The 72,089-nt window shown below is 36.2% G+C and overlaps 2 protein-coding genes across 3 annotated transcripts; one reads left to right on the forward strand and one right to left on the reverse strand.

Moving 5' to 3' along the window:
- The first annotated feature begins 26,374 nt into the window (after window positions 1-26,374).
- On the forward strand, window positions 26,375-50,302 carry LOC131160696 (SUMO-activating enzyme subunit 1A-like). Of its 2 annotated transcripts, none has more exons than XM_058116553.1 (11): window positions 26,375-26,698; window positions 26,778-26,873; window positions 27,009-27,060; window positions 27,493-27,688; window positions 29,636-29,715; window positions 29,874-29,990; window positions 47,085-47,135; window positions 48,516-48,582; window positions 49,111-49,214; window positions 49,727-49,831; window positions 49,928-50,302. In XM_058116553.1, exons 2-11 carry the CDS (start codon window positions 26,791-26,793, stop codon window positions 50,045-50,047), a joined length of 975 nt encoding a protein of 324 aa, XP_057972536.1. In that variant the 5' UTR covers window positions 26,375-26,698; window positions 26,778-26,790; the 3' UTR covers window positions 50,048-50,302. The 2 variants fall into 2 exon arrangements, with proteins under 2 accessions (XP_057972536.1, XP_057972537.1); XM_058116554.1 differs by having other exon boundaries at window positions 26,783-26,873.
- Window positions 50,303-55,019: 4,717 nt separating this feature from the next.
- On the reverse strand, window positions 55,020-56,612 carry LOC131160697 (probable WRKY transcription factor 75). The gene is made up of 2 exons (XM_058116555.1): window positions 55,876-56,612; window positions 55,020-55,329 (listed from the first exon to the last, which is right to left on the reverse strand). The coding sequence occupies exons 1-2, from the start codon at window positions 56,235-56,237 to the stop codon at window positions 55,182-55,184; spliced, it is 510 nt and encodes a 169-aa protein (XP_057972538.1). The 5' UTR covers window positions 56,238-56,612; the 3' UTR covers window positions 55,020-55,181.
- Between the last annotated feature and the right edge of the window lie 15,477 nt (window positions 56,613-72,089).

The following is a 72,089-nucleotide window of genomic DNA, read 5'->3' on the forward strand; positions in this document are numbered from 1 at the left end:
AACAAAGGCCCCCGAGAATAGGGAAATATACCCGCCCATACAAGTAGTTTTCTTTTGCCCTAGTACGTTATGTAGCTCATTGCTACATCTAATACTTACTAGAGCACTCGTTTTTCTTAGCAAGCCCTCAAGTGAAGAGTTTGTCTCGCCCTAACGTAACATGTTCTACTAGCATAAATACCGATAATATCATAATACATTATTCTATTTGTCATTATTCTATAATTCTCAGCTTTGTCATTTCGTAGTGTTTCACTTTACGTGGCTCTTTCCCATTTTACATTGTTCACATTTCACATTTCACATTTCATTTTTATTTCATTCATATTTCCATTTTTATTTCATTTCATAACACACCCAGCATCTTTCAGCTGTTTTACCCAACATCTTTTAGCTGTTTTATCCAGCATTTTTCAACTATTTTACCCAACATCTTTCAACTATTTTACCCAACATTTTTCAACTGTTTTACATGATTGTATTAACACTCATATGCAGCATGTTTCATATAACATCTTCATACTCAGTTTATTTCCTATATATCTTGCATCTCATACATGTAACATATTTTCACCCAGAATTCCTATTTACTCATGCCACACTATTTAGTAGTAAAATTCATATATATTTCTTGTAAAATAAGTCAACCTACCTTTAACATTTATATATTGAAAATATACTTTTCATTTCTTACATAATTATCTTGAAAATATGTTTCACTTTCATCAGTTCAAATTCACATATACGTATATAATAAAATAGCCCTAGGCTCAGAAAACATAATTTAAACAGTTGACATTTTAAACTCATACAAAAACATATACACGTATATTCATAACATATTTCATTTCACAATTTGTAATAACCCAGAATTTTGCACAAAATTCGTCGACGAATACAGGGTTTCGTCGACGAATTTAATGAAGGACTTGTCGACGAGGTGACGTGTCTCGTCGACGAATCTGACCCTATAAATAGTGAAAAATCGGGATTTTTATCATTTTCAGCGCCTCTCTCTCTCTACATCTCTATATCACTTCTCTCTTTGTTTTCGGGCCTATTCCTTGCCGGATTGAAGATCTGAGACTACCACGACGCTCCTGGCGAAGTTCTTTGCAAGTCTGTAGGAGTTGATTGTTGGAAAAGTTGGTTTGGATTTCATCCCAATCTTAGGGTAAGACATTTTATTTAGTATTTATCTTTCCCTCAGTTATAAGAAATGTTGTAGGTAAGAAAATACTGATATTTTGTTTTAGGGGATTGTGTTTTCAGGATGTTGAATTAGGAACCCTGAGGGTATAGAGTCAGAATTTTATAGGGGCTTTTCAAAGTTAAGGTAAGAGAAATATGTTATGCTAGGAGTTTTCATAATGTTATCAGAGATTTCATAGACACATATTTATACCAGTTTATTATATAGTATTTATAGAATATGAATTTAAATGCTTGTATGGCCTAAGTAGATTTTCACGTGATGAAGAATTTATACAGCTTTTATAATGTATCATACTATACTGAATGCATAGAGATTATATAGAGAAATTAACATGTATATACAGTTTTTATATGAATAGTTTCATGATACAGATATATATATACATATACATGTATACAGATTTATTCAAATCAGTATAGATATTACAGTTTTATACAAAACAGTATGTATAGTGTTATAGCATGCCATGTTTTCCTATTACCATAACATACAGAGTATATAGATTGAATATACAGATAGATATACAGAGGTAGCATCAAGATGCTACAAATGCAGTATACAGAGATCACAGTATTTTCAGTACAGAAAGATAACGTTATGGTAATTTTGGAAACATGATGAAAACCGTAAAAGAATATATATGTATATATATATATATATATAGTATCAGATCCTTGTGAAAATATTATAGACAGATACAATTTACAGAGCACGGTACTGTTGATATATACAGATAGAGTGTAACCACATATTTCAGATAATGTGTGGGGACCGTCTAATCGTGCTCGGAGTGGATGCAGCTCCCGAGTATGCTGGGTTGAGGGGGTTGGTTAGACGAGGTAGCAGCCAGTCCCGCACTTATGAGTGGATGCAGTTTGGCCGGGTTGAGGTAGTGTAGAGTATGATGACTTACCTAGAGGGCCGACCAGGTTAAGTCCCGCCTACAAGCCGCACAACCCTGTCATGAGGGGTCAAATCATGACGTACAGAGTCCCAGGGATAAAACACAGTTATGTATATGTAAATAGTTTTACAGTGTATGATAAGTATAGTATGGTATTATCAATATGAAAATAAAAAATACAAACGATACAGTATATTTTAAATTGTGAAAGAAAGATATGTTTTACAGATTATTTATTTCATTACAGTTCAGTTACTATTTAAAAATACTCTTAACTTAGTTGTCACATACTAGTAATAGCATATTTCCACTTACGGAGCATTGACTCACCCCATTAATTTAACATTTTTTAGGTGAGTCAGTTAGACGAGCAAATCAGACCGCAGATAGAGAGAGTGTTGATTACCCTAGTTATAGGGTAAGTTTTTGACAAGAGTTGTGTATATTTTTTTTTGGGTAGATAATGCTGGAGGGGTTAGTCTTGTATGGTTATGGTGAATATTCACTAGATTTTGGTATTGTATAGTATATGTATGTGAATGGTGGTATGATTTATGTTCCTGCTGCTTAGGTATGGATATATACACATGAATAAAAAAAAAAAGGATAGAATTTGAGGAAGTTACACAATTAATTCATAAAAATCTGGTTTATATATATATATATATATTCCCTCTTACTTGATTTCTTGAACTACACCAACAGGGACTCCGAAAAGATACCTACGACGCTCACCTGAGCCCAAAAATAAAAATCCTAATTCCATTAAATCAATCCTAAATAAAATACTATTGTAATATTTCCTAAACTCATAAATTTCAAATAAATAATTATACTCTCAAATATAACTAATTTACTTAATTCCTCAAATCTCACTCTCGCTTTAGAGTGGTACCTAGGAAACTCAAATTGAAAATTTATTTCAACCAAAATGACGACAATTGTGACTAGGACCCCATGGTGGTGCCCGATCGTCGATTTAGTGGCAGATTTAAGGAGAAATTGAGAAAATAGGGAAATGTTACCTTACCCTAATAATGGTGCCTACGCAGCTCCCATGACAAATTCGCTCTAGTACAAATATCGGTGGCGGAGTTAGGAACCCAACGGTACCTTTTGTTTCCCAATCGGCCGAATATCCGCGAAGAAATGAGGAAAGAGAGAGACAAAGACGGAGGAGAGATACTGGGGGGGCGCGGTCCCTTCTCTATAAAAAAAAAAACCTTTTTCTTGAGAAGTTACCTAACCATATATATAATCTTATAATATAATATAATATATTATATTATATAATTTAAATAATAATTATTATTATTTAACTAATTTAATTTAATTTGATTTGGTTTAATTTTTTAAATTTAATTTAATTTAATTTAATTTATTTTATTTATTTACTTTTTTTTTTTTATCACTGCAAGATGAGTTCTATGCTACAAAAAAATTGGTTCATCTGATGAACATCACTCATAAGATCCAAAAAATTTCTATTTGAGGAACACAACTCATGAGGTAACAAAAGACAAGCTCCACTTGGCAAAAAAATTAGTCCATCTGATGAGTACTGTTCATGAGGCCAAAAAATGTCGGTGTGATGAGCACAACTCATTAGGCAACAAAAGACGAGCTTTACTCAACCAAAATTTGGTCCAACCAATAAAGCACTGCTCATGAGACCCACAAATATCCATGTGTTGCGCACAACTTATAAAGCAACAAAAGACGAGTTTTACTCCCCAAAAAATTGGTTCATCTTATGAGCACCACTTATGAACCCAAAAAATATGCATATGATGACCATCGCTCATAAAGTAATAAAAGACGAGCATTTCTCGGCAAAACATAGGTCTATCTGACGAGCACCACTTATAAGACCTAGAAATGTCTATCTAATGAGCACTGCTTATGAGGTAACAAGAGACAAACATTGTTCGATAGAAAAATTGTGTGACCAAAGATTTGCTCAACCTAAACTGGTGAAACATTCATCCCAAGGATGAGTAATGTGTCTATATATATATATATATATATATGATTTAATTTGAATATTGTGATAATAAAAAGAATTATAATAAATATAATATACTCTTGAGTTGAAAAGGTAACTCTAAGACTCAAGAGTAAGGGGCAACTGGTATAACCTAAAAAGAGATTCTCAACATTAAACTTGGCATTAACTTGTGTAAGGCCAAAAAATGAAATGACATCAATGGATCAATAGAAATAAGGTAATGTCTATTAATTAAAGCAAATAGTTAGCATACCAATCTTTACTCTGTGGTAACATATACATAATTTAAATAAATACTTATAAAAAGGACCCCCTAAGGAAGGTAAGACATCTCATCTCATTGACACACATTCTCTCACTATTGCAATTATATAATTCTCTCAAATTCTCTAACTTAGGCGTTGGAGTAACCCCTCAAGGTATACCTTGAGTCCCCCAAAACGTTTTTCCTTTATTCTTGGCAGGTTACTGAGGTCGTGATTGATTCACATTATCTTGGACAAATTTTGGCAGCAACAACATCATTATATACTTGTAAATTTCATTACATTCTTATATGTATTCTATTTATATTTCATCATGTTTTTAGGAAAAGATATTTTATAAACCAAATATAATATAAAGTTTTAGGTTCTAACCATGAGAAAGAAGATTAGAAATAGAAGTTTGGGATGGGATAAGTTATCCTGACTAAGTAGTTCTTACTAGGGAGAGAGAGAGAGAGAGAAGCTGTGCGAACCTCCACATTGAGGAGCAAAGTCTTGACTTATAACTATTGCAGTATGCACAGATAGAAAAATGACACTTTTAAGTTAATGTTATAAAAGATGCAAGAAAATAAATAGAAAATTAAATAGACAAGACATAAATTTTACGTGGTTCGGATATACCTATTTCACGGGTGGATGAGATCAAAACGTCACTATTTTAAGGAAGAATTACAAAGTAATATAGAACTAGTCTTGTACACAAAAAAAAAAAAAAAAATCTTTCCGACTTTCTTTTATATTTCTCATCTTTCTTTTCACTTCTTTCTTTCACTCTCCTTCTTTTTTTTCTCTGCTTCACTACTATGTGGAAGGAGACTTTTATAGCCTTCACAAGTTAGCCAATGCTGACTTTATTAATGCAAACATTTGAGGTAGGTTCACATGGGTACATAATTAATGTAGACATATGGAGCATGTTCATGGGGACATAAAGAGGTGGAAAAGATATGCATGAATGACAGCCACTCTCATCTATTCATAACAGTTAAGAGTTTTAAACTTTAATAGTGATGAAGGGTTCAAATAATCTTAGCACTAGGAAAGAGAAATTTGGAGTAAAGCTTTAGAATGGAAAGACAAGTCTTAAAATATGAACATTTTGATGTCAAAACAACAGAAAATAAAACTTATATTAAAGGTCTCAAACTTTTAACTGTGACAACGGATATAAATCAATTTGAATTTTCTATCCCTCGTGTAATTCTAATTTAATAAATTTATAGCCCAACAAATGAAATATATATAGATATGATTGATAGTTTGTAGTTTAGAATTCATTAGACCGAAACATGTCAAAAGTTAGAGTGGCATGTGAAATGAATGCTCGTGGCTTAAACGTGAACATCAATTTTTTCTAACTAATAAAAGAATGCATTGACTAAAGAGACCTACCAGTTAATGTACATGCTTATCCAAAATGGTCCACTCACGAGTCACAAGGAGGCGTGTCATGCTGGAAATTTAAAGTACACCCCCAATAATCAATGAGGCTACTCTCCCATGTCATCATCACATGAATGGGCTAAAGCACTCGGTAACGTTAACCTTTGTCTTGGTTTTTTTTTTTGTGATTACACACCGGGTTTCCATATATCCGTTTTACGATTCACGTGACTAATTCTGCGCCCTTTGAAGTCGACCTTACAACTCCAAATGGAGGTAAATTTTAGAAATTCAAAGGTAAAAACGAACCCAGAAAAATTTGAACACCTGATCTCGTGAGTGACACTCCCGCAACTTGCACTACCACTTGAACCATACCCTAAGGGTTTGGTCTTGCTTTCATTATATGTGATTGTGCTCATCTTATTTATAATGAGTCTCGCTCTATAAATTAATGCGTATTGAGATTTTAATTTTTCAATTTGTAAGTATAATTAATTAGTTAATTAATTAATAATTAGTATTTTATATCGATCTTTATGTCATTTTTCAATAATTCAATTAATTTTTTATTTCAATCAAGGATTAAAAGTAGGTGCACTAAAAAAAATATTAGAGACGGCTATAAATTAATTACGAGTTAGCTGTAAATTAATATTTATGTGTTAGAAGTAGTTAAATATTAGCATTTTCTATATAATTATTAAATTTTTATTTGACATACATTTTTTAAAATTAGATAATGAATATAAAAATGAGAGAATTCTTTTATATGTGTGTGCACTGTCAATAAAAATATTATTTTCTCATCTCTTACTAGCTGCAACTTCTAATATGTAGATGGAGGCTCCTTATAATAGGGTTTGAGCGCCACCATCATCAAACTGAAAAAAAAAAAAAAAAAATCCCACATTCCTTATTCTCATATGTCAACTTGAAAGTCAAATGACGTGTAAATTTTAATATTTTTTTGGTTTGTTTTGTTTAATTAATTATGGAGCTTATTAGTAATTTTTCAAGTTATATATTCCGAGTCTCTAACAGTGTTTCGAGAAACAGAAAAATACATGTTTTTAAACGTGAAGTCAATTCTAGTTTTTTTCTCAAGAGACTGTCGAGATTAAAAAAAAAAGTTAAAAAGCAAATATGTTTGTTAATTTATTTATTTTCTTATTTCAACAATTGCATTAATGTGAATGTACAAAACCTAACAAGAAGCAATCATGTTCCAACCATGCAAAGTCATCATCAAAAATAAGAAAAAAGTGAGAAATAATTGAGACATTGCATTGGATGCATCTATGGACCCATCAAAATCATGCTAGTTAAGACAAAAACAAAATAAAATAAAGATTTTGTGATGATATGTACACATTGTGAGTCAACCTTCATATGATATATATCTTTTTAATTTCCATTAAAAGGAGAGTAATTAAACCTCTAACAAATCGTAAAAAATAAAATTAATTAATTAACTCAAAAAATAGTAAAATAAGAAGATAAAACCGATCACACCTATATATTTATCTTATTTGATTTTATAGTTTATGTCTTTTAATAAAAAAGTTAGAAGTAATTTGAAATGATATAAAACTTGTTAATTGATTAATTAATTTATGTAATTATTTAAAGTTAAAATTTAAATTTCATGCTTTGAAATGTAATATCTGCTACTTTTAAGCATGTGGATTGCAAGAGTTCTAAATGAATGCAAAGGGCTTTAAATGTCCAACCGACCAAGCTATAATTTAGATGGTGGCCTAGCTAGGGCTCAGCATTTACTTTGCTTTTGACACGTGTCCATCTTCTTCCACCTCTATTCTTCATGGGTCCATCTTAATTCCAAATATGTATTACCCAAATAAAAGATATTATAATTTAGATAAACAATTTAAATAATAAAACAAAAATGAATCCAATTAAAATCCATGAGAATAATTTAACTTAATTTATATACATATATACATATGTCACAGACACACTCATGTATGTGAAATTTATCCAAACATAAATGTAAATTTTTTCTTAAGGTCTTTACCTATTCATTGCAATAGGTTTATTGGTCAATTTTGTCAGACTTTTAATTACGTTTTCAGAATGAAAATTTAAAAATGGAGGTTAAATTACTAATTATAATTGGATTCTCTTTTGAATATGTGAGCAAGGCAGGACACGTGGCTGATTGTGCATGGCGCGGGGGCCAAGGTACGTACTCTGGTTGGTTTTGATTATAAACAGATAGAGAACAACTGGTGGGGTTGAACCATGCAGGACACGTGCCGGACTCTGCATGGTGTTGGAGACATGATTGCATTTTTGAATTTAAATATTTGGTCCACTCAACGGGTGGAAAAGAGAGAGAGAGAGAGCACCCTCCAAATCTTGCTTGTCGACAAAACAGAAAAGGCCAAAAAACATATTGTGATTTGATGGGTCTTTTGAGGTTTAAAAAAAAAATAATAAATAGTATACTTTTGGTATTTTTTAAATACACATTTTTATTTTTCTTTGTTTTGTGTCACACCAAAAATTAAGAGAAAAAATTAATTGTCCCTTAAGTCTTAGGAATTAATTGAGATGCTCTTCAACTATAATAGAGAAAGGAGAATTGATAAATTTCATTTTTTGTTAAAAATATTTTTATTTGAATCTCAAATTATGAAGTTAATTAGTAATCTAATATTAAAGAATCCTATTATATGTTACGAATTGGTGATAAGATGAATTCATGTGACAACATCACAACGGGTAATTAGTGTTGACTCACACTAATTTACCTCACAATATTGTCATGTAGGTCTGTGTCATTATGAGTCAGTGATGCTCAACATTTTTGAATATTAAAAGTAATTAAGAAGAAAAATTCGAAAAGAAGATCCAATCTTTCAGGGTTCTACTGCGCCGCACAGGGGGTATCAGCGCTGCAAGGGGTTGTTCGGGCTGGGCGAGTAGCGGAAGGAGCAGCAGTCAGCAACATTTGTTCATCTTTCTCCAGTGATTCGTTCGTCATCTCTCAGTTCTCAAATCGCTGCTCCGGCAACCCTCTCTCTCCGCCTGAGTTTCCCTTCGTCTCCTTGCCACTGTTGTCGCACCAGATGGCTTCCAGCCTCCCTCAGTCAAGCCCACAGCCACACACACCCACACGAGTTCCTACTTGCAGCTAAAAGAGGTTCTAGGGTTAAGCTGCAACGGTGACGGTGACGGTGATGGTGACGACTGCGACGGTGACGGGGAAGACGATGTAGGACCGAAGGCTTCGCTGTGAACCGCCAGGAAGCTCTCGCAACGGCGTCTTTTCTGTGCCACCAGGAAGCTCTCACGAAGGAGGGTTACAAAGCGGCGACTGCAACGGTGACAACGACGACGAGCGAACCTGTAATGGCGATGACGAAGCTGTCCACGACGTCTTCGTTCTGTGAACTGCTGGGAAGCTCTTGAGTTTATTCGTGAAGGAGGGTTAGGGTACTAGCGCCAGTGACAACAAAGACTGGGATAGCAAACCTGCAACAGCAGCGATGACGACGAACCTGCGGCGGAGACATAGTTTTATTACTGTGAACTGCTAGGAAGCTTGGGGGACATCGCATGCTAAGGAGTTTGCAATTGCCATCGAAACTCAGGTTCAATTTACTCTCTTCATAAAAAGTTTGGTTTTTTAACAATATGGAAAACAGGTAACCGCTAGCCATGGCCGTGCCGCCTCTGGTAGCTGTTACCGGAGGGTTGAGGGGAGGTGCTGATGGTGGTTCACTGGTTGTGGGGAGCGGTTCGGGGGATGATATGGTCAGAAAGGGGGAAGGTTTCGCTGGAGGAAAATCGTTTGCGGAAGCATTGAAGAGACCAATTCCATCTTCGAAATTCAAAATCCCTTTGAGGAAGTCGGAACTGATTAATGAGGAATTAGGTTTTGTTTTCTCGAATGTGGAGATGGAAAAGGCTACTGAGGATCAAGTTTGCATTGGTGCTTAAATTTATTTCTACAAGACCGTCTATCGATATCCTTTGGAGGCATATTATCCAATCTTACGGTCTTACGAAGTTCCAATGATAAGTTTTATGGACAACTATCATGTTTTGTTGCATTTGGTAAATGAAAATGACTACATTCATGCATGGACACGAGAAGGAAGATGGGTGGCAGGGTGTAATGACTTGCTTTTTCATGCCATTTTTTCCCCTTAATAAACATATATAGTAAAACTCTTTGAATTATTTGCTAACACATCTTAGACCTTAAGGGAGCACTGAGGAAACTTTGTTCACATTACATTTCTAGGCAGCAGTAAACATAAAATTTACAACTGTATTTACAATAATAGAAATAAAAAAAGTCCCAAAATATATATCACAAAAGACCTAGTGACATCAATCAAAAATCCTGAAATCAACTCCAAACAACCAACACCCAGAAAACACTGACCCTTCCAAAAAGGGCAGCGCAAGAACTTCTCTACCTGTGAACCTGATCTGCTCGCCTAACTGGATTGCCTGAAATGTTAAGTCACTAAGATGAGACAATGCTCAGTATTCTTGAAGATAGCTCTCTTGAAAGGGGTTATAAGGTTTGGGAAGAAAGGCAAGTTGAGCCCTAGGTATATTGACCCTTTTGAGATACTAGAGAGAGTGAGGTCAGTTGCCTACAGGCTAACTTTGCCGCCAGCTCTGTCTAGAATGCATGGCGTGTTCTATGTTGCTATGTTAAGGAAATACATCATAGACCCGTCCCACATAATCAACTATGCAGAAATAGAGCTTAAAGATTCATTAGCCAATGAGGAAGCACCAGCACAAATCTTAGACTGGAAGACACAAGAATTGCGCACCAAAGATGTAACAACCCGAATTAAAATGGAATTTAAAAGATAAATAAAGGAAAATGGAGACTAGAAACAAAAGGAAGAAGTTCGCGTTCATCGACGACATTGAATTCTTGGAAGGGCTTAAAAAGGGATTCAGCTAGACTTCTTCGACGAATACAGAGGATTCGTCAATGAAGGCTTAAGAGAATTCGTCGATGAATACAGGGGGCTCATCGACGAGAAAATCCCGAGATAGGTTCTGAGGCAGCCTGAATTTCGTCGACGAACACAAGGTCTCGTCGACGAAATTTGTGAAGGACTCATCGACGAGGTCAACAAAGGTCGGGCTCATCAACGAAATCCTGTTTTATAAGAATGAAAAATCTGGTAGAAATATCATTTTTTTATGAAACCTCTCTCTCTCTCTCTCTCTCTCTCTCTCTCTCTACGGCTCTTTTTCCCTTCTCTCTACATTTTCGGCCCCACCAGTCATTAGATCGACAATCCGAAGTCACCACGACGCTCCTGGCGGAGTTCTCTCCAAATCTGCTGGAGCGGATCGTGGGAGAAAGTTAGTTGGAAATCATCCCAGAGTTGAGGTAAGGCTTTTTAAGCCATATTTGGTCTTGCGCTAGTTATAAGAAATATTGTGCGCATGAAAATACTAAAATTTAATACTGGGGGTTTTCAGTTTCAGAGTATTGGTCAGGAAACCCCTCAGGTATTAAACTTGAATCCTTTTGGGTGAAAATTTTCTACCAAATATTTGGGTTTTTGGCAGTTGAGGAAAATATTGTAAGTTTCGAAAATACTGAACTTTAATTCTGGGATTTTTCATTTTCAGGGTGTTGAGTTAGGAACCCTGCGGGTGCGGGGCAGTTTTATTAGGAGTTTTCCAAGAATCAGGTAAGGGGATAAACTAAACTAGTACTGTTTTGGAAAATGCTTATAAATATATATAGTTATCATTTGATTTATGGAAAATGTATATGTTTATATATATATGTTTTATATTTGCAAAATACTGTGAAAATGATGGTATGTTGAATATGTGGAAAATCTATTGTGTGGCATGAGTAAAAAAAAAGAAATGTTGTGAAATACTGTTTTTCTGGGAATGTGGATCATATGGATTTTTATGATGGAAAACCGGCATATGAGCCAAGATTTTTATGTGATTTGCCGGCGTACGGGCCGTGCTATGTGATTGTGATTTGCCGACGTACAGGCCGTGCTATGTGACTGTGATTGCCGACGTACAAGCCGTGCTATGAGATGTGATTCGCCGACGTACGGGCCGTGCTATGTGATTACTATTTGCTAGCGTACGGGCTGTGCTATGTGTAACTGGCGTACGGGCCGAGCTATGTTAAAATGTGTAATACCGGCGTACGGGCCGATGATTTTCATGATACACGTATATATGTGAAATGATATTATTGATGTGAAAATAAATGAAATGAGATATTTATGTATCACGGTTTCAGTATATGTATATGATATCAGAACCTGGTTGGCTTGGTTTATGCTAGCACTTGCACGGTATCGTTGCTATGTGTCCATGGTCCTCGTGATCATGATATCTGTATTAACGCCGCTGTACGGAGTGGTGTGAGATTGGATGGTTGTGTGGTTATGTTCGAGGAGTGTGCTGTTATCGTCCCTGGTGTACGGACCAGTCTGGGTAGACCCAACGGACCTACAGACTAGACTATTGACTTGGCAGTGGTCGGCCAACCATTGTCAGGTCCCGCCTTCAGGCCACACAACCCAGTCATGTGGGGTAATACATGACAACAACCAGCTAACCTACCAGGATTGTTTTATGTTATTATTATTATTATTATGACATGAGTTGAGATATGTTATGAAAATGTAGTATGTTCTTCCGTGTTGATTTATATGTATATATGGTTTCCCAGATTTAATGAAACAGTACTAAATGTGTTATATATGATATATGTCGAACACGAATTACTCATGTTGCCACACACTAGTATTAGTTTATTTCCTTTACTGAGAGGTGTCTCACTCCTGAATCTTATACATTTTTCAAGAGCCCCTGATAGGAGAGCGGGAAAAGCCCCGCTGATCTAGAGCAGTATTTGCCCTCTTGGAAAGGTAAGTTTTTGGTAGGGACAGTTAGGATTTTGTGGGAATCGTCCCTAGATTTATTTTTGGGATGTATATACCGAGGGATGGTGTTTGTAGTACTCTGGTATGTGTTACGCACATTATGATGAGATATATATATATATATATATATATATATAATTTTATACTTTCTGCTGCGTAGGCTTTTGCTGTAAGTTTTGTTATATCCCTGGTACCCACGGGTCTAGGTGGATGGTGACCTACCGAGTTGGATTGTGGGATATGCAGTATTGATTTATGATGTTGATATTATTATTAAAAAATAATAATAATAATAATACGTGGAAAAATGAGCAGGTCGTGACAGCTTGGTATCAGAGCCTAGGTTGTTAGGTTAAAGTGCAGCAGGAACAACAATAGAGTTTAGGAAATGATTTGAGGTTTTGTTCTATAGTCTGGAAACAGGACTTCTGTGGTAGTTTCTGTGCTTTTGTTGGGGTGACGATTTCAGGAAAACCATAATAAGCTATTGTCGGGTTGTGTTCCTAGAATGTAGAACTGGGGATTAAAAATGAGATAGGAATGTTGAGATAAGTGGTGAGGATAGGTGGGTAAACTATAAGGATAGAAGTTCTAAGTCGTGTTTGTTGTTTCAGGATGGATCCAGAGGGAGGAAATAGTGCCCATGCGAGTGGCAGTGATGGTGCAGGACCATCAGGTGCAGCTGGGACTGACTTTGATGCGGTATTACGTAGCGTAGCTCAGCAGGTTATGGCTGAGATTGCTAGGAGCTCGAGAGAGCAGAGTGGTCCATCTACAGGCCATGGGTGCACCATAGAGAAGTTCACAAAGATGAATCCTCCAGCGTTCTTAGGCGAAGTTGATCCTATAGCAGCTGAGAACTGGATGCAGGAGATCGAGAAGATCTTGGCTGTACTACAGTGTACTGAGGAACAGAGGGTCCTCTTTGCCACCTATAGACTAACAGGAGAGGCCGAGAGGTGTGGACTGCGGTGAGACTATTGGAGCAACAGAGGGTGACTCCAATAGCTATGACATGGGGCCGGTTTAAAGATCTATTCTTTGATAGATATTTTCCAGCTACAGTCAGGGAGGCTAAGGTAGAGGAGTTCCTGAGTCTGAAGCAGGGACAGTTATCCATCCAGCAATATGCAGCACGTTTTATCGAGCTCTCTCGTTTCGCCCCATATATTGTTCTTGATGAGGTAAGGAAGGCGAGACAGTTTGAGAGAGGTTTGAGGCGAAGTATATTCAAATAGGTGGTGGTGCTACGGATCCAGGACTTTGCTAAGTTAGTCGACAGGACGGCTTTGGCAGAGATTGGAGAGCGTCTTGATGCAGAGGAGCAGGGATAGAAGAAGAGATCTGCATCTACCGGCTACCAGCAGGGTCATAGACCGGGCCAGTGGAGGAGAGGTAATCATGGTAGAGGACAGAGACAGGAGACGGGAGGACGTGAGGTGCAGACAGAGCAGGGTCCTCCAGTCTGTTAGACTTGTGGTAGGAGGCACTGGGGGGAGTGTCAAGCTGGTGGTATAGTGTGCTACTGCTGTGGTAGATCGGGGCACATGGTGCGTGACTGTTCTACCCCATCAGATGCAGTTCCAGTGTGTTATCGCTTTGGTAAATCGGGGCATATGGTACGAGATTGCCCTACACCACCAGACTCAGTTCCAGCTCCTAGACCATACTGGGGAGGTGATCAGGCACCACGTGGGGGCCAGCAGAGGAATACGGCTCCAGCCAGGGTGTTCACTTTGACGCCAGGCGAGGCTGAGACGGCAGGTGACGTGGTGACAGGTATGGTGATTATGCTTTCTTTTAAAGTTATTACATTATTTGATTCAGGAGCTACACACTCGTTCGTGTCTTCGGGACTATGTGGGGTTGAAACACAGTCATTAGATGTTGAGTTGTTAGTATCTACACCGACTGGGTCGGTAGTGAGGTGTAGTAGGGTGCTCCAAGATTGTCTAGTTGATATTTAGGGAAAGAGTTTGTCTACTGATCTGATAGTGCTTGACATGCACGGGTTTGATGTTATATTTGGCATGGATTGGCTAGCAGCTAATTTTGCCAGCATAGATTGTCGAGCACGAGAGGTGATATTCAGATCCCTGGGGAAGGCAGAATTCAAGTTCGTAGGATCATGAGTACAATCCCCGCCTCAGTTAGTTTCAGCTATTCAGGCCAGGAGATTACTGCTAAGTGGCTGTCAGGGGTCTGTGGCTGTTGTGAAAGAGATGTCAGAAAATGAGTCGAAACTTGCTAGCACGCCTGTAGTAAAGGAGTTTATAGATGTTTTCCCTGATGAGTTACCAGGCTTGCCACCCGATCGTGAGGTAGATTTCTCTATTGATCTACCTTCCGGTACGGCACCGATTTTTAAAGTACCGTATCGGATGGCACTAGTGGAGTTAGCAGAATTGAAGAATCAGTTGCAAGATCTATTTGATAAGGGCTTTATACGGCCCAGTGTATCTCCGTGGGGAGCTCTAATTTTATTTGTAAAGAAGAAAGACGGGACTATGAGGATGTGTATAGACTACAGGGAGATTAATAAAGTGACCATCAAGAATAAATATCCTCTACCCCGTATTGATGATTTGTTTGACTAGCTCTAGGGTACACGGGTGTATTCGAAGATTAACCTCAGATCCGGCTACCATTAGGTGAAGGTGAAAGCAGAAGACGTCTCGAAGACGGCCTTCAGGACCAGGTATGGGCATTACGAGTTTCTCGTTATGCCGTTTGGGTTAACGAATGCTCCTGCGGTATTTATGGATTTGATGAACAGAGTCTTCCACCGATACCTAGACCAGTTTATTGTTGTGTTTATTGATGATGTACTGGTCTATTCGATGAGCTATGAGGAGCACGAGACACACCTGAGGCAGGTTTTGCGGACACTTCGGTAAAAGAAGTTGTACGCCAAATTCAGTAAATGTGAATTTTGGCTTGACAGGGTCGTGTTCCTGGGGCATGTTATATCTGGAGATGGTATCTTTGTGGATCCTAGTAAGATTGAGGCGGTAGTGGACTGAGCTAGATCAAGGAACGTCTAGTAGATCAGGAGTTTCTTGGGGCTAGCTGGCTATTATCGTCGTTTCATTAAGGGCTTCTCATCTTTGTTAGGGCCCCTGACATGACTGACGAGGAAGAATGTCAGATTTGAGTGGGATGACAGCTGTGAGTAGAGTTTTCAAGAGCTGAAGCAGAGGTTGGTCACAGCACCAGTATTGGTTATCCCAGCAGGAGGTGAGGGATATGTCATATACAGTGATGCGTCCTTGAAGGGACTTGGCTGTGTATTGATGCATCATGGCAGGGTAGTGGCATATACGTCCCGACAATGGAAGGAATATGAAAAGAACTACCCTACCCACGATCTTGAATTAGCTGCAGTAGTACACGCGTTGAAAATTTGGAGGCATTACCTGTACGGCGAGCAATGTGAGATCTTCTCCAACCATAAAAGTTTGAAGTATTTCTTTATGCAGAAAGAACTGAATATGAGGCAGAGAAGGTGATTGGAGTTGATTAAAGATTTTGATTGTACCATCAGCTATCACCCAGGGAAAGCAAACGTGGTAATTGATGCATTGAGCAGGAAATCTAGGGAGCCAGTGTTGGCGGCTATGGGGATCCAGCATCCCATCATGATGGATCTGGAGAAACTCGGTATTGAGTTGATGGAGAGTGATCTCCCAGTGTGTATTGCCAGCCTTGTGGTACAGCCTACTCTGCAGCAGAGAATTAAAGCTGCCCAGAAGGAGGATCCAGAATTAGTAGAGGTGATGGATAGAGTGCAGAGTGGTTAGGGGGAGGAGTTCAGTATTGCAGACGACGGAGCTTTGTGACTACGTTCTAGATTATGCGTCCCTGCCGATACTGAGATCAGGAAGACCATTTTAGAGGAGGCTCACAGATCCTTGTATACAGTTCATCCCGGTAGTACGAAGATGTATAGGAATCTGCGAGAGTCGTACTGGTGGAGTGGCATGAAGAGAGAAATCGCCGAGTATGTAGCCTAGTGTTTGATGTGCCAACAGGTAAAGGCTGAGCACTAGAGGCCGGCAGGGTAGTTGCAGCCGTTATTTATCCCGGAGTGGAAGTGGGATCATATATCCATGGACTTCGTGTCAGGACTGCCGACGGCGTTGCATGACCAGAATGCCATCTGGGTGATTGTGGATCGATTGATGAAGACCGCCCACTTTATTCCTATCAAGATCAGCTACTCCCTCAGCCATTTAGTGGAGATCTACATTCAAGAGATAGTTCGTTTTGGGAGAATTTTCTTTTTGGGTATATTTGTAGTCTCCTAGGACCTTGAATGTAACCATGGTATTCCTCCGCCATAAGTGAGGGTAAGTAATAAAATAAGTAGGTCGTTTATCTCTAAGGGATAGTAAATTATATGGATAATAAATTTTGAGGATGAAATTTTATAAAGAGGGGAGAATGTAATAACCCAGAAAATTATTGGAATTAAATAATAAAAGAAGAAGGGAAGGAAAATTTTAAAAGGATTGAAAAAGGGACGGGTCTCATTGATGAATGCAGGACTTCGTTGACGAGTACTTTATTGAAGTTCGTCGACATAGACACGTGTCTCGTCGACGAGAAGAAACATAAAGGGAGGTTTTGGCAGTTTGAAATTCGTCGACGAGGGGTTTATGTTCATCGACAAACTTTCTTCATGGACTTGTCGATGAGATGATGTGTCTCGTCGACGAGAAGATGTAGAAAGGGGGGTTTTGGCAATCTGAAATTCGTCGACGAGGGGTTTATGTTTGTTGAATCAGGTGTAATCCCAAGAGGGGGGGGTGAATTAGGTATATAAGAAATTCTTTGGCACTAATTCATGACTTAAAATCTTCTTATATATTTACCAATAAATTCGTGTTACTCAATTACTTTTGTGCAAGATTAACCAACTTATGCCTGCAATATAAATAATTAAAATGCAGTGCTGAAAATAAAGAGTAAAGAGAAGAGAGAAGACAAACACAGTTTTACAAGGTTCAGCCGACTTGGCCTACGTCATCGCCTTGAGCAACCACTCAAGGATTCACTAAAACCCTGCTCTTTAAAGTGGGACGGAGCTTCCCTTACAATCCGCTGCTTACAAGAGGCACAACTTCCTCCTACTCCGTTGTTTACAAGAGATACAACTCTCTCCTCACACACACCGGTTCACACACCGAACCGTGTATACAATAGAATCTAAAAATCAACACTCAAAACAATGCTTTTAACACAAGCTAGTGAGTACAATTTAAAATCTTAATACATTAACATATGATATAACTTGAAGCTCATGAATGTATGAAAAACGATACAATCGTTTTATGTATGATATGCTTCAACACCCAAATCCCTATTTAACCAAAACTCCCAAGTATAGATATATTCAAAATGTTTTGGAGTCAACTAGGGTTCTTGGATCACTTTGCAAAAATGCACAAGTATGTTTGATATGATCTAGTTAACAAAAAAAAAAAAAAAAAAACCTTTGTCTTGAATACACACTCAATCAAAATCATAAAGTTTTATTTCAAGTATTCAATGACAAATTGAGTATATTAATTTTCAGAAAATATCCCTCAATTAAATGTATAGTTATAAGTAGCAAGGATATTTAATCAAGCTTTAATATATCTAAAATATAAATCCTTTAGAAAACACCCACTTGAATCAAAAATCAATCAACCAAGTTAAATAAGTTTTCTCAAGTAATGATCTTTTCAAAACTCAATTTTTATATGAATATGCACACTCAAGATCAAAACTTCTCTAATGATAGTCAAGAGCACTTGATAAGATGAGATGAAATGTTCTTAAGAATAATAACTTGAAAGATCAAACCTCAATACTAGATTGAAGTATAGTTGAGTAAACAAGTTCTCTTTGAGAATCTGAGTTCATTTGCTAAAGCTTGAAGATTAGAGATTGAAGAGTAGGCAATTGTATGACACTAGGAGTAGATTTTCAACGTTCTTGCAACAAGGTGTATTCTTCTCTTTCTTGTGTGTCTAACCTCTCTTCTAGGGTTTAGATATTCAGAATATATAGTATATTACCCTTAGGATTGATCTCAGCCGTTGGATCAATGAAATAGCTCACGAGTCCTTTTAATAAAAATTTGATTTTTAGACTTTCCCGCGACTTCAGGCAACCAAAGTGGGGTTCAGGCTCCTGAAGTGACAACTTCAGACGTCTGAGGTTCCAGGGTCAGGCGACCGAAGTACCTCTGTCAAGTTTTGTTTTCCCATTTTATTCTTCAGGCTACCAAACTTAATCTTCAGGCAACCGAAGAAATTTTTCAGGCGCCTGAGGTTGAGTTTAGGCTACCAAAGTCCAATTTTTCTCAATTATTCATTTCCAATTCAAAATACTGCTTTGCTTATTTGCTTAGGTCTTTTATAAAACAAGTTTTCCATGATTTTAAAAACCTTTCTAAGCCCATGTAAGTTCCTTAATGGTGTACATGAAATGCATGAATCCTAACAATCATTCTAAGTTATATTGAGCCTCAATTTAAATCATACGAGAATGTAAGTACATGAGTTCTAAATACCCATTCCCAAGATATTCTTGAACTTCGCCGCTTGCATCTTGATTCTCGTACTCTTTGAGTTCCATGGTGCTTTTCAAGATTTGTAAGCTTTACATAAAGACTTCCATAACTCGTTATCTTTCCGTGCATGCTTAGTGTAAGTCCTGTTCACAAACTCAATGCACAGATCAAATACCAAGTGATTTGTCATTATCAAAACAAGATTGGACTCGTAGAGTCAACAATGTTCATCGACGAACTTTCTTCATGGACTCGTCGACAAGATGATGTGTCTCGTTGACGAATCTGGGGTTATAAATGAGTCAAAACCGAATTTTTTCGCATCAAATTGGCGCAGGAACCCTCTCTCTCTCTCTCTCTCTCTCTCTCTCTCTCACACACACACACACACACTAAAAACGTCCCTCTCCCCTTCTTTCTTTGATTCCAGCTCCGTTTTTCTCCAGTTTGACGATCTGAGGCCACCACGACGCTCCTGAGAACGTTTTCTGCAAATCTGTTGGAGTGGATCGTTGGTGGAGCTAATTTGAACTTCATTACAATTTTAGGGTAAGATATTTTATTTAGTATTTGCTTTTCCCATAGTTATAAAAAAAGTAGTACATGAAGAAATACTGATATTTTGTTATAGGAGAAGTTGTTTTCAACATGTTGAGCGGGGAACCCTGTAGGTGTAAGACCAGATATAGTAGGGGCTTTTCCAGAAATCAAGTAAGGGAAATATGTTATGCTAGAGAATTTTAGAAAAGTTATATGAAATTTTGTGTATATTTATATATATATACTAGTTTATTATCCAGTTTTTTAGAATATGAGTTTGAATATTTGTGTGGCCTGAGTGAATGTTTGTTTGATATAGAATTTATATAGTTTTTCCACAATATCATGATTTACAGTGTTTACAGATATAGACAGATATTTATCAAACAAGTATTATAAATATTATCCAGATCAGTATATTACAGTAATTACAGAATGTCATGTTTCCTAAAACCATAACATTCAGATTTTACAGAGTATACAGTCAGATATTACAGTCAAATATACAGTTATAGCAATCAGATACTACAATTATACTATTCAGATGATTACAGTATTTCTAGTTCAGATTTATTGTGTTATGGTTATTTTGGAAACATGATGAAAATAGTAGGGTAATTATAGTAGTAGTAGTAGTATATATATTTTGTATTAGATCCCTGATGAAATATTACAGACAGATACATTTAGCAGAACACGGTACCGTTGTTATGTACAGATCAGAGTGCAATCACATATGTGGATTCCGTCAACCGGGCCCAGAGTGGTTACAATCTCCCTAGGGCTCTGGGTTGAGGGAGCTCGGTTTGACAAGGTAGTAGTCCAGTTCTGTACTTAGGAGAGGATGCAGTTTGGTCGGACTGAAGAAGGGTAGAGTACAGTGACTTATCTGGTAGACCAACTAGAGTTAAGTCCAGCTTACGGACCGCATAATCCTGTGATAAGGGGTTAAATCATGACATACAATTTTCCAGGGAAAAATCACAGTTATGTATATGTATACAGATTTACAACATTTAATAATATAGTATGATATTAGAAGAATGAAAAGTAGAAAACTCAGATGATACAGTTACATTTTAAACTACGATGAATGTAATATATACTTTATATTGATTTACCAGCTTATACAATTTCAGATATTATTATAATAGTTATGCAACTCGGTCACCACACACTAGTAATAGTATAATTCCACTTACTGAGCGTCGTCTCGTCCCATTACTCTAACATTTTTCAAGTGAACCATTTAGATGAGCAGATTAGGCTTGCAGATAGAGTGACCTCTCGATTGCCCTACCTATAGGGTAAGTGTGTTCAGAGGGTTGTGTTTTTGGATAGATGGTAATGGTGAGAGGTGTAAAAATGTATCTATGGTTTAGAAACACTGAATTCTGGTATTGTATGTATATATGGATGTATGATATTATGTTTTTCGCTGCATAGGTGTGTCCATTATATACAAGAATACCTCAGTGCCCATTTGAGGCTTGAGATGCTATAACAGGGGTATCAGAGTAATTTATTTATAAAAAAAATGGTGTAATTTTTGGGTCATTACATATCCCCTTACTTGTTTCCCAAGAAGCTTGCTGAAAACCCTAAACCATGCTCGCGGCGTTCAAAACTCCAAACCCTGAAATCACATTATTCCCTAGCTCAATCAACTCAACCTCATAATATTTCTCATTTAACATTTCCTAGTGTCCTATATACTCCAAATTAACACTTAAACCCTAAAATAACTCACTTACCTTGATTTTGGAGTGGTTCCTAAAGACTCCAAATCAACAATCTGCTTCGGTCAACTTGCAGAGAATCATCCCTAGATCCTCGTGGTAACCTCTAATCGTCGAAACAGGCTAAAATGGAGCTGAAAATAAAGAGAGAAGGTGGAGGATTTGAAGTTTAGAGAGATAGAGAGTGAAGAGGAAATGAATTTCCTTGTTGAAATATGATTTTAACATATATATAGACCACTGGCCATGTGCATTCATCGACAAGACACGTGTACTCGTCGATGAACCATAGAAGGGCGTTCGTCGACGAATGTAATGAGTTTATCGATGAACCCTTAATAGCTTGAAATTCTCTGCTCTCAGTATCTCCTCGTCGATGAGACACGTGTACTTCATCGATGAGACCTAGAAGGACATTCATCGACGTAGACAATGAGTTCGTCGATGAGTCCCTACTGATGCCCCTTTTTTTATAATTCCTTTTTCCTTCTTTTTCTTTCTCTTTCTTTACTTTTCCTTTATTATTTTCATAAATTAAAATTTTTGAGTCTCTACAAGTTCACCCGAGTCACACCACACACCATGTTGACTCACGTGAGTCAACCCTGGTTCCACTCACTGGTCGAGACAAGGTGACTCGTCTTTGTCCCCGAACCCTAACTATAATGGACTCTCACACTAACCACCTAGAGATCCCAATACCTCACCAAAACATCAGAACAACAAATACTTATGAAAATCACAGTTTCCAGATCGCACATATCACGCATCAAAAAAATAATATAAAAAAATAGTAGGAGAAAATGAGAAAATGTGAAGATACTTAGCTTTCTCTTTAGTAGACCCTTCTTATATCTAGGTTCGTGTCCCCGCTTTTCGATCTTGCACATTCAAACCATAGATAAACTAGAGACTTCAGATCTGGAACCTTGTGGAGTTGGAGGGTTAAGCAGAGCTCAAAGGGAACAAAGGGTGAGTTAGGGCTTAGATCGTCAAATGGCAAAGGGAATGAGAGTTGTGGATAGAAGGTGAGATCGAAGAGTTTGAAATAAAGACTTAGGATTTCGATAACCAAAAGACAGAGAGGTAAGCGAGTTGTAGAAGAACTTTAGGGTTCTTGCTTGTAGGGGACAGAGGAGGATGACAAGTTAGGGTCTCGATTTGCTCAAGGATGAACAAAGAGAAGAGAGGAGAGGGATTGAGAGGGATCGAGAAGATGAAGAAACCCTAAGGGTTTATGTGCGTTCGAACAACAAAGGGGGGGGGGGAGAGAGCATTCTCGAGAGAGGGGAAAAGTGTTAAAATGAGGAAAAATGAATTTTTTTATAGTTTAAATATGTTCGCCTTCAAAACCATAGGATTCCAGCACGTGGCATGCTCATATCCATTCGATCAGATAGCCACGTGGCCCCTTTCATCACCGACCGTTACGTGTTTTCCATAGATGCCTCAGATCAAAGCCACGCAAGCAATCCATGCGTGCTTGATCAATCGTCATTCGATAAAAGTTCCCCCCACATGGCCACGGTTCACCCACGTTAGCCATCCTGACATGTCTCTCCGTCGCCCTTGGATCACTGACTCCCATCAACGGTTGAGATCGTCTCGCTTCAGGAGCCGTCATCAATGCTCACTGCGTCAGACATCCCTCAGAACCCACTCCACCAACTACTCATCGATGCATGGCATCTTCTCCTCCACCCGAACCAAGTGCTACGTGGTCACTCCCTTATCCGTCAGATCTTAATCCCCAGCAACGGTTAGGATCAATCCATGTCAGGAGCCCCTTCAATGTACGCTTCCCCTATCTAATTAGCGACATGTGGCATCCCTGTCTCTGCACGCGCCTGTGTCACGTGGCTCCTTCTTAGCCATTCGATCATTGCCTTCACACAACGATCACAATGAGGCCATGTGGCCTACCATGGCCCACATAGGTCTCTCAACCAAGCCTTGACATGTATATGGTCTTGACCATACTTCAAATAGGTTGACCCCTTTTGAACCGGCTTCTCCGAATTGGTTCAAGTTTTTTGAACCGATATAGAACTGGTTTAATTTTTTATTTTATTATAATATTATTTAAACTTTCAATAATTCACAATAAGTTCAGAAAAATTACAAAAAAATCAGGAGAAAGTTCCAAAAAATATTTTCATACTTAATTTTCATTATTTAGCCTTAATCATCATTTTTGTCATTAAAAAAAACTTAATAAAAATGACAAAAAAATTCAAAGAACTTGTGAGAAAATTCAAAAAAATATTATCAACTTGATTTTCACCATTTTTCTTTAATTGTCTTTTTGTTATTTAAAAATTTGGGAAAAATATTGAAAAACTATAAAAATGTTATTGTACTTAGAAAAATCACATAAAAATGCAGAAAAATCTTAGAAAAGCTTCGAAAAATATTTTTGGATTTGAAAAGTTATCTTCAATCACCTTTTCCTTGAACGAATTCCAAAACCTCCCGGAATATTATTTTTATACTTAGAAAAACCCTTTAAATTTCAAAATGCCGAGAGTTTATTTTGTACCCTATTTTCTTGTTTTTCCGATCCCAATGATTTAAAAGGGAGGCATGAGCTCTTCAGAGTACGATATGCTCCGGTTATGAGGGAATACTTATATAATATTTATTTTGTACATTTCATTGCAGTTTTTGAAAGAGAGTAATTTCAAAGGCTTATTAAATTTAATTTGTGGGATAATTTCAATTAATTAGGTACCGTTCGTTGAATGGGCGTATAGGGAGTGCTAATACCTTCCTCTCGTGTAACCGAACTCTAGAACCCGACTCTAGTAACGCAAACCGATTCTAACCTTAATTGGATAGTAATCAAGTGTTCTAACCACACTCCAAAAGGTTAGTGGCGACTCCATTACACTATGTTTTTCACAAAAATATTTTTAAAACCACCTTGTCCAGTTCACCTTAGTAACGTTGCGACATGATGCACTCAAGAAATACTTGGGAAAATATTTCAAACTCAAAAACCTTAGTATTTTGAAATACTTTATGGGGATAGAAGTGACTCGCTTAAAAACTGGAATCTCTTTATCACAAAGGAAGTATGCGTTGGAGATAATTGAGGAAACTGAATTTCGTAGTGCTACACTAGGAAACCTACCTATGGAACCAAATTTGGCTCTTAGTGAGACTAATGGAGAACTACTCTCAGATCCATCTTCATATCGACGATTGGTTGGGATCACAAGGCCAGACTTAGCATAAGTAGCACACATACTGAGTCAATTCATGGACGAACCTCTAACATCTCATTTGGATGCGGCACGTTGAGTCTTACGATACCTCAAACAATTACCTGGCCAAGGAATTGTTCTATCAACTTCTAGTGATATTCAAATACATGCATTTTGTGATGCAAACTGGGCTTGATGTAGAGATACTCGTCAATCTATTACTGGGTATTGCATCCTACTTAGAAAATCACCAATCTCTTGGAAGACCAAAAGGCAAACAACAATTTCGCGATCCTCGGCTGAAGCAGAGTACCAATCTATGACATCTACTTGTTGTGAAGTCACTTGGTTAAAGCAACATCTGACGAATCTCCAGATAGCACATGCACAACTAGTCAAACTATATTGTGGCAACAAAACAACTATTCATATTGCATCACATCTAGTATTCATGAGCGAACAAAGCATATAAAGATCGATTGCCATATCATTCGAAAGAAAGTCCAAACTTAAGTTATTTAGACTATCCACATACCTACAAGTCAGTAGCCCACATATCTATTTACCAAAGCACTTGAACCAACACAATTCTACCTCTTACTTAACAAGTTAGGTGTCATTAATATCCACTCCAACTTGAGGGGGAGTGTTAAGGAAATTGCCCAGACAAAGGCAAATTCATCGGAAGCAAATAAATGCAGGAAATCATGCTTGGAATTGATCCAAACAACATAAAAGGAATACTCACTAGACATAGGCTGATTTGTAGGGATTCAAATTTGATTTAAGCATGATTTAAGCAATTTGCCTGTGAATCTACGTGTATAAATACCCTTATAGTACATTGTAATATTCATACTGAGAAATATAAAATATACATTTATCTTCCTCTCTTCCTTTATGTTATTTCACATTCTGAATTTTTTCATTTTAGACAAATCTATAGCTTTAAAGATGCATGGTTGGCATGACTTTAAGGCCCTGTTTGGGACTCGAAAACTATTAAGGAAAGAGAAGGAAAAGAAAATATGAAAGAATTTATTTTTACATATTTGGTTATAAAAAAAATAAGAAAGAAAACAAAAAAAAAACAAAGAAATGAACAAAATTATAATTTTACACATCATTTACATTTTATTTTTTTGAAATTTTAATCATATTAAAATGAACTTTTATTTTTAATAATATTTGATATAAAATTTAACCTAAATCCTTCAAAAAAGAAGGAAGCGAGAAATTAGGTTTTGAAATTAAAAGATATTTAATTATATGCTTGCAAAAGGAGAAACAGCCATTTAGTCAACTTGAAGTTGTCGGGAAATAAAGATAAATTATTACTTATTGTTCTTGTGTCTAATCATCCACGGCACCGGCATTTGTAAATCAACACCATATGATTTTCTTTTTTTAAAAAATTGAATTTAGAAAATTCAAATGGTCTTGCTAATCTTTTTTTTTTTAATCAAAGGCTGAAATTGAGAGTTTGTAACTTAAGATGGGCTAGCATAGACACAGGCCCATGTCAGCTTTGCTCCACTGCGGGTCCCTAGTGGGCCTGGCCAGACAATAATGGGCCAGCGTGACTTAGGCTGGGTCGGCCAGCCCATGAATTGGTTCTCCCACCCCAAATTTTAATTTCATGACTCTAGACCAGTTTGAAATCCCTCTACTTCAGTTTTAATAATTTAAAAATGTTTTTTTCAAACACAAAATCTACAATTTTAGATATTAAATGAATTATTCATATGCATCTGAACGGGCAGCCAGAAATCGGTCCGGGGCCATCGGATCCGGTGCACAGCCACTAAACGGTTCAAACCCGGTCTGATCTTCACTCTCAGTTCTTCCCCCTGCTTCCATCGCCATCGTAAACACAGATCTCGGTCTGCTTCTTTCTTCTTCTTCAAGCGCTGCAAAACCTAGCAATTCTTCAGAAGTTAGTGTTTGTTCTCTCTCTCTTCCTCCCTCCCTCTCTGTCTCGGCGTATTTACAAGCTCGACTTGTTTATCGACCAGGATAGGATCGAGAATGGACGGCGAGGAGCTGACAGAGCAGGAGACAGCATTATATGATCGCCAGATTAGGGTGTGGGGCGTTGATGCTCAGAGGAGGTACTATTCGTTTCTGTTTTTGATTTTAATCTTGTTCTTAAGTTCTAGGCTGCTGATTTGAATCACAATGCATGAATAAATTTTCAGAGGTGATCTTGTGTACTCATCTATGTTCTAACGGATTTTTTGTTTCAGATTGAGCAAAGCTCATGTATTAGTCAGTGGAATGAAAGGGACTGTTGCTGAGGTAAAAAAAAAATGAAAAAAAGTTAATTGAGAATCCGCTAATGCGTATTTGTTTTCGCCCTTTGCTAATTTGATTATCTGATTTGTTTTGTTTATTTTGTTTATGTATTTTTTTTTTAATTTCAGTATTGTATATGAAGACAAACTCCTTCAATTTGATGACACATATATGTTTTGTTTATATTTTTCTTACCTTTTTTTTTTTTAAGCTATCCATGTATCTAATTTTGCTCTTAGTTTGCTGAGATAATCAATTAATGCTTATTTTAGCACCATTGTCAATTTGTTTTCTTGATTTTTACATTTTAAATGAGAGACCAAACTCTTCCAATATGATGGCTGTGTTTTGTTTGGAGTCCTTTTTTTTGGGGGCGGGGGGCGCTGAGATAGTCAATCCATTGAAGCCTATTTTGGACCCTTTGTATGACTGCAGTTCTGCAAGAACATTGTACTCGCAGGAGTTGGTAGTTTGACGTTGATGGATGATCGGCCCGTGACTGAGGAAGCACTGTCTGCTAATTTCTTGATTCCTCCTGATGAGAATGTGTATAGTGGGAAATCTCTCGCTGAGCTTTGTTGTGATTCTTTGAAAGATTTCAATCCGATGGTTCGTGTTTCTGTGGAAAAAGGTTTACACTTCTTGTTTCTTGCAGTCTTGCAGCTTTTTATTTTTATTTTTTATTAATATAATTTATTTACCATTGATGGGTGTACTCATGCACTCACAAATCATGAGCCTTTTGCACTTTTTTATTTACAAATTGCTCTATGGATGATGTTGAAGCTCCAATTTTAATACATGCAAAAAACGAGTTATGTTCATAAACATTAGAAACTCTTGCATAATGGTGCATTAGGTTTCTGTAAGATAAACCAACTTTTAAAAATGTTTGATGTGATTATGTTGTATGATGGTCATTACTAATCTTGTGCTGAAAATTGTTTGTTATGTCATGGTCTTGTGGCAAAAGAAGAACCTTGTTATGGAGTTTGTGGATGGATATACTTGAAATTTGAAATGTTTGATGTTTGAGACTGGCACTACTTATTGCTGTGACCACAAGCTATGATATGATTGTTCAGTGTTCACGTGGAAGCTAAAATACCGATGTAATTAAACTCAAATTTGGACATCAAGGAATGGGATACAAAAACTTTTTTCTTCCCTTGTAGCTTTGAACTTATAGGCAATTTTCCATCTGATATAGCTGATGGTAAAAAATCTTTAAAATCTTTTGAAACAATTTTTAATCATGTGGACTCCAATCTTAGCCCATTAACCCAAGGCCCATAAATGAAGGGAATTCTTTCACGATGCATCTTGTTGTGCTGCTTCTATGGAGAATAAAGTTAGATTAATTGGAGGGATTTCTATTCTTGCTTCTTACCATTTTACGATAACAGCAATTAGTGAAGAACTGAATTTAATGGGGGATGTGTTCGGCCATCTATCATTGCTATTTTCTTTTGCTCAATCATACAACCACTGTTTCTGCACTTCTAGGCCGGTAGGCCCTAAATATTGGCTCTAGATTACATCGAGGACAGAAAATATTCGAGGAGTAAACCTTTAGGCAGCCATTGTTTGGGTTGAGACTTGTGGATCACATGAATAGTTCGCATTTGATGACCCAAGTTTAGCCTAGCTTGCACCTGCTGTGGGTCTTTCCTTTAGGGGTTTATACAGAGAATTTGTGATAGTTTCCTAGCTTTGGTCAAGTCCTGAAAGATAATATGTGTTGATAATAATAAATTTTGTGTTGTAAAAATTGGATGGAAAAGAATGGTCCTATCTTCTCAGGGAAGAGGAATTCTGGTGCTTTGCTTTGTGATAGGTTTCATTATTTGGCTTCTCTCCAGTCTTTTGCAGAAGCTTGTTTTAAAGGGGTACCTTTCTAGGATCTTCAAAGAGGCTGGAAGGTGGTTCTATTTTGATTGTTTCCTAGCTTATTTTGATTTCTTCTTCTTATAGGAGGATTTCTTCTTTGTACCTTTTTCCTCTACAATGAATATATATTCTTTTTCTATGAAATAATAATAATAAATTCAGCATTGTTATAGCTAATGTCATTATTCTTTGTTTATCAAAAAAGGCTGACCATTATAGTATATATTATGTACATTAAATAAACTTGTTACTGCGTTGCTGCTGCTTTGGGCTCCATCATCTGGTTCTGGTTTAGTAGTGTTCAGGAATTTAGGCTACTAATGTGCTCAATGTGCTCATGACATGGCTATATTGTTTAGCCCAGGCCTCTTCAAAAGTCATTGCCCCCAGCCCCAAAATAGCAGTGATTAGGCTTCATTGAAATGAGCATGAAATTTTCTTGACAGGACAATGGATGAGCTGATTAGATGTTGCTTTTATTTTTCTTTTCTGATCAATAAATGCTTTTCTTTGACTTCTAAAATCGGTTCTTATGAAGGTCATATTAGTTATCATGCAGAAGAACAGGCTCAGTCATATATTTTTAATCTCATATTATTTTTCTCCCATGTATTTTCTAAAGCTAGTGTTCTTGTTGATATGCCACTGACTGAGAAAACTGCTATCATCTAATTTTTCATTTTTACAGGTGATATGTCAAGCTTTGGTGGAGATTTCTATAACAAATTTGATGTCGTAGTTGTCAGCAGTTGCTCCCTTGCAAAGAAAGTAAATTACAAACCCTTCCTTTTTAATAGATGGATGTAGCTTTTAAACAATGCCCTCTTAGATTGTTTTGCAGCTTGTAGCTTATATGCTAACTGATGTTTTTAGTCAAGGTTCTTTTTGGACCCTTTTTCTCATTCTTTTTATAATTTCTCTTGCAGAAATTGATCAATGAGAAATTCCGGAAGTTATCAAAACGCATTGCTTTTTATACTGTTGATTGCAGGAACTCCTGTGGTGAAATATTTGTTGATTTACAGAGTTATATATATTCAAGGGTAATTATGTTGCTTTAGAGCTCTTCAAAGTTCTTTACCATTTGGGATTTATTTGTTGGTACATTTTTGTTTCAGAACAATAATTCTGATAGAAAGTATCAACTGAATATTTTCTATATGATATAATGTTATTATCACATTGCAATTTTCTTTTCAGTCATTATTGATCTATCTTTTTATCAAAGAAATTATCTTTTACAGTTAGAAATTTCATAACATTGACCCATTCACTTAAATATCTACAAATTAGGGGTGTACTTGATTTTTTTTGGTTCGGTTTTACCCAAAACCGAACACCGAACCGAAGCATATCGATTCTTATAATTAAAAACCGTTACCAAACCATGAACTGACGGTTTGGTTTAAAAAAAAAAATTTCTCTGGTTCAATTTTCTGTTTCTAACCGAATTGAACCTCAGCCAATGTTAATAATAGTCAAAGCCCATTAAAAATCAACTGTGTCTTTACTGGAAAAGGGGCTCTATTGGAGAGCACCATGGGATTCCTATGTGGGTCAGGTGCTGTAATGCAAGCTCTCAGCCCATCAGCTAGTAGCTCCCTCTGCCCATCAGCCAGTAGCTGGCTTGGTAATAAAGGGAAGGGGATAACCTGTATTTATAGCTGGGGGAGACTTCAAATCTCTACCTCATCCAATGTGGGACAAGAATAGCTGGGGAGGCTGTATAATGAGTATAGGGAAGGATGATAGGAAGAAGGTTGTACCATGCGTTTGCATTATTGGAGGGAAAGCTGCACCCGGTTGTGAGATTGCAAAGAAGATTATCAAACTTTGTCATGCTGTGGCAGGAAAAATTAATAATGATACAGATGTCGGAGACCACCTAAAACTGGTTTTCATACCTGACTACAATGACTCTGTGGCTGAATTAGTAATATCAGGGAGTGACCTGTCACAACACATAAGCACTGCTGGACATGAGGCATCAGGAACTGGAAACATGAAATTTTTGATGAAGTGACCTTTCACAACACATAAGCACTGCTGGACATTACATCATGAACTGGAAACATGAAATTTTTGATGAATGGATGCTTGCTTTTAGCTACAACAGATGGTTCTACCGTAGAAATTATTGAAGAAGTAGGAGCAGAAAACATGTTTTTGTTTGTTTGGTTTCAATTTGGAGGGATCTGGTAAGAATATGCTCCACTGATTATATATACTTACCCATCATCATCACTTGTTATATATATCTGTATATTTACCTATTTATATATATTATATATATCCTTTATTATATATATATACCCATATGTGTATCATAAATTTATGTAGGGTTTAATAATAATAATAATAATAATAATAATATATATATATATATATATATATATATATTATGAGCATGTGTTTGTGTTGGTGTGAGTATATATAGAACTTTGCATTGTGTATTTGGTGTGTTCCATATATATATATATATATATATACTAGTGGGTACTATATGTATATTTATACATGTGTGTGTGTTGACATACATGTTTATGATATATTTGGTGTGAAATATATTTGGCAATATGTGTGTGCGTGTGTGATTGTTCGGTTTATAAAAAAATACATAAAAAAAGGTTATAAAAAATATATTTGAGTTATTTTGACTCAAAATAAAAAAAATGGAAAAATAAAAATACAAAAAAAGAGGGAAGAGTCTTTATAAAACCCAGAAAATTTTAGAAAAATATTGGAAAATTTCAGAAAATGTATACAAAATTTTGGAAATATTAGGGGATGTTTCTAAAGGTTCTTTTGCTTCTAATTTGCTAGTTTTTCCTTGTTTTTGCCTGTGTGTCCCTATGGTTTTTAAAAAAAAGGCAATGAGGTATTTTAAACCTCATCTGTATTAGCTCTGAGGTGGGGTTTATATAACAAAATCTCCTCATTTGGAGGTTTTATTAGACATTCCTAAATCACATTGAGACAACGTCTTTGGGGGTGCGCAAATCACTCCGCTCAGTGTGAACTTTGTCTAAACCCATTGGGTAAGGATAGGGGAATGCTGGGAACCTATTATTGATAAGGAATAGAGCTTGAACCACACATATTTTAACTCTAATTTCCTCCCTTAGGATAGAGCCTTAGTGAAACCTTGTAGTAGATAAATCTACCTGGGGTTGGGATAGAAACTTCATCACTTCTACATTGGATCTGATTGAGTTTCTTTTGTCTGGTGTCTTACATGTTGCATCCATGTTAGGCATATATGCTACTTCGCCAAGATTTTGGAAAAGCCCGATTTATTCCATGGACAGTTCGACAGTATACAAGGAATAGGAATCTATTGTACAATTATACTTTGAAAGTCAACAAAGTCATTCGGGAGATAGTCTAGGCAGAGAAGCTAGGGTGGTGGTGTTGGCGTGGGTTAGGATGGATACCCAGTCAAATTCTTTAAAGGACTTAAGAAATATTTGAGCAGGGTGGACACCAGAGCGACGTCTGAGGTTTTCTCGGTTGTACGGTCATATCAGATTCTTGTTGCATATGCCAGTGAATTTAGAAATGATGAATGTATTGGTAGAATTTTGGAATCCTTCGTATTGTTGTTTCCCTTTGGAGAGGACGTATATGACCCCAACTATTGAGGAATATACATCGCTGTTGCACTTAATGAAGCTGTAAACACCTTATTGATATACTTAAATAATCCCAAGGTGTCCTTCAGAAAGGAGTTGTGCAAAGCAACATGGATCAAGGTTTAGCAGGCAAGTCGGCAAGTTGGGAAAGAAGATAGAAAAATTGCCTGGGAGCTTTTGAAGACCCTAATAGAAGGGGAGGAAAGGGAAGAGGTTCACTTACACATATTAGCTCTTGCCATCTATGGTTTGATTATCTTTCCTAAGGAATTGGGAGTTATTGACCAAGCTACAGTTTCTTTCATGGTCCAAGTTTAGAAGAGTCAACCCAGTACTGGGTATCTTGGCAGAGACAATTCAATCTCTCAATGCTTGTAGGACAAAGGGGCGAGGAAGATTGAGGTGCTGGGTTCCATTGCTTTATGTTTGGTTTGCAAGCCATTTGTTATGCAGCGAGGGTTTCAATTTATACCCATGACTTACGGTCTGACAAGGTCAGAGTTTGCTTATGATCAAGAGGGAGCTCAGAAATGAATTGGAAGATTTATGTGAACATGGAGGTGTGTGTATTTGATATATTTGGGCATCTGAGTCACTAAGGTTCAAGGAGGCTATGACAGTTGGCATATTAGCAGAATCAATCCTCAGGTTGCAGAGTTTCAAAGGATTCCTACTTTTAAGGGAGAGTCGTCAACAGGTACTCAATCCCAGAAAAGGAGACTCAGAAGGCTGGATGGATACAGGAGGAGCTTTGTTTTGCTGAAGAAAGGGCTACAGGGGCTGAGTTGAATGTTTGGCAAGTGAAAAGAAGGGAGTGGGGGTTAATTATTGAATGCTAGATGAGTGTCAAACAGAAAAGGCATAAGTGCCTACAAGCTGAGGAAGAAATGATAGCTCTAAGAACAAAAGGAAAAACATTTCAAGCTGAGGCTGAATTAAACGTTGAATTATTGAAAACTGCTGAAGTTGAGAATGAAAAGAAATCCTGGAATATACAGGAATTAGTGACCCAATGGCAAGAATGGAGGGATGAATGCAACTAGCTGCAGGCCAAATATCAAGAGATCATACCTAAATGTACAGAGGGCACGATACTGGGAATTTGAATTTCGGGCTTTGGATCATAGGGCATTTGAAATGATCGGTCAAATGCAAGGAGCTGCTAGCAGAGCAAGGGTTATGGCAGAAAAAATGAAGCAAGTGGAACATGGGGTATATCCAAGGCAGTTTAATTCGGAAATGACTCGAGTTATTCATTATGTGCTTCAGGAGTTGGGTTGGTTGGGGCGTTTCCATTAAAAGTATATGTATACTAGAAACTGTTGAAAAAAATAAAAGTTGTGATTATTTCTAATGGAGTAATAAGGATTTTTCTATGAATCTTGGCAAAGTAATTTAGGTTGCATACATATTCATGCATTTGCGTGCATATTTATGTATAATCTCATTAAAAAAGACAACGGAAAGAATCATCCAAACAAAGTTTGGGGGGTGTCAATATTGAGCAGCAAAAGCATCCTTATAATACTAGAAGGAAGGCCAGAATAATGAGTGAACAAATGGAGAACCGCGTGATGGGTTTGGAACAGGGTCAGGAGGAAATGAGTCAGGTTGTAAGGGAGATTAAAGGACAGATGAGCCGCCTTATGGAAATGATGACCACTATAAGCAATGGAAAAGCTGCGCAGATTCCAGAACCTGTGATAGAAGAGGTACCTTTGTTCCCTCTTGGGTTTACACCTATGGAAACTCGTCCTTTAGTCCAACCAATGAATGCGGGGACTGATCCTGGTCCGAGTGCACAACCATTCATCCCAATTGTACTACTGTCAGGGTTCTCGTCAATGGGTACACCACCAATTGTAATTCCTGATTGTAGGGAAAACGGAGTAGCTAGAGAAGCAAGCAAGGAACAAACTCCAGGCTCAGAGTTTGATCATAAATACGAGGTGTTGGAGGAGCGGCTGAGGGCGATGGAGGGAACAAATATGTTTGGATCAGTTGACACATTCGATCCGTGTTTGGTGCCAAATGTGGTTTTGCCTCCCAAATTCAAAGTGCCAGATTTTGAGAAGTTTAATGGCTCAAGATGTCCCTTGACTCCTTATCCATTGCTTTAAGGATAGTTTAATGGGGGCAGCCATAAGATGGTACATCCAATTGGATCGTACAAAGATCTGCACCTAGAAGGATCTAGCTCAGGCTTTTATAGCTCAATACCGACACGTGATTGAAATGGCTCCATAAAGGTTAACACTGCAAAATATGGAAAAGAAAACAAGCGAGACATTTAAGGAGTATGCTTACCAGTGGAGGGAAGCCGCAACTCAAGTACATCCTCTGGTGGAGGATAGGGAGGCCATCTCCTTGTTTGTTAGCGCACTATTTGTCACCTTATTGGGAGTACTCCACAGAACTTTGCAGACGTGGTAACCATGGGAGAACGGATTGAAGGAGCAGTCAACAACAACAACAACAACAAAGCCAAGCCTTAGTCCCACAAGTGGGGTCAGTTATATGAATCCTTTTCCGCCAATTTATGCGATCATGGACCATTTCTTTTGATAGATTCAAGGATATTAAATCCTTACTCACTATCTCCTCCCAAGTTATTTTAGGTCTACCCCTACCCCTTCTACTATTCTCCATAGTAACTAAGTCACTCTTCCTCACAGGTACATTATGTGGCCTACATTGCAAGTGTCCATACCATTTGAGTCGTCTTTCCCTTATCTTATCTTTTATAGGAGTTACACCTAACTTACCATGAATATGTTCATTCTTTAATTTATCTTTCAATGTTATACCACTCATCCATCTAAGCATTTTTATCTCGACAACTTTTACTTTTTGGATATTATGTTTCTTCGTCGCTTAACATTCGGATTCATATAGCATAGCTGGTCTTATAGCTGTTCTATAAAACTTTCTTTTCAATTTTAAGGGTATTCTACGATCACAGAGCACACTTGAAGCACTTCTCCATTTTTCCCAACCTCCTTTAACTCTATGCATTACATCATCTTCAATTTCTCTTTCAGCTTGCATAATAGATCCAAGGTATCAAAATTTACAAGTGCTATTTATTTCTTCATCATCAAGTTTAACTTTGTCTCCAATATTCCTCCTATCATTACTAAAATTACATTTCATATATTTCGTCTTATTTCTACTTATCCTAAAGCCTCTAGATTCCAAAGCTTCTCTCCATAATTTTAACTCAACCTCTACTCCGATCCTAGTTTCATCAATTAATACAATATCATCTGCAAACAACATACACCATGGAACCTCCTTTTGAATACTTTTAGTCAATTGGTCCATCACTAAAGCAAAAAGATAAGGACTCAAAGTAGATCCTTGATGTACACCTATGGTGATTGGAAATTCTCTAGTTTCTCCATCTATAGTCCTTACACTAGTCATTACTCCATCGCACATATCCTTAATGACATCGGTATACCTACTACATACACCCTTTTTCTTCTAAAACTCACCATAGAACTTCCCTAGGTATCCTATCATATGCTTTCTTAAGGTCAATAAATATCATATGCAAGTCCCTCTTCTTTTCCCTAAACTTTTCCATTAATCTTCTTGAAAGATAAATAGCTTCTGTGGTAGATCTCCAAGCATAAAACCAAATTGATTTTCTGAGATCTTCGTTTCTAACCTTAATCTTTGTTCAATTATCCTTTCCTATAGTTTCATTGTATGACTTATAAGTTTAATTCCACGATAGTTACTACAATTTTGAATATCTCCTTTATTTTTGTATATGGGTATTAAAGTGCTTTTCCTCCATTCATTTGACATTTTCTTAGTTTTTACAATTGTATTAAGTAAATTAGTTAACCAAATAATTTCGTTATCACCTAAGCATTTCCAAACTTCAATTGGGATGTTATCTAGTCCCATAGCTTTCCCATTTTTCATCTTTTTTGGTGCAAACCTAACTTCGTTAACTCTAATTTTGCGAATAAATCTTATATTTTTAGTACTTTCCTCATTTGACAATTTTAAGTTTAAGCCTTCTATTTGGTTTTCATTAAACAACTTACTAAAGTAACTTCGCCATCTTTCTTTAATGTCTTCGTCCTTAACCAAGACAATATCATCCTCACTTTTAATACATTTTACATTTTCTAAGTCCTTGCTCTTCCTTTCTTTAGCTTTAGCAAGTTTAAATATATCTCTTTCCCCTTCTTTTGTACCTAATCTGTCATACAAACTATTAAATGATCTATATTTAGCTTCACTAACGGCCTTTTTTGCATCTTTTCTTGCCTCCTTATATTTTTCAAAGTTATCTCTGTTTCTACATTTTTGCCACGTTTTATACCAAATTCTTTTGTCTTTATGATTTTTTGTACGTCTTTATCCCACCACCAACTCTCTTTGCTATTATAGAATCTTCCCCTTGAATCTCTTTTGCTATCTTTTTAATAGAGCTAGCTAATCTATTCCAAAGAGTGTTTGTATCTATCTCGTCCTCTATGGTCCAATCACCATCTTTGATCATTTTATCGTTAAATTTTATTATATTAGGTTCCACCATCTAGTTCTCTTACAGTGGTTAGGCTTTCACTTGGAATAACTTTACAATCCTTGCATGATAAACGATCTACCCTCCTATTTAAAAAAAAAAAATCTATTTGACTTCTATTTTGTCCACTTTTAAAGGTTATTAAGTGTTCTTTTCTCTTCTTAAAGCAAATATTCATTATACTAAAATCATATCACATAGCGAAATCTAAGATCATCTCCCCAGACTCATTTTTGTCTCCATATCCATGTCCTCTATTTATCCTCTCATAATTTTTATTATCTCTTCCAACGTGTCCGTTCAGATCTCCTCCTATAAATATTTTCTCAGTCCTTGGTATGCCTTGTATAATACTATCCATATCTTCCCAAAATTGTTTCTTAAGATTTTTTTGCTAAGCCGACATGAGGAGCATAAGCACTAATGATATTTAGTATCTCTTGTCCTAATACCATCTTGATTTTTATAATTCTATCTCCTACTCTAGTTACATCCACAACGCTATCTTTTAAGTTTTTGTCTATAATAATGCCTACTCCATTCTTATGTTTTTCTTTTCCAGTGTACCAAAGTTTAAATCCTGATTTATCAATTTCTCTAGTTTTCTCCCCCACCCACTTAGTTTCTGTATAGTAATTCTTCTTCTGATCATTATATCCACAATTTCCATGCTTTTATCCGTAAGTGTCCTTATATTCCAAGCTGCTAATCTAATCTTAGTTTCCTGAACTAATGTTTTTACCTGCCCATGTCTAGAATGATGTAGGAACCCTCACATATTTGACACCGTCCATATTGAAGGAGCAGTCAAGATGGGAAAAATGAAGTATACAGGGACTGAGCAAAGCTCCTCAAAGAAATGGATTGGGAAAAAGGAGGGTGAGATCTAGATGGCTAGATGATACAAAGTCGCCCTCATCAGGAGGGAGGTGCTAGATGGTTGAATAAGAATAATGTGTATGAGCTAGTGGTCAATAATATAGCACAGCAAGGTGCACGGCCGCACTTGATATCCTCCAGTTTTTCACCAACTATAGGACTACAGAATTTTCAGATGCTAGAAAGAAGAAGAAGGAGAATTGAGATCCAACCAATTCCGATGACTTATGCGGAGTTGTTTCCACAATTGTTGGAAAAACAATTAGTTAAACCTGTTCCGGGAGTGCCAGTGCATCCTCCATTCCCTAAATGGATCAATATACTCTCATAAAAGACTAACCATTCTTCCCTTTTCTTTGTCAGATAACAAGGCCCCAATTTTTACTTACCTTGGCTCCTTCCCAGTTCCTAGGTTAATCGTTAAAATAGGATCCTCACTAGAAATTGATTTTTTTTTTCCCTCAAGCTCTATCATTCTCAATATTTCAGGAGGTAAATCCACCTCCTCCTCATCTACCTCTGCCTTATTGATTATATTCTCAAAGTTAACCTCCTCCTTAGAGCTCTCTATACTAGTAAGGACATCTCCTGTTTTTTTGCACAAAATCCAAGCAAAAACAGACAATTTTATACAATGAGATGTGACTGAAAAATGCATGTTTTATTCCATTTAAATTTTAAAATGATTTAAAACAAAAAGAAATGAGGAATCATTCCCCTTCATAAAAAAATTTCAAATTACATTGAGTCTGCCATCATTGGATACTCGAACTCCTACCAATTCTTCAATTCTGTATCCACAGCAACAGGATACACCCAACCTTCTGAAATTCCCTCTGCATTTAACTGATCGACCATGGAAATGATCAACTGTTTAAAATCTTGATTAAGCCGCTTGATTAAGCCGCTTTGAGAATCTTGGTTCTGACTCGTTATCTGGCCTTAGCATTCCCCCACTCCGGAATGTTTTGGATAATGCAAGAAATTTCGTTTCTTTAGAACAAATTTCCTGCCCCAAAAGGCGTGCCATCCTCTTCCTCCTTTCTTCTGCATTTTTCCTGCTCTCTGCATATGTAGGGACATATCCTAGCCCCTCCTGTGCTTTCGGCAATTGTATAGGTGCTGAAACCCCTTGCAATTCCCTGCCTAGACCTTGTCCCAACTTATATCTTCCCCAAATCATTTCCTTCGCTACCATTTCTACTGCGGTTGAAATATGTGGTCGAGGAATTGAAGAACCTTCAGCTATGTATGTCACACTTACCACCTTGAAGGACTGAATAGAATCCTCAAGTGCTTCCTTAGCAGCTTCTGCATAAGGAGTTGAGGAGGGCTTTGTCACCGTTAGATCCGTTTCCCAAAATACACATTAACTTCCCTTCTACCACGAACTTCACTTTTTGGTGAAGTGACGACAACACTGCCCCTGCCATATGTATCCATGGTCTGCCTAACAAGCAATTGTATGAAGGTGAAATAGCCATAACCTGAAGTGTTACATTGAAAATTGTGTGTCCAATCTGAATTGGTAACTCAATAATTTCCACTGACTCCCTGCGTGTCCCAACAAAGGCTCTGATTATCAGGTCACTTTGTTGCATATATGAGATATCAACCAGCAGCTTCTGCAGTGTAGTCATCGGCATCACATTTAGAGATGAACCATTATCAATTAGCACTCTTGCAACTATATGATCCTTACACCTGGTAGAAATTTGAAGTGCTTTGATATGTTCCTGTCCCTCTGGCAGAATTTCTTCACTAGTGAAGGTCACAAAATTAGCTGCTGTGAGACCTCCAATGATATGATCGAAATTTTCCACACTAATATCATGTGGGACATGCCTGGTTAATAACCTTCATGAGCACTTCCCTGTGTGCCTCTGAGCTAAGAAGCAAAGAGAGTACATAGATGCAGGCAGGAAGTTTACTAAGTTGCTCAACTACGCTGTATTTGCTTTGTTTTATAATCCTCAAGAACTCAATGGCATCCTTGGGGGAAACCGAATTTTTTATATTCCTTCCTAATTCTACCTCTGTTGGCTGCTTACTCCTCTGAATTTCCTCCTTTTTTTTTCATTTTTTCTCCTTAAGGAAAACCCTCTAAATGCTCTGGAGTATAGATCCTACCACTCCGAGTGATTCCACTTATGCCAACATTATTGCTGACCTCTCCTTTGTCCTTTCCATTCTCCCCCACTAACCAAGCAATTATATCTCTAGGGTGCCACTCTACTGTTTGAATATGGAAAAGGACCTAGAACTGATATGTGGAACTGATATGGTCAGCTTAGCAGGTCCCCTGCACGCTTCCTCTACAATTGAAGTACCTCTTTGAGTACCTGTTAGAACAAGAGGCTTATGGGTGTATAACAGGTGTGTTGCCTTGTAACCCTTCTTTTCCAGAGTACATACTGCCACGCCTTCCTCCTCTGCATAGAATTCTACTAGATTGGAGTCTATTAAGCTCTGAAGGAACCGGAAAAAAGTCTTGTATTCTTGGATGGAAAAACCCTCTTCCCTTTGACAATTGCATGCTGTTCCTGTAGCGCAGAATGCCTCCTTTTCTAGTACTACAGCTTGGTACAATTCCATGTAGATCACATTGAATGGAGTTTGAATTTGATCTATCGCCTCCCTTTCGATTCTACCATCTTCCTCCCCAATGGCACCTACTGCATTCCCACCATGATTGGGTAGTGGGTTTCCATGTACGTTGGGCTTTTTCGTGTCGAACTTCAGCCAACCCGCATCTCTTAAAGTCCGCACCTTGTATTTAAAAGACCAACATTTGTCTATTGAGTGTCCAAGGGCGTTAGCATGATATTCACATCGTGACTCTGGCTCGTACCATTTAGGGAATGGAGGATGCACTAACACTCCCGGAACAGGTGCAACTAATTGTTTTTTCCACCAATTGTGGAAACAACTCCGTGTAAGTCATTGGAATTGGTTGGATCTCAATTCTCCTTGTTCTTCTTTCTGGCATCTAAAAATTCTGTTGTCCTTTAGTTGGTGAAGGACTGGAGGATATCAAGTGTGGCTGTGCACCTTGGTGTGCTATATTATTGACTGCTGGATCATACACGTGATTCTTATTCAACCATCTAGCACCTCCTTCCTAATGAGGGCGACTTTGTATCATCTGGGTCTCACCCTCCTCCTTTTTTCCAATCCATTTCTTTGAGGAGCTTTGCTCGGTCCCTGTATACTTCATTTTTCTCATCTTGACTGCTCCTTCAATCCGTTCGATAATTCAACGTTTAATTCAGCCTCAACTTGAAGTGCTTTTCCTTTTCTTCTTAGAGCTATCATTTTTTCCTCAGCTTGTAGGCACTTTTCTCTTTTCTGTTTGACACTCCCCGCTCCCTTATTTTCACTTGCCGAACATTCAACTCAACCCCTATAGCCCTTTCTTTAGCAGAATGAAGCTCTTCTTGCAACTTTGCTTTTTCCTATATCCATCTAGCCTTTTGAGTTTCCTTTTTTCTGGGATTTTGTAACTATTGACGACTCTTCCTGAAAAGCAGTAATCCTTTGAAACTTTGCAATCTGAGGATTGATTTTGCTGATACGCCAACTGTCATAGCCTCCTTGAACCTCAGTAACTCGGCTGCTTGAATCTATCAAATACACACACCTCCATGCCAACATAAATCTTCCAATTCGTTTTTGAGCTCCCTTTTGATCATAAGCAAACTCTGACCCTGTCAAACCATAAGTCATGGGTATAAACTGAAACCCTCGCTGCATGGCAAATGGCTTGCAAACCAAACATAAAGCAATGGAATGCAGCATTTCAATCTTCCTCACCCCTTTGTCCTGCAAGCATTGAGAGATCGAAATGTCTTTGTCAAGATATCCGGTACTGGGTTGACTCCATTCTGAACTTGGACGATGAAAGAAACTGTAGCTTGGTCAATAACTCCCAATTCCTTAGGAAAGATAATCAAACCATAGATAGCAAAAGCTAATATGTGTAAGTGAACTTCTTCCCTTTCCTCCCCTTCTATTAGGGTCTTTAGATGCTCCTAGGTGATTTTTCTATCTTCTTTCCCAACTTTCCGACTTGCCTGTTGAACCTTGACCGCTGTTGCTTTGCACAACTCCTTTATGAAAGACACCTTGGGATTATGTAAGTATATCCAATAAGGTGTTTGCAACTTCATTAAGTGCAGCAGCGATGTATACTCCTCCATAGTTGGGGCCATGTATACCCCCCCCTAAGTGAAAGAGCAATAAGAGGGATTCCCAAATTCTACTAGTACATTCATCAGTTCTAAATTCACTGGTATATGCAACAAGAATCCGATATGATCGTTCACCGAGAAAACCTTAGACGTCGCTCTGGTGTCCACCCTGCCCAAATGTTTCTTAACTTCTTTAAAGAATTTGATCGGCTATCCATCTTGATTCACGCCGGTAGCACCACCCTAGCATCTCTGCTCAGACTATCTCCCCAACGACTTTGTTGACTTTTAGAGTATAATTGTACAGTAGATTCCTCTTCCTTGTATACTGTAGAACCCTCCATGGAATAAATCGGGCTTTTCCAAAATCTTGGCGAAGTAGTATATATGCCTAAAGTGGATGCAACATGTAAGACACTACACAAAAGAAATTGAATTAGATCCAATGTAGAAGTGATGAATTTTCTATCCCAACCCTTGGTAGATTTATCTCCTACAAGGTTTCACCAAGGCTCTATCCTAAGGGAGGAAATTAGAGTTAAAATATGTGTGGTTCAAGCTCTATTCCTTATCAAAAATAGATTCCCAGCATTCCCCTATCCTTACCCAGTGGGTTTGGACAAAGTTCACACTAAGAAGAGTGGTTCGCGCGCCCCCAAAGACATTATCTCATGAGAGCTAATAGTACTTACTACACTCCTATCTATTCCTAAAAGGTAAAATCCGGGTAGGAGGCTCTTGAAAATGTGTGCTCATATATTTCTTTTAAAGTCTATCCCCATAACACCCACACATCATTAAACCCTGCACATGATCATTCATTTATTCCAAACATACAAGAATTAATCATATAAGAATTATCTACAAGAAAAATATTCACAAAAAAACACAACAGTTCTTATTTACAGGCAAAACATCATGGAACAAACAAAATACCATTAAATTTATATTCAGGATAATTCATAATTGACTAATGACTCGACTCTCATATAATCCCTAGCGGAGTCGCCAATGCTGTCGTGACGTCCCGTGAGCGAGGGCCTCGGGGAGGGGAGGGAATAAAATATGATGATATTGAAAAATTTGGATTTGGAGTCACCACTAACCTATTTTTTCCTTAGTATGGTTAGAACATCTAATTACTACTCATTTGATTGGTCACTAGACTCAACCTAGGTCAAGGAACTAGTAATCTCGGTTTGCTTTTACTAGAGTTGGGATCGGGAGTACAGTTATGCAAGGGGAAGGTATTCGCACTCCCTACACACCCTTTCTACGAACGATACCTAATTAATTGTGAATTATCCCCAAACTGAATTTAATAACCTCTAATGAACTCCAAAAAAAATAACTGAATAAATAATAAATATATGAACAAAATTACTAGGAAATTAAAAATCTTAGTGTGATTTAGGAATGTCTAATAAGACCTCCAAATGAGGGGATCTTATTAGATAAACTCCCCTCAGAGCTAATACAAGTGAGGTGTAAAATACCTCATTGCCCTTTTTAAAAATCATAGGGACACACATAGGTAAAAACAAGGAAAAATTGGCAAATTAGAAGCAAAAGAACCTTTAAAAACATCCCCATATTTTTCCAAAATTTTATAGAAATTTTTTGAAATTTTCCAATATTTTTCTAAGATTTTCTGGGTTTTATAAAGACTCTTCCCTATTTTTTTTTTTGAATTTTTATTTTTCCATTTTAAAAAAATTTTGAGTCAAAAGAATTCAAATATATTTTTTTTATAAACTTTTTTTTAATATTTTTTTATATAACAAATAATCACACACACACACACACACACTCACACACACACATATTGCTAAATATATTTCACACCAAATATATCATAAATACATATGTCAACACACACATGTATAAATATATATATATATATATATATATATATATATATATATAGTACCCAGTAGTATATGTATATATATATGGAACACACACCAAATACATAATACAACAACAAAACTAAGCCTTAAGCCCCACTAGGTGGGATCGGATATATAAATCATTTTCTGCCAATTTATGTGATCATGGACCATTTCTTTTGATAGATTTAGGGATATTAAATTCTTATTTACTATCTTCTCTCAAGTTATTTTAGATCTACTCCTACCTCTTCTACTGCCCCCTACAGTAACTAACTCACTCTTCCTCACTAGTGTACTATGTGACCTACGTTACAAGTGTCCCTATCATTTGAGTCGTCCCTCCCTTATCTTATCTTCTATAGGAGCTACACCTAACTTACCACGAAGATGTTCATTCCTTAATTTATCTTTCAATGTTATACCACTCATCAATCTAAGCATTTTCATCTCGACAATTTTTACTTTTTGGATATTATGTTTCTTTGTCACTCAACATTCCGATCTATGTAGCTTAGCTGGTCTTATAGCAGTTCTATAAAACTTCCATTTCAATTTTAAGGGTATTTTATGATCACAGAGCACACTTATATATACTCACCAATACAAACACGCTTATAAAAAATATATATATATATATCTATTATTATTATTATTAAACCCTACATAGATTTATGATACACATATGGGTATATATATATAAATGAATGGAGCATATTCTTACCAGACCCCACCAAATTGAAAATTCACTCCCCACAATTATTAAGAAAAAATTTCTTTTCTCCCTTTTACCTTTCTTTCTTTCTATCCCTTCTTGTCTTTTTGCTCTCTCTCTCTCTGCGTATCCTCTCTCCCTCTCATCTCTCTTTGATCTGTTCTACTCCCCCCTCTCTCTCTCTCTCTCTCTCTCTCTCATTTTTCTTCTTTTCCTTCTCTTTTCTTCTATTTTCTTTCTTCTCTCTCATGGATCCGATGATCTTATTTTGTTGTAGGTTTGAAACCGAAAGTAGGCACGGAGGCTTTCGACCCTTCGGCCAACCCAAATAAGTACCCCTTCCCTTCTCATTTTTGCTTTTATATTTCTGGGTTTCTTGGGAATTTTCTCGGGATTCTCTTGGGAGCCAAATAGGCTCCCTAGGGTTAACTGGGGTTATTCTTAACTCGAGGGTTAGGTTAACGGTCCAGGAATCAATGGACCCAGGTCTAGGTGGACTTGGATCCGAAGGAGTTTTGGTCAATTGGTTGGGTCTTGACCCACGGGTCGGGTCAACCGGGGTTCAATAGATCGGGTTAGTGGACCTGGTCTAACAGGTCGGATCCATCTCCCAATTTCTGAGCATAATTTTTTATTTTTTATTTTTTATTTTTTCTATTGTTTGAATGGATTGAAATGAAATGAAAATGAAATAACCAAATACATAAGAATAAAACCCAAAAACCTACTTGCTGTCTTCCACTCCTTCAGTTTTGAAGCTGGGTGTTGTGAAGCTTTATGATTTCTTCCACGGTATGCTTTCTCTACGTGTGGTGCTCTTGTGTACTCCCCTTTCATGTTGATTCCTGATTGTATGATCTTCTTGCCTCTGTCTGCACCTCTGATTGCTTCTAGATCTTGTCTGGTTGACTGCTTATAAATTGTTCTTACTTACTACTGCCCCCCCTTTCTTCTTCAGAAAGCCTCCATTTATAGGCTTGAGGAGCATTGTGTGTGGCATTTTAAAATACAACTAAATTCACCAGCCAATGTTGTCAATTAATCCACCGGCCTGTTCAGTATTGCAAACAGCCAATCCACCGTCCTATTCATTATTGCAGCCAACCAATCCACTGGCCTATTCTATGATTAACAAACAGCCAACTAATTTCTCTTTTTTTGTGCAGGTGCCAGCATAGATTTGGAGAATCTGGACTCCTTTTTAATATACATACATATATATATATATATGTATATATTATTTTTGTGTTTTTCTGAAGGTTTTTTTTTTCTATGCTTATTTATTTATTTATTGTATTTTCTCTGCTGTCAATGTGTACATAGTACAATAATAAAAATAAAGATGCCCTTTTCTTGTTATATTTGGCCTCGGACAAAATGGGGTGTCAACAAACAGTTTTGTCACTCTTTGCTTGTTGAAGTAGTTTTATTTTTCATTTTTAATGTTTCAAATAATTACTAAAATGGCACATTGTTTTCCAATTTTCCAAATTTATAAAGAAAAGTTGGAAAACATCTTTTCATTATTTTTCTAGATCTCTAACTCTTACTTTGCAAATGGGAGCATGAAATTTGGATCTTGGACTTTAATTTGTGTGGATTATGTATAGAGTTTCTTTTAAACACTAATCCAAATTCAAGCCCTAAAATCCATGATTCTAAGTATACCTTATATAAATTTTGGAAAATTAGAAAACAAATTGTCATTTTGGTAATTATTTTGAATTCTAGAAATAAAAAATAAATTTTTTTTTTTGCACATTTAATCAAAAAATTATTTTTTACCTTTTTGATACTAATTTTGAAAAATTAAAAAATAAGTTAAAATTTTTATAATTCATTGGAAAACTATAAGTTGGAAAACAAAAAATGTTTTCCACAACTAAATGGGCCTTAGCATTCCTCTCACTGACCACAGGTTATATATTTTACGGACTGGAGGTTGAACCATACTAGCATGCTTATGGAATGCTTATCTTATAAGTTGTAACTAAACATTTAAACATATCATGAAAATTTATACTCTTCAATTTCTGAGTCGTTGAGCATGAAATCAACTAAGAGCATTACTTTGATGAACCTGAGTTATGAGAAATAATGTGCCATGCGGGGAAAGTATTTCTCAACTTAGTTCATATAACAATTTCTTATGATGAAACTTGTATTATGAAGTTAAAACTTGTTTAGATGAATAGATGGTAAAAAGTTTAAGATTTTAAACATCCTTTTAAATTTGTGTTTATTGATGACAGGAGTAATGTTACTTTTGTTTTTCTTTTTTCTCAGAAAAAACTTGATGAAACTGTTGAATGCCAATTGCATTATCCAAGTTTTGAGGTATGCTTTGCTTGGCTATATTTGATTTGAATTATTTTTAGTTATATTGTGTTTGGCATTCTGCCTTCTCAGTTTAGACTGCATAATGGATAAAAAAACCAAAATATCTTTTTTATATGTTGACTGTATGATTCTGCTGTGGCTATTCTGAAGTTAATGAAAATGTCACTTGGACTGTTCATTGTCTTGAAGTGATTGATTAGTTATAGAGCATGCAATGGATGTGGATTTTCCTTTCAAAATTGAAGTTGGTTAGGACTAGTTGGGATTCAAGGAACATTAAAGCATCCAAACACATTTGCCACTTATTTTATGTCATTCAATGGTGTCAACATTTTCTTGTCAATAAGATCTCAGGAAAAAGTTTACACTTAGGGCATATTAAAACTTGCCACCTGCTATATAAGTATTACTGCTTACATCGTTGTTGACTTTGAACATACTGATCCTTGAGTATGCAATATGGGTGTTATGCTGATTCCACAGTGGACAGCATTCTTTGACTTGAACATAGAGGATGACTTTTGATTAGGGGTGTATTCAGCGTTGATTTTGAGTTACAACATTGAGATACTTGAACTTGACTTAGAAATTTTAAGCTGAAAATTTGACTCGATCTCAGTGTTTAGTCCTGCAAAGGAAAAATCACATTTTTCTCGCTCACTTTGTACAACAACTACAACAATAACAAGCCTCAAGTCCACTAAGTGAGTTAGGCGATATGAATCCTTTTTTCCGCCAATTCAGTCGATCAAGAGTATTTTCTTTGACTAACTTAAGGGCTGTTAAATCCTTCCTCACAACTTCAATCTAAGTTATTTTTGGTTTTCTCCGCCCTCTTCTAGTTCGATTAGCAATAATTAGCTCGTTCCTCAGTCTCACTCACTTTGTATTTACATGAATAAGACCAAACATTTCAAATCCATTTTAATGTTGCATAATTTTATAATTGCTTGTGTATTTTGTTCAATTTGTTTGATTTCAACTAGTATATATCTTATTCCTTGAACAAATAGAGAATTATCAACTAGTGATCTTAAATATCAAGTTGTCTGCCTTCCATTGGACATTTGTGCTACCTTTTCAAAAGAATTTAAGTGATTGCAATCATAAGATCAGCATGTCCTTTATGAAACTGCAAATTTTGCCCCCCATTTTATGTGTAATGTGTTTTCAGAGGAGTCTGCCATGTAACTTATATTTCATTTTCTTAATAAAAGAATAGACTATTAGACTGTCAGTCTTGAAAGTATTCCTGATATTTGCCTGTTGATATATATATATATATATATATATATATATATATATATATATATATATATATTTCTATTTTCGAACTCAGTTTGAAATTGATCTGTGCATGGGATTCTTTCTTGCCAGGAAGCTGTTGCCATACCATGGAAATCACTTCCCAGGAGAGTGTCAAAGCTATATTTTGCTATGCGAGGTTGGATAAAATTTCTCAATCGTTACTTATGAAAGGCATTCGCAGTTATTATTTTTCTCCATGTGCCGTGGGAAACAGCTTGCATGCACACGGGGGGTATGAGTGTGGATTTGGGTTTATGGTGAATTTACCAGTAGAGCGCTGTTTTTTGCATGAATGTTAGTTAATCTCCTAGTCTACAAGTATGTGTTGAGCAAAGAGCATATATAGGTTTGCTGTTCTTTGTACTCCTGTTTTCTTTGCATTCATGAAAAAAATCTTGCATGGCAGCAGAGATTTTTGTCTTTTTTGTTTGTTTGTTTTATTTATTTATTTTTCCTTTTCAAGTGTCAACTCTATTTTTTTTAAAGAAAAAAATTCCAAAGTGGATTTTGCTTTCCCATGGAAATTTCCCACCCTTTTGTTTGTTCCCTACTTTAACCAATATAATATAAAGTTCCTGAAAAAATTTCGGCTCTAGTTTCAGACTCTGCAGGTTCATAGACAAAGCATGACATTGAATATCTAACTTGCTTCTTGTCTTTTCAGTGATAGAAAGGTTTGAGGAGGTTGAGGGGCGTGGTGCGGGGGAGATTTCATTAGCAGATCTTCCAGGCATTCTGAAACTGAGAAAGGAACTTTGCGAGGCACATGTAAGTTAATTTGAAATCTGCTGATGATGTATTGAGTAATGATGCTATATTGCTATTTGTCACGGTCCCCCATCGGATGTGTACTAGGTAGATTTTGGATTTATAAGGATGGTTTGGCATTCAACAATGCAAGATGTCTTTTATAGGACAAACCCGTGAGGCCAATGGGCCAAAGCGGACAATACGTCACCAGTGTTGTGCCTAGAATCGTTACATTTGGTATTAGAGCTATCATGGGGGTACTGTCATGTGGGTGGATTCTCCACAGAGGTGTAAGCCACTTTGACTAGGGCGTTAGAGATCGAACAGGAGAGCCTGTCACGGTCCCACATCGGATGTGTACTAGAGAGATCTTGAATTTATAAGGATGACTTGGACTTAACTATGCGAGGCACCTTTTATAGGACAAACCCGTGAGGCTAGTGGGCCAAAGCGGACAATACCTCACCGGAGTTGGGTCCAGGACCATTATACCGTGCCTATTCTAACCCCTGCCATTTTTGCCATCATAGCTGCTGAATGAAGCTCATATCCCCAATGCTCTCCTGGAAAGACTGGCGGCAGGTACAAGAGAATTCCCCCCAGTGTGTGCCATTCTCGGGGGCATTCTTGGACAGGTACCTCATGCCATCTTCCTTTTCGATTTATTTAAATCTTTAATTTTAGAACCATTAATAACTTCATTGCATACATCTTACACTTTAATCTCTTAGGAGGTTATCAAAGCCATATCAGGCAAAGGGGATCCCCTCAAGAATTTCTTCTTCTTTGATGCTATGGATGGGAAAGGCATAATCGAGGACATATCGAATCCTAACAGTGGAACCACCTAGTAGGCACTGGTCTGAGCCTTCTCCTTGGATTGGTATAGACTATAGGAATGTAACATTTTGGGCATCCATGTATGATAACTACCAGAGAGGAAATCCCAGAATTTTGATGATGCATTTTTAGGAAATCGATCCCCTGTTGTTTATTTTATCACGAGCTTGAAAATTTTCTAGTTCAAACAAGCATCACTAATCTTTCTGGGGTTTTCCCAGCCCACAATATCTATCAACTCCTCAATATATTTATATGCTGACATACATCTATGATCATCTAGCTAGTCTTAGTAATATTCGTCCCGAAGCTGTCTGTGTTTGTGTGCGCACACGCACATGTTTTTTGGAATGTTGAGCTGAGATATAGAACAATCTTAATCTTATGTTTGGAGAGACTGTATATTTGGATTTGGATGAGATGCAATATAAAATTGTGTTGTTAAATCTATTTAAATCTAAATTTAATGTTTGAAATTGATGCTCTCCAATGACAAAAAGTTTTGTTATGCAAAAATTTCAATATAATCAAGGTTTAATTAAATTAATTATTATAAAAATAAATGTGTGTCTAAACAACCAATTAGATTTGAAGCTTTAAGTCTTCAACCAATCTAAATTTAGTTAAAAAATTTTAAATATAAATTTCACAATTTAAGGAAAGTAGAATATTTCTTTTATTATTATTTTTTTAAAATACAACTTAATAATAATAGGCAAATAGAATTGTAGAATTTGAAATCTTAACTAATGGTAAATTAGTTTTAAATTTTTTAAATTCGAAAATTTGAGAATTAAGAATTGGTATTTCAGAGGTAACTCATTCGCCCATCATTATATATATATATATATATACATGGATTTAGGGTCGTAAATGAATTTCTTTTGTTTTCTTGTGTTTGGAGGGGAGGGTTGTGTTAGGAAGCTTAATTTTTGAAACTATATATTGCAATATAACTTATGAAGCCTAAATTGTAAAAGTTTAGGGGTCATTTGTCACTATAAAAAAATAGAAAAATGAAGATTAGAAATGAAAACAAAAAAATTAGAAATAGAATTAAAAAACAGAAATAATGAACCTATTTTTAAATATTTATAAAATTAAAATAAAATTAATAATAATTAAAAATATTTATTTTTGTCTTTAAATAAAACGATATTATAAAAATATGATTAAAATAATAAAATTGTAAAATAATATGCATTAAAAGAATACTATAATGAAATAAAAATTATTATAATTATTTTTTGCTTAATTATTATATTTTCAAAACTTACTTTGCAATAAAAAATTTAGTGGGCATGACAATTGAAAAAAAATAGTAAAATAATTTTGTAATTGGCTTAAAAATATTTTTTAATTGGCCTTATTATTATTTTTAAAATTTTTGAATATTTTCATTTCAATTATATTTAAATTTATATGATCCTTTAATTTTAATTTTAATTTTAAAGTGTATAAAATAAATGATTTAATACAAAAAAAATATTTTTTTAAATATTAACATTTCTGATAATAGAGTGTTAAAACAACTGAAAATCATAAAAAATGATTTTCAATTTTTTTACAAACAGTAGAAAATTAACAATAGAAATAGAAAATTGACAACATAAACAAACGTGTTTTTATAATGTTTCTTCGTAGTAGAGAAGCAGAAAACAAACAATAGTAACAATACCAAATAGACCCTTAATTGTTATAAAATATATCATGATGTCGAAAAATAGATTAGAACATGGTTGGAACTAGGGGTGGTGTACATGCTTCGATTACTCAAACCAAATCGGAGGTCTTCGTTTGGTATCTTTATGAATCAAAATTAATCTAAACCCTTTGATTAACCGATGGTTCAATTGACTATCCCATCTAAACTAATTTTCAAACTATTATAATTTTTTTTAAGGAAGTGAAATATTTTGCTTGGATTTTGATTTAAATGCATGCATTCACACTTTATTTATATGAATCAATCACCCAAAAAATATTTTTGCATACTCTTTTGTAATTTTAAGATGCATTATACATACTATTATATTATTATATAGAATTAGATCATACATTATTTTATTTTGCTTGGATTGTGATTTAAATGCTTGCATTCACACTTTATTTATATGAATCAATCACCCAAAAAATATTTTTGCATACTCTTTTGTAATTTTAAGATGCATTATGCATACTATTATATTATTATATAGAATTAGATCATACATATTGTAAATAAATATATATATATATATTGAGATTACTATTGGTTCATGAACATAAAAATTGAAATCAAACTAATAACTAAACATTGTTTAAAAAAAGGGATCAAAACAGAACCAAACAAATCGATTAATCGAAAATTTCAGTTCGATTCCGATTGAATTTTCGGATTGAAATGATTTTCAAATATTTTTTAACAACCCTAATTAGAACTAACCCAAAATATTAGTAGCATACACATGCGTGTGTAGAGCGAGAGAGAAAGGTGTGAAAAATTAGTTTAAAGAAGGTTGTTATAATGCAAAAAATTAATTTAAAGATTGCTATCTTCCATCTCAATATGAAAATTAATTTAAAGAATGTAAAAAATTAGTTTAAAGAAGATTGTTATAAACCTTGCATCTCAATGTGTGGATCATTATGTGAAAAAAATATACTCAATTAATCCATAAATATTTATTAATTGTAGCTAATTGTAACACTCTTATCCTATGTTGAGAGACACCTTAGATTTGAAATTGTATTGGATTTAAATAAAATATATTAAAAATTTATATTAAAATTTATCCAAATTTACTAAATCTAAATTCAAAATTTGAAATTCATACTCTTGAATATTATCTTATAGTTAATTTCTAATTGCATGTCTTTTTTTATTTTATCTTTTTTGTTTGGTTGAATTTGCCCCCTTTTTTAAAGAGAAAAATTCAAACTATTTCAGAAATAATGAGATAGATAGGGAATTGGCTAAGGTAAACTCTGCATGAATTTTGCCAAGTTTCTTAATATTAACACACCATATAACCAAAAATAGTACAATCCAAATATGCAAGTCTCCATTTTCTCCCAGCTTGAACTTTTGCCAATTTAATAAAAAGAAAACTACTTGATCAACTCAATTTCCATTTGGGTCACCATAATTTCTCAATTTCCATTTTTTCATGGCGATCAATTTTCCCTTTATTAAGCACACCACCATTCATTTCTCAATGCCTCTCCTCTCTCGCCCTCTATCGCTCACTCTCGCTTCAAGTCTCAATCCTTTCAGCCGAGAAGAGAACACAATCATTCATCCCCGTCATAAAGAGAATTCAAAAAGAAAAGCGAAGATTCAAGAATCAAATCCTAGGAGCCAAAATGCCAACAGGGTATAGATCAAAGACCCATGAGTGTTCATGAAAGAGATTCCAACTTCCAAAATCTCCATTGATTTAACTCGGTTCTCCTAGATTTTTGGTTGGCCCACTTGCCCAAGATCAACTCTTAACGGATCAAGATTTTCTGAAATTTTCTCGGAGACGTTGGGCTGTAAATTTGTATTTTAAATTTCTCATCTCGAATCATCGTCCCAAACTCAAAATTCAAAAATGGTGATCAGAACAGAACGTGAGTAGTTTTTAATTCTTCTTATCCCGCTATATTCTCAACCGATTCATCGCATTCTCACCAGCCCCACCATCCACTACTCATCGTGGTCGTCGTCGCTCAAACCTTCTCTCCAAAACCCAAAAGTTCAATTTTTCGATCGCTGGGGAAAAAGAAGAGACCCCACCATGGAAAGAACGAGAAAAGTAGAGAAAGAAACCCAACACCTCAAACTGTGCCAGCAATTGGAGCATCTTGAGCAAGATTGGGACTCCTTCAAGAAATCCAACCCTCGAGTTCTTCCCAGAAGCTCGAGGGAAACGTCAGTTTTGGAGAATTCCCCAAGACTTCTGATGCACTCTCTTCAGCACAAGTCTCCATTTGGGGGAGAGTGGAGGGTGAGGACCAACGACTATGCAATGGAAGAAATACGCAGAGAGAGGAGAGAAGCCATTGAGAGTGGGAAGTTGAAGGGGCGGAGGCTGCTGGAGCTTCTGGAGGAGGCAGTCTCTGAGGTGGGTTTTGGAGGAGAAGAGGAGATTTGCAGTGTGTTCTCTGATTTGGTTCAAGAGAGTGAGGTGAGGTCTGTGTCTTCATATTTTTCTGAGGAGAAACAGAGGACCCCTGTGTGTTGCCAGAGTTCTAGTGCTTCATCTTCTGTGTGTGAAGACAAATTGGTCGCAGAATTGAGAGAGCTGACGCAGGGGGAGAAGAAGGAGGCGGGGAATGTGGAAAAGAGAGAAGTTGTGAATTGGGGATTGCGCAGGAATGGGGGAAGATGGATGGGCGTAATGGGTTGGCTTGCTTTTGGTTTCATGGTCTTTATGCTTGGGATTGTATCAGTGAAGAGCTTTGGTGGCCATAGCTGTGAAGAGGTTATTCTTGTCCCAACATGAAATCTTCCAGCCTTTACTTTCCTCCCACTTCCAGTTCTCTCGAGATTCTCAAATTATCCGGGAAATTTTTTTTGGTCGGAGTCGGCCGACTATGTCATCGGCAGGTGCTGGAACTGTCGTGCTGCCGCCGCTGGAACTGCGCCGTTTCTCTTTTGCGAGTCCTGTCGGAGTGTTCTGCCCGTTGATCAGTCGGTGGATTACTTCCATATATATGGATTGTGAGTGTTTTCAATTAATGCTCTGGTGCTTTCTCTCTCTCTCTCTCTCTCTCTCTCTCTCTTCTTCTTCTTCTTCTTTTTTTGAGTAGTAAGCGCGTGTTTTTTTTTTTCTTGTCAGCCAAACATAACTTCAATGGCAGGAGTTCTTTCTTCTGTACAATGTTGGAAACAGAGCTTTTGCAATACTTCCTACTTAATACTGTTTCTTTCTTTGAATCTCTATAACCTAAACTATATATTATGTATTGGATTGAGAAATCATTCAAAACAAAAAAAGACTACTTCCCAAAAGAGTATGGAACTAAAAGAGTATTGCAGGGGCCGATGCCATTATTAATGCTTCTCAACTATTCTCAGAAAATACAAATTCCAGTAAACAAAAAAGAAAAAAAAACAAAAATGGGGAAATTAGACTGCAAGCTTAAAAATAAAAAGTGGGCATTTCGTTTGGTGCTGCATCAAGAGACATGCCAAGCAATTGGTAAACTCAGGGTGGGGTGTGTGTGTTTTCCTTCATAGGTTGTCACAACAATTCCTTCATCCTTGGAAAGCCGCTGGATTTGCTTCTTTACATTGCAGCCTTGATGTGTACACCTGTAATAGCTTCTGCGAACTCAAAAAGAAGGAAGCAAATCAAATCATTTCATTCTAATATTTGAATCTGGTATATATAATGGAATGCATAAACACTTTCGAGTAAATAAACTAGTTCCTTTTAATTAATTGATGAATATATATGATCTCAAAGCTAGAAATAGTTCCTCGCAATGGAGCCAAGCTTGGGTAATGATCACTGAAAGTAGTGTCATTTTTCTCTCTGCATACACAAGATTTTTCATATGAAGAGATAACATTTTAAATGCCATTGAAAATAGAATGTGCACTTAAAATTGGGTCCACTCTTGAACTGTTTCATTGGGTTTCTGTGATTCACAGTGCTGTAAACTGCGTTATGAGAAAGTTGATGTTCTTGTTTTTGCTTTCGCTCTTCTTGTTTTCTCCCCTTTTGTGGTTAAGAAACAATATGGTTAATGATTAACGTAAGACATTCCAGTATGTCAAGTTCCCATATAAACCCAAACTAACAATGATAAAGTGAAACCAAAGATGAAGATGATTGAAGAAGAAGAAGATGATGATAAGAGATTAAACCTTGGGTATTTGCAGTTCTTCACTGCTTTTTGCCCGTACTTTCTCCATCGATATCCATCATCAAGAATATCAACCTGGGTTCTTGTGTGAAATGCATACCTGTGCATTTTAATCTTCTTCCTGCAGCACTCTTTCTTGCCTGTTCTCACCACCTTACTTTCAGAATCATCACAGAAACCCCATTGATCAGAACTGGTTTGGGCATCTGAGTGGGAAACTGTGTTCTCTGTCTTCAACTCCAAGAACCCTTTACCTCTGGCTCCATCCAAATGAGAAAAGGGATGAGAATTTGGCATGTTAGTAAAAAATGGAGAACATGAAGGTGTTGCTGAACCGGGGAAAAATAATTGGCAGTTCTCCATGTTGGAGAGTTGCAGAAGGAGATGAGCAGAACTGCAATCTATTGCAGAGAAGAAGAAGAAGAAGAAGAAGAATTTTAGAACAAGGAGGAAGAGGAGGAAGTTAATTTATGCAATTTTTGGGAAAACTAGAGTCCTAGTTCGTTTCCTGCAGATAAATGTTTTTGTATATGTATTTCTAAATGCTAATGGTTCCAGAGATGGCACAACGCTTTCATGTTTATATAGGACACTGGTGTTCCGTGAACTACACGTAAATTTGTATGATTAGGCCGCTCAGTTCCAATTTAAGGGTATGTTTATCAAAAGATCGGTAGTCTCTTATGCAGAGAGAGAGAGAGAGAGAGAGAGAGAGGAAGTCTCAATCTAGCTCAGGTTATCTACTGTCAATACGAGTGGTGGTGTGTGGGACTAGGGAATTTTATGTTTAAAATGGCAAAATTGGGGTTCCCCTGTTTTCCTCTGTTTCTGTTCTGGAGAAGCGTGTGGAAGGTTTGGGGAATGCAGGGATGTGGGTACCAGAGAAGCAGTGTGTTCCAGCTTGAGGACATTCTTTGATGACCCAAAAAAGTACAAATTACAAGTATTGTATTTCCCGTCAATCAAGGATAATTTTCTCTTCTAATTTTGGAGTCAAACTAATTGAGTCTCACTGGAGCATTCTTCACATTTCTCATGGTCCTAGTCTTCCTAAGAATCATTTTCATAAACACATATTCTAAGATTTATCCCCTTCATGTGCTATGTTTGATGTGTAGAAATGAAATGAAATGAAATGGGTGTGAATAGAATTCACTTGATTATTTATATTTTTTATTTAAATTTTCTCATTCAATTTCCTTTTCACTCTCATTCCATTCGAGAACTAGACATGATGGTAGTATAATTCTATATTTGGGTTAAATTGGTATTTATCCATGTATATCAAGTTCACTCATAAGCTTCTCCGATCCTAACACTTATCATATGGGACATATATCCTACATGTGGGACCCATATCATTCATGTGTGACATATCATTTGGGATATAAATCCTACAAAAAAAAAATGAAAACTTAAGCGTATAAATATTTTTTTTAAAAAAAACACTCATTACAATCCACTTTGATTCATTGTAGTTTTCCTTCCCATTTAACCTCTTCATTCAATTTCCAAAATACTTGTATACTATTTAGTTCTTTGTTCTTTTTTTTTTTTTTTTTTTTTTTAATAATTTTTAAAAAATTTTAAAAATTGGATAATTATGAAGTATCCTTGGGCCTAACTATGTATATAAGTACCTATCATCCACTCAAATTTTTTGATGTGGGACAAGTTCACATGTCTCCCCTCATTTGTGAGTTATAACCGCTCCCCCTTGAATGGAAATCATCTTCCTTATAAGAGTAAGCCCAATTCTCCAATAGTTGCTCAAGTGGGCTTTACCACTGGCACCTTACGTGCCTCGGATTGCATTCCACGTGCCTCTTAACCAATCTTACCTCCCACGTCTTGACTCTATTCGGATCCATCCCAGGCTTAGATGATCCTTATTGGCCTCGGTCACACACTTAGTCCTCCAACCGTTAGCATGTCAGGAGAATTAGATTCATGTCTTGACTTTTACGATGTCGCTCATTCAAAATTATGACCCGTCGGCTCTGATACCACTTGTTATGACCGGAGGAGTCCATGTATATAAGCACCCATCATCCACTCTAATTTTTCAATGTGGGACAAGCTCACAAGTGGAATTCTCAACAATCTCCCCCTTATTTGTGAGTTCCAACTGCTCAAAATGTAAGCCCTCTGAGGCAACAATACTCAAGACAGATCTGATGCTTGTCAGTTTCACAACTGGTACAAAAATATTAGTGTAGTCAATTCCTTCCTTTTGTTCGAAACCTTTGACTACTAACCGGGCTTTATATCTTTTGGATCCATCATGCTTTTCTTTGATCCTGTACACCCATTTGTTGTGAAGAGCCTTTTTACCTTTGGGCAACTTAGCTAGTTCCCATGTTTTGTTGGAGTTAAGAGACTTCATCTCGTCTTTCATTGCAAGCTCCCACTTGCTCGAATCTCCTGCCTGACATGCTTTAACATAGCATTCAGGTTCTCCTCAATCTGTAAGAAGTAAATGATTCACATACCTCCTATTTGGTACATGTTGCTGAGAAGATCTCCTAAGCTCTGGTGTTGGAGTAGGAGCAGTGGTGTAAAAATATGCTCCACAGGTTCCTCTACCTGAGGATTCTCGATATTCCGCTATCGTGTCCCTACACCTTCTAGGACACCATCCACATCTACAAAGGTTGTTTCAAACTCTGTAGGTTTTGTTGTGTGTCTATCTTTGTACATTACTTTTTCATCAAAAATCACATTTCTGCTTTTGATCACCTTTTTATTTTCATCATCCCAAATGCGATACCCATATTCATCTCCACTATAACCGATGAAGGCGCATTTTTGGGATTTCGGATCAAGCTTATTCCTGACATAATCATTGATACGTACATATGCAACACAACCAAAAACTCTCAAATGTGAAAGTCTTACCTCTTTACTGCTCCATACTTGTTCTGGTAGACTATAGTCCAATGGTACTGATGGACTTTTGTTAATCAAATAAGTTGTTGTGTTGATTGCTTCTATCCAAACATCTTTAGTAAGCCTGACTGCATACGCATGCTTCTGGCTTTTTCTGTCAATGTTTTGTTCATCCGCTTGACTACGCCGTTGTGCTGAGGCGTTCCTGGCACAGTTCTTTCCATTTTGATACCATGCTCATAGCACAGATTCATTTTTTGTCATTACTTTCCAAATCTTAAAAGCATAAAAAACACCAGATTTATATTTCAGGAAGTAAACCCATACCTTTCGAGAATGATCATCAATAAATGTCACAAAATAATGCTTCCCACTTGTGGATGGATAAAATGGTCGTTGGTCCCTATACATTTGAATGGAGTAGTTCAAGTCTCTCCTTATTTATGGTAGTGATGTTCGTCTGAAAACTGACCCTCTTCTATTTCCCAAATATGCAATCCTCACATATGTCAATCTTCACTGACTGTAAATCACTCAACTTTCCCTTTGAGTGCATCACCCTGAGTCCCTTCTCACTCAAGTGTCCGAGTTGTTGATGTCAAATGTTGCTATCATCATTTCCTGTAGCAACTATGATAGACATGCATGCATTAGGAGTTACATAAAGAGTACCACTTTTCTTACCTTGTGCAATTGTCAATGCACCATTCGAAATCTTCCATTCATCACCAAAGAAAGTTGTGTTATATCCATCATCTGCCAGTTGACCAATTGAGATCAAGTTCTTCCTCAGGTCTGGAATATATCTGACATCTCTTAGCTTCCATACTGACCCGTTCATCTTGATCTTAATTGTCCCCTTGTCGGCTATGTTGCAAGGTTGATCATTGCCAAGGTATACTTTACTGAAATCACCTGATATATACTCCTCTAGGCAATCTCTACTGCAAGTGGTATAGAACGAAGCTCCAGAGTCTAACACCCAAGACTCCTTTTTGCTCTCCAAAGAGTAGATCAACATATCTTCATTTGTCTTTGATACTACTTGCTAGGACCGGAGGAGCCTATGAGTGGATTTGATACACATGAGTGAACACCAATTTGACCCAAAAGCTTAAGCTTATTGGGTCTTGGGCCCAACCATGTATATAAGTACCCATTATCCACTCAATTTTTTTAATGTGAGACAAGCTCACAAGTGGAATTCTCAATAATAAGGATATGAATTGATGGTTGTATGGGTTAACTAAAGGGTTAGTTTATTTAATATGAGAAATTAATGGTGGAAGTTTGAAAAGATTCCTCTACATAAATTCTGGGAAATGCTCGGTTTGAAACTTATGGGAATTATGGGAAGAGCTTATGCTAGCATTGAGAGACATACAGTTCAAAGTGGAACATGTTTATAGGGAGGGGAATAAAAGTGCAGATTTCTTTACCAAATAGGGTGAATCTGGTATTTCTCGATCATATAGTTGCTAGGATGATCTTCCTCAGCAAGTCAGGGGAATGATTCTATTGGATTTGTTGGGATTTTCTTCTTTGCGCTCGTGATGTTTTGTGTTATCTTTCGGAGTTTTGCTTGTTTTCCACTTATAGTTATTTAGTTCTTAGTTTTTTGTGTGGTTGCTGGTCTTTGGTTTATTGGTTTTGATTATGTTGGTTAAGTTAGTTTTAGGGTCTTGGAGGTTGATTTTGTTATCCCAAAGTCTCAAGATTGGAACCACGGTATTCCTCCGCCATAAGTGAGGGGTTTTCTAATAAAGTTAGGAGGTGCCACCCTCTTTTACCAAATATATATAAAATAAATTAGCTACTATTATGGGGAGTAGCTATAAGTGCATACGCTAAGCTCTAAGGGTAGGAAAAGAGAGCTAAAGAAGAGAGGAAAAGTTAAGCTCATAAGCTCTAAGGGTTAGTTATATGGTGATGTTAGCTGCAAAGAAAAGATAGGAAGAAAGGAATTGTCCTCTCTGTGCCTATACTTCTCTAATCATCAAGAAATCCCATAGATTTGGTGAAGGAAGGAAACAGAAAGAGGAAAAGTGGGAGAACGATTTCTTCGGATTCTCTGGGTATTCTTCTCGATAAGTTCGATATGGCTGATTCTGATATGTAAAGTTTATAATTTATGATTTATTTATTTTTTCGCATAAAGGTTATTGATGTACAGTTCATGATAATTGAAGATCATTGGTTGCAATATATTTATGAAAAATTTCCTAAAAAATAATAGCATCTAAAAATTTTCTTACATGTGGTATCAGAGTTAGGTTAAAATTATCATGTTCTTCCTTCATGTTCAAATTTGAGAAGAGGGATGGATTGGTAATTTGAAATGAAATCTAAGATGAATGTGAAGTGTGGCATGTATAAGTTGTTTAGCTTTTGAAAAAAAAAAAAAAAATTGATTGCAGTTTTGGTTTTGTACTGTGAAGATTTGATTTTGTAAATTCAAGGTTGATTAGTGGGCTGCTAGTTTTATATATATATATATATATATATAGAGGCTGCCAGTTTTGTTTTTCAATATATGGGTTGCCAGTTTTTTTTTTTTTTAATACATGGATTGCCAGATTTTACATAAAAAAATAAAATAAAATATTAATCCAAGTAAAATTGCCATTGTGAGAAATTAATTATCTACTTTAAACTTGGATTAATTTTGCTATGTATGGAGTCAATCAATGTTTATATTATGGTTAGCTTGTTGTCACCAAAGTGATTTTGCTAAGAAAAATCATAAATATTGTATTGAGATATAATTTTCTAAATAATAAAAATAAAAAATAAAAAATTATAGAATGGTTATTTAAATATTATGGCTTGCCCAAAGGTGCACCAACTTTCAAATAATCATTAATTTAATCAAGATAATTAAAGAATGATAGTGAGAGTGAGATGCTTGCCCAAAGGTGACAGACCAATCAAACTTTATAAAAGTTATCAATTATGCCTGGATGAATGAAAATTACCAATAAGTGTAAGGATTAGTATATTGCATAAGTTGATCCAAAGATTGAATGCAATTTACTAATGAAATGTTCTAAACTCAAAACATTAATGTAGTGAGCATTTTGTGTTATTGCAGTATCTATTCCTGTTTCATTGCATTCACTGACTTCTTCTGTTCCGATCTTCAATGGGACAAATTTCTCTGACTGGAATGAGTAGATTCAGTTTTACCTGGTGTTCTGGATCTGGATTTAGCTCTACGAATGGATAAACCGGCTGCTATTACTGAAACTAGCAGTTTGGAACAGCGAGCTTTGTATAAGTCGTGAGAAAGGTCGAACAGATTAAGTATGATGTTTATGCGAATGTGTACAGAAAATAATATTAAATCAACACTCCCTCAACTAGATAACGCAAAGGAATATCTTAAGGCAGTGGAGGATAGATTTCGTTCAGCCGATAAGTCCCTTGCAGTTGCAGGAAGGTTGATGGCTGAACTGATCACAATGAAATTTGATGGCAACAAAGGAATGAATGAACATGTTCTAGAAATGACTAATCTGATTGCTAGACTTAATACTCTGAGAATAAATGTTAATGAAAGCTTCCCTGTTCAGTTTATTTTGAACTCTTTGCCTCTTCAGTATGAGCCTTTTCAGATTCACTATAATTCCATCAAAGAAAAATGGAATGTGAATGAATTGGCAAGCATGTTAGTTCAATAAGAGGCAAGACTCAAACAACAAGGACAACATTCAGTGAATGTCATGACTCACACAACTGGAAGTAAAGGAAAGAAAACAAAGAAAGGTTTAAAGAGAGATCCATTGAAGGTGGTGAGTACTTCTTATGGTGGTGAGGCTCGTAGGAAGGAACATTATGGTCCCAAGTGTTATTTTTATCATGGCTATGGGCATTTAAAGAAAAGTTGACCGAAACGTAAAGCATGGTTCAAAAATAAAGGTAAGCTTTTAGCTTATGTATGTTTCGAATCAAACATGACACAAGTACCTTCTAATACTTGGTGGATTGACTCTGGTTCTACTGTTCATATTTCCAATTCGATGTAGGGATACCTTATGATCCAAAGCGTAAAGAAAAATGAACACATGATAGTCTTGGGGAATAGAAATCAAGTGCCTGTTATGGTTGTTGGAACTAAATGGTTGTATCTTGAATCGGGTCATTGTTTAGACCTGTTTGATACTTTGTATGTTCCAAATATTTCTAGGAACTTAATTTCCATTTCCAGAATAGATAATGACGGTTATGGTTTGTATTTTGAACATAAAGGTTTCTGTCTTTTGAAAGGTGACTTATGTGTTGGCTCTGGTATTTTGTATGAGAGGGTTGTATAAATTTAATCTTAATGAAAAGTTTGCTGAAACACTCCTCACTCTGCATCATAATATTGGAACTAAGCGTAGTAGAATAAATGAAAATTCTTCTTTCTTGTGGCATAAAAGACTGGGTCACATATCCAGAGAAAGGATAGAGAGATTAGTAAATGATGAGGTTTTATCAAACCTTGATTTTACTGATTTTGATGTGTGTGTTGATTGTATTAAGGGAAAGCAAACTAAACATATAAAGAAAGGAGCCACAAGAAGTAAGAATCTACTAGAAGTTGTTCATACTGATGTATGTTGACCTTTTGACTCACCATCTTTAGGTGGAGAAAAATATTTTATTACCTTTATTAATGATTTTTCACGGTATGGTTATATCTATTTGTTGCATGAAAAGTCTCAGGCGATAGATGCTTTAAAGATATATGTTGCTAAAGTGAAGCGACAATTAGATAGGAAAATGAAAATCATTAAATTTGACAGAGGTGGTGAGTATTATGGTAGGTATGATGGCATAAAACAATGTCCAGGACCATTTGCTAAATTCCTAAAACAACATGGTATTTGTTCTCAATACATAATGCCTGGTACGCCTCAGCAGAATGGTGTGTCTAAAAGGCGGAATCATACTCTTATAGAAATGGTTAGGAGTATGTTGAGTAATTCCTTAGTACCCATTTCATTATGGACAGAAGCCCTTAAAACAGCTGTGTATGTGCTAAATCGGGTTCCTAGTAAAGTAGTTCAAAAAACTCATTTGAACTATGGACGGGAAGGAAATCGAGTTTAAGACACTTTCATGTTTGGAGTTGTTCAGCAAAGATTAAAGTCTATAATCCAAATGAAAGGAAATTTGATTCAAGTACTATGAGTGGGTATTTTATTGGATACCCAGAAAATTCTAAAGGGTATAGGTTTTACTATCCTAATTATAGTATGAGAATAATTGAATCCGGTAATGCAAAGTTCCTTGAAAATGGTGAAATTAGTGGGAGTGATATATCAAGAAATGTGGTCATTAAAGAAATTTAGGTTCCTATACCGATATCTAGACTTTTAACAGACATTGTTGTTCCTTTAGTTGTTGAAAGGCATGATAACACTGAACAACAATATAATAATGTATCACTTCGTAATGAAAATGTCACCATCGAGCCAATTGCAGAACAATCACATGAAATAGTATTAAGGAGATCACAAAGAGTAAGGAAACCAACTATTTCTGATGATTATTTGGTATATCTGCAAGAGACTAACTATGATTTAGGAATTAGTAAGAATCTGATTACATTTTCACAAGCCATTAAAAGTGATGATTCTGAAAAGTGGATTAATGCCATAAATGATGAGTTGAAATCTATAAAACATAATAAAGTTTGGGACATCATTGATTTTCTTAAAGGGTTTAAGACAGTTGGGTGTAAATGGGTCTTTAAGACCAAACACGACTGTAATGGCAACATTGAACGATATAAAGCTATACTTATAGTAAAGGGTTTCACTTAAAGGGAATGTACTAATTATAAAGAAACGTTCTCTCCTGTGTCTAAAAAGGATTCTCTAATAATCATAATGGCTTTGGTGGCTCATTTTGATATAGAGTTGCACCAAATGGATGTGAAAACTGCCTTTCTAAATGGGAATTTAGATGAAGAGGTATATCTGGATCTTCCTGATGGTTTAATGATTAAAGGAAAGGAACACATGGTTTGCAAATTAAAGAAATCAATATATGGACTTAAACAAGCTTCCAGGCAATGGTATTTTAAGTTTCATGATACCATCACGACCTTTGGTTTTAAGGAAAACACTATTGATCGGTGTATATACCTAAAGGTCAGTGGGAGCAAGCTTATCTTTCTAATTCTATATGTTGATGATATTTTACTTACCAGTAATGATCTTGACTTATTGAATGATACCAAGAGATTTCTTTCTGTGAACTTTGAAATGAAAGATATGGGTGAGGCAACTTATGTGATTGGAATTGAAATATTCCGGGACAGATCACTTGGACTGTTAGGGTTGTCTTAGAAAGGATATATTAATAAAGTTCTAGAAAAATTTCATATGGTTGATTGTAAACCAACTCCTACTCCTATTTGTAAAGGGGACAAGTTCAGTGTAAAAGTTTGTCTATAGAATGAATTCGAAAAGAAAATTATGGAAAATATTCCTTTTGCATCTATTGTTGGGAGTTTGATGTATGTGCAGATTTGTATAAGACTAGATATTAGTTTTGCAATTAGGATGCTCGGGAGGTACCAAAGTAATCTCGGAATAGAGCATTGGAAAGCTGCAAAGAAATTCTTGAGGTACTTAAAAGGAACCAGACACTGTATGCTCATATATAGAAGAACAAATCAGTTGGAGGTGGTTGGCAACTCCAACTCATATTTTGCTGGATGCATTGATAGTCGTAAGTCAACGTATGGTTATTTGTTCTTATTAGCTGGAGGAGCAATATCATGGAAAAGTGCCAAACAAACTATCATAGCAGCATCTACTATGGAAGCTAAATTTGTGGCATGCTTTGAGGCTACAATTCAAGCTTTGTGGTTGCGAAACTTTATCTCAGGACTTGGGATTGTGGACAGTATAGTCAGGCTATTGAGAATTTATTGTGATAATTCCATAGCAGTCTTTTTCTCCAAAAACGACAAATACTCTAATGACGCTAAGCATATGGAGCTCAAGTATTTGGTTGTTAAGGAGGAAGTTCAGAAACAGACAGTGCTTATAGAACATATAAGGATTGAGCTCATGATAGCAGATCTTTTAACAAAAGGATTGACACCAAAGGCATTTAAAGAACATGTTGATCACATAGGTCTTTGTTGTAATCCTTGATGTATGATAGTGGATTCTTTATGTTTTGTTCTATAACATGTATAATGAAATCAATAAAAGTGTTTTTGAACATTATTTCTATTTACTATCAATCACGTGATTATGAAGATGGTTTACTGTTAAACAGAAATGGTCTTTGACAAAGACATTACAGAGACAGTATGATAACTTCCTATTATGGATCATAGTTAAGTGGTTTATTAGTATTGTGGTACATGGAAGGGAAGATGTTGCTCTAATGATATTTACCACCATGACTCGTGCTAATGGGTTGCTTAATTATGATATTATGGTAATCTCATTGAAAAGTATAAATAAGCTAATGTTTTGTGCACATTATGGTTATTTGTTAATCCATATTAATATCATTCATATTCGTCAAGTGGGAGAATGTAGGATTTATATCCCAAAAGATATGTCCCACATGAATGATATGGGAGAATGCAGGATTTATATCCCAAAAAATATGTTCCACATGAATGATATGGGTCCTACATGTATGGTATATGTCCCATATGATATGTATATGAAGTAATGGTTGTATGGGTTAACTAAAGGGTTAGCTTATTTAAGATGCGAAATTAATGGTGGGAGTTTGAAGAGATTCCTATACGTAAATATATATAATATATTAGCTACTATTATGGGGAGTAGCTATAAGGGAATGATATACATCAAGTTAAACTCTAAGGGTAGGAAAAGAGAGCTAAAGAAGAGAAAGGAAAAGCTAAGCTCATAAGCTCTAAGGGTTTGCTACATGGTGATGTTAGCTGCAAAGAAAAGATAGGAAGAAAGGAATTGTCTTCTCTGTGCCTATACTTCTCTAATCATCAGGAAATCCCATAGATCTGGTGAAGGAAGGAAAGAGAAAGAGGAAAAGTGGGAGAAACGATTTTTCGGATTCTCCGGGTGTTCTTATTGATAGGTTCGATATGGTCGATTTTGGTATGTAAAGTTTATAGTTTATGATTTATTTATATTTTCGCATAAAGGTTATTGATGTGAAGTTCATGATTATTGAAGATCATTGGCTGCAGTATATTTATAAAAATTTTCCTAAAAAATAATAGCATCTGAAAATTTTCTTACATTTTTAACAAATGAAAAAAATATTTTACATGAAGTTAATTTTGAGTTTTAGAAAGATGACCCCAAATAGGAGAATCCCCTTTATAGTAATATAGATAGATATAGAAGATGAGATTTTAGGTAGGGTTTATGCAGCTAGCCGGTCCAAATGCATATTACTTTCATAGAAAAACCCATCTCTAATCATTCTTTTAGCTAGTTATTTGATCATTTTTTATTCTTATGTTAGAGTATTGATATAAATTTATTACCATTAATCATTCACTATACGCGTCTTTCTCATTGAGGACCACTCCTTTTGTTAATAGAAAGTTGTCCGAGATGCATTAGATACAAATTTGACACAATATGGATTCAAGAACATGATAACTTTAAAAATATATACAAGGTATGTTATGATAGAGAAATATTAAATAAAAAATATATTATCATAATAAATATATTAATAAAAATCGAATGAAGTGTATACACCAATATATGTGCTTCTATCCCTTTTTCTTTTTACCGTATCAAAATTTCCTGCATATTACTCCTCGTATCAATTTTTTATCATTAGTATTTTGATGAAAACTCAGTGTTGTTCTTTTTATTTTATCATTGTAGATGTTAAAGAAGCATAACTAAGATGAGTGTCTAAAGAATACTTGAGTAAGAAGAATTGAAGATTCAAAATAATTTTAAAATTGCAAAAATCTCTATCATCAAGGGTTGAATATATGTTAAAGGAGAGTCCAATGAGTGTTAGAACCCTGTGAGCAACCAGAAAAATTTAGGATACCAGAAATTTATGTGGTTCGGTCAAGATCAACCTACGTCCATGGAGCACACCACAATTCACTAAAAATCCGCCGGAAAGAAATACAATTTTCTCAGCTTCTCTCTTCCTCACACTCTCTTTCTTCCTCTCTTTTCTTCTCTGTTTCTTCTTTGTGCATCTTACAACTCTCCACAACTCCTCTATTTATAGGGAGCTTGGAATCAATTACAATGAATTACATTAAATAAAAATGAGAGGTTACATTCATCATTATTAAATCAAGATTAAAAGGCCACAATTTTACAACTTGCACGCGTCTCCAACCTTGCATCTCCAGCTCCTAGCTCCAGCTACGTCTCCTGACTCCAGTTACAACAATCTCCCACTTGGAGACGGAGACGCCTCCTCAACCAGAATCATGAATAAATGATGTGCTCAAAATATGTCTTCAGGTATAAAGACCAACTGAAGTTGAATACAATTTCAGTTTCTCTGTAGTCACTACCTTAGTTAACATATCTGCCGGATTTCTGCTACCTTGGATTTTTTCAAGTGTCAACATGCCGTCCTCTATCAGAGATCTGACGAAGTGATAACGCAATCCAATATGTTTAGTTCTAGAATGAAATGCAGAGCTTTTCCAGATGTATCGCACTTTGACTATCACTGTATAAAACATTCCTCTCCTGCTTTAATCTAAGTTCCGTTAACAAACCCTGAAGCCTAATCATCTCTTTACTGGCTTTTGTCACTATTACATACTCAACTTTTGTAGTGGATAAAACAACAATCCTTTGTATCTGTGACATCCAACTAACAACTGTTATGCCAACAGTGAATATATACCCGATGGTGCTTCTGCAATGATCAATTTTGTAACGACGTGCTTAATGTTGGGCTTTTGTGGAACCTAATTGTGTCTTAATTTGGATGACGACCCGACCTCTGTTTAATTAGAGATTTCTATCCTAAGGCTTAGTCCATGGAGCGAAGGCTTGGGCCGCGAGGCGGGGAAAATTTTTGGAGCCCATTCGGAACGGAACCCTAGGCGCAACATATAAAAAGGGTGCTTTCGGGTGATTAGGGTTTGTGTGGTTGTATCCGCGAGAGAGAGCGAGAGAATTGTATTGCCGCACTCTCTGTGCTTTCTTCCTGATAATATTGAAATCCCTGCAACTCCGTGGACGTAGGCAAAATTGCCGAACCACGTAAATATTGTCTTGTGCGTGTGATTGAATTTTTCTTTGGCGTTATTCTTTCTCTATTTGTTTCTCACAGGTTTCGGGAATTTGTTCGTATATTTTCCTAATACTTAACTTATCACATAATAAACATAAACAATAATAACATCAACTTGAACCCATGGGTAGCGGGGATAGCCTTACATAAACAGTGGAAACCTAAGCCGCAGTAAATATAAATCACATTCTCAAAACCATAGAATATATAATACCAGAGTCTACTATAATTCCATAATACTGTATTTATATACAATCTCCAAAAATGTCAAAATAAACCTAGGATCATACAACAAAAATCCCCTGATCCTAATACAAAACTTACCCTCTTAACGGGGTAACTCGATAAACTCAATGGCGGTCATGCTCCGCCAGTCTTTCTGGGTTTCCTGAAAATCATTAAATGTTCGGGGGTGAGACACTTTTCAGTAAGGGAAAATAAACTAAATGCAGCTATGTGACAACATGAATATATAATGCAGTTATACATATACAATACATTTCATATATCTGTAAACATTCGTCATAACATACTGAAACATCATATACTTTCATATTTTTTTAGTAACTCATATCATTCATAAATCGTCTGTTATATCTGATAATACTGAAAACATACTCAGGATGAATAGCTAGCTGATTTCATGTATTACCCCCATGACGGGTTGTGCAGCCCGAAGGCAGGACCCGACAATAACTGGCCGACCACTGCCGAGTCAAAATTGTCTGTAAGTACGATGAGCCCGCCACACCCTAATTCGGACTGCTAGGTGGACACCTACAACTCTACACTGAAAGCCACAACGACTATCCATCTCCCACCCCCTCGTGGGGTGGTTAGCACAAGTATGAACATAAATATCTGATCTATATAGCTACAATACCGTGCTCCTGAACTGAACTAAACTAACATCTGGGTTCTGATAATATATATTACATGATATTATAGCATCTTTCATAATTTCATAAATACAACATCGCACCGAAATCATTTCATAAATACGGCCTCGTGCTGAACATTTCATAAATACGGCCTCGCGCCGAAATCATCTTATATATACACGGCCTCGCGCCAGAATCATTTCAGGTATATACAACCTCGCGCCGAAATCATTTTATATATACACGGCCTCGCGCCAGAATCATTTCATAAATATCATTCTGAAAATAGATCAATTATCTTATATTTTCAACATCATTTGTACTGCAACATTTCATATTCCAGAAAACATGCTTCATTTGTAACAAAGTCATATCGTAATACATTTCATGTAAAGCAATATTCATGCCACACATTTGGTGTATAAAGCCATACATTGTATTCTAAAATCATAATTTCTGACATCTCATACATATATATACATTTCAACATAATAGCAGTATTTTCCCAAACATGCATTTCCTTTGTAATATACATATATAATACATGCTTCTCTAAAAATAAATTTACTCATACATAATAATAATTTATATGAAAAATAAATACTTTAGTTTATTCCCTTACCTGACTACTAAGAAAAGCCCTTATAAATTCTAGACTCACACCCATAGGATTTCTTGATCAATATCCTGAAAATGAAAACTCCCATTTCTAAACTTCAGTATTTTTATGCAAATATCATTTCCTGTAACTACAGTAGGACCAAATTTGGCATAAAAAGCCTTACCTCAACTTAGGGATGATTTTCAATGGAGTTCCACCAATGATCCGCTCCGACAGATATGCAGAGAACTTCTCCAAGAGCGTCGTGGTGGCTTTAGATCGTCGATCCGGCAAAAATTCGGCCCGAAATCGAAGGAAGAAGGGGAGGGAGCCGAAGGGAGAGAGAGAGAGTGAAATTTTTCTAATTTTTGACATTTAAATCCGGGTTTTTGATATTTATAGGACTGGATTCGTCGACGAGCCACGTCATCTTGTCGACGAGTCCTTTAATAATTTCATCGACGAAACCCACTCCTCGTTAACGAAATTTAGACTGCTCAAAACCTTTTTCGGTATTTCCTCGTTGACGAATCCTGTCTTCGTTGACGAGGTCTTCTTATACCCTTGTCGACGAATCCCCTGTGTTCGTCGATGAGGCCCTGATAATTTCCCTTTCCTCTTTATTTAAATTACATTATTATTATTATTCAGGTCATCACAAATTTCACCTGCAAAATCGGCATCTACAAATCCTTGGATTTTCAAATTGCTTTTGCTGAAACATAGGCACTTATCAATAGTGCCGCGTAGAGATATCAAAATCCACTTCACTGCTTCCCAATTTGTCTTCCCTAGATTTGACAGACAGCTCGCATTGCTTGGCTAATATCTAGTCTGGTACCAATCATAGCATACATTAGACTTGGTACCTTAGCCATGAAGTCTTTTTCTTCATCTGTCTGGGGAGACTGATCCTTAGAGAGACGGAAGTGACCTGCCAATGGTGTATTTACAGCTTTGACGCTGCTCATGTTGAACCTTTGTAAAACACAGCTGATGTACTCTGACTGAGATAACCGCAACGTTCCTTGTTGCTTATTTCTAGAGATCCGCATCCTAAAAATTTGCTTTATAGGACCCAAGTCTTTCATATCAAATTCCTCTGACAAATTCTGCTTCAATTTTTTGATCTCTTCTATATCTGATCCTGCAACTAGCATATCATCAACATATAATAGTAGGATAATATAGCTAGTACGATACCTTTTGAAGTAACAATAGTGGTCAACATTGCACTTTTGAAAATTGTTCCTCTGCATACAGCTGCCAAATTTCTTGTACCACTATCTAGGAGCTTGTTTGAGTCTATACAAACTCTTTTTCAATTTGCATACAAGATTCTCTTTACCTTTTACTGAGAAATCTTCTGACTGTTGCATATAATTTCCTCATCAAGATCACTGTGAAGAAATTCCGTCTTCACGTCCAACTGCTCAAGATGTAAACCCTCTAAGGGAACATTACTCAAAACAGATCTGATGATTGTCAGTTTGACAACTGGTGCAAAAATATCAGTGTAGTCAATTCCTTCCTTCTGTTCGAAACCTTTGATTACTAACCGAGTTTTATACCTCTTGGATCCATCATGCTCTTCTTTGATCCTGT

This window comes from Malania oleifera, chromosome 7 (assembly GCF_029873635.1).
Source record: "Malania oleifera isolate guangnan ecotype guangnan chromosome 7, ASM2987363v1, whole genome shotgun sequence".
Taxonomy (NCBI): Eukaryota; Viridiplantae; Streptophyta; class Magnoliopsida; order Santalales; family Ximeniaceae; genus Malania; species Malania oleifera.

Excerpts from the sequence above, each read along its gene's own strand:
- LOC131160696 (XM_058116553.1), top strand. The coding sequence starts at position 26,791 with ATGGACGGCGAGGAGCTGACAGAGCAGGAGACAGCATTATATGATCGC. Across the intron at positions 26,874-27,008 it reads GGCGTTGATGCTCAGAGGAG|ATTGAGCAAAGCTCATGTAT; the intron begins GTACTATTCGTT and ends TTTTTGTTTCAG. Across the intron at positions 29,716-29,873 it reads GTTGCTCCCTTGCAAAGAAA|AAATTGATCAATGAGAAATT; the intron begins GTAAATTACAAA and ends TTTCTCTTGCAG.
- LOC131160697 (XM_058116555.1), bottom strand. The coding sequence starts at position 56,237 with ATGGAGAACTGCCAATTATTTTTCCCCGGTTCAGCAACACCTTCATGT. Across the intron at positions 55,330-55,875 it reads AAGAACTGCAAATACCCAAG|AAGCTATTACAGGTGTACAC; the intron begins GTTTAATCTCTT and ends TTGAGTTCGCAG.